We start from the raw sequence: 70,594 nt of genomic DNA, 5'->3' as shown, positions 1-70,594 counted from the left end.
CCCGGTTCCACCTTTGCGGATGTCTGTTTTTTTCTTTATTGTTCAGAAAAGGCTGACTGTGCACAAACAACTGCTTTTCTAAACAACAGACTAAGATCCACCTCCTCCATCCACTCAAATATTTGTGTTTGAGTCATGGTTGATCCCTCTGTCTGCTCCAGTCTTGGTTCTGCCCTTACTATACAGGCACTAAACAGCAGAAATTGCAAAAGAATGGTTTGACTTTACATTTTTAAATCTGTTTAGCCTTTCTCTGTTTATCTTTACATCAACATGTCTTACACAGAGGTCTGGTATGACCATTGTGCCTGCTGTAGTGTACTGTGTATAGTCAACATTTATACGCAGGCCGCGCATAGTTGCTGCTGTAGTCTGTGCTGTTGAAATCCACACCTCTAAATTGTTCAGCAGGGCTTACATTTCTTTCTGTACCGCTCCATCTTTCCAGTCTATGATATTTGATGCAGAGAGAGATTTCTGCAGCTCCTGTTTTGACAGGCAAATGCCCTAATCAGTCTGCAGTGGGGCGTGACTGTCCTGCTACTTAAACCACACACACACACACACACACACACACACACACACACACACACACACACACACACACACACACACACACACACACACACACTAACACACAAAGCAATGGCTGTATTTGGCCCAACTGGAGACTGAACGTCCACTGATCTCTTACACTGCATTCTCTTAGGACATGTCCCATAAACAGACTGCTTGTGTCATAATGCAAAGATGAGGGACGTATGGTGACGTGTGCATTTTATAGCTCTTAACAGTGCAACAGTTGTGCAGCACACTAATCATTAATTAATTAAAGACCAATTAATTGATTTGTCTTTTTACTTTGAACATCATAGACATAGAACAGAAGTCTCTGTGTGGGAGCCTGCTTCTGACCTTAAGTAGCCCCCCAGCGGTATCTATCCAGAGTCTTATTATTTTTGTGAGAGGGAGGCACATCAAAAACTAAGGACTTTTTTACCAGCTGGTCTCACCACCTTAAGTCTTAAACTTCAAAGCTCTCTTGCCAAAGTCAACATTTCTAATTTGAGCTACAATCAACAGCTGTCTTTTAGCTCAGTAGTTTAAGATTGTAGATGTAAGAAAATTGCTAAATAAAAAAAAAAAACATTTTTATGCCAGCGTCAACACTGTCCTTCTGCTATTTCTTGATTAAACTAGGGAACCTCCCTATTAAGATTCTGTGACTCGCTTGCAGTGTTCCAAGTGTTTTCAGGTGGCTACTGAGTCAATTTGGACTTAAGGCATTTGCCAACGTTTTCAAACATGCTGTTGCCAGCAATTTCAAAAAGACCCTCTTTTCTTCCCTCCATCTCCTGTAAATCAAGCTCTATAAACAAACTCAATTGCTACAATGCTATGCCCGTTCACCGTACACTTGGACTCATAGAGGTCTTCCGCTTGAGAGTGTAAATTACACTCTACAATATACACTATACAACCACTTTTGAACTGGAATAAGATCGGTTTCCTCATCAATAAACTTGGCATGTCCGTATGTGATTTTTGTTATATTGTTACAGGATTTGAGAGAGGGAAGGAGGACCTCCTGCCCCTGCCTTTGAAGGAAGACTCACATTCTATATCCAAAAGCAAGGTAATGCTCATCAGTCAGTCTTTTTTGCGAGTATAGTAAGTATAGGAGCGATGAGGGTGTGAGCATTGTAATGAGACCAGAGTGTGTGGGAATTGTTTCATGTCATCTTTCCTTTTCCTTGTATCGCCTCAGGCAGCGAATGGCCCATACTGAGATGATTCACGCAGCACATGCACTGCTCACATCAAAAATGTATTATAAATGATTTCAAAGATGTCTACATCATTTAAGAATGAATTTGTGGACTGATATTTCCCAATCACTATATAAAATGTGTGTTGTCATATAGAGCTTGTTGTCAGTCTTTCTCTAATCCTGCCTCTGGGATTTAGATAGGCCAGTTTTAAAGATGCCTGCACATCCCTGCCTGACTCTCGGCTTTAGATCACTCCAATTGGCTTGCCAAGGACGTTGGCAAAACTCACCTTCGCTGGTATTTATAGACCTCATTCCAGTAACTGAGCTAGTTTGAGCCATGGAGACAAGCAGACTTGAATAAGAATAAGAATGACAAATGTTGACATCGGATACTCACACAAAGACTGTCTTAGCATCTCTCGTATTTTGGCTCACTGTGTCAAATATTATACAAATATTTAAATGCCATAATTGGCTAACAAAGACAGCTTTTAAATGTGTTTTCCTTGTGTATCCAGTCTGAAACAAAGCTGTACAATGGTTCAGACAAGGATGTATCGACGTCTGGAGGAAAGCTCACCAAGAAAGAATCCCTCAAGGTAAGTGAGCTTAAATGAGCTTATGTCTAGCGTATATGGAAAATAATTCTCAAGACAGGGCTCATTAGTCTTAAAAAACACCCTCACACCAAGAAGTTATTTTAAGAGCGAGAATGAGGATGACAAATGCCTTTTGTGTCTGTGCTGCCTGTAGGTGCAGAAAAAGAACTACAGAGAGGAAAAGAAGAGGGCAACAAAAGAGCTGCTCAGTACCATCACTGATCCGTCTGTCATTGTCATGGCCGACTGGCTGAAGGTGAAGGATAGAATATTTCTTATAATGAATAATAGCATTTTGTTATTATTAGGTTGGTTATAATCTGTAATACAGAAGAGAAATCTGCAGAGTTAAGGCATTGTATTTACATGGTTGCGTCTAAACCATAGATCCGTGGCACTCTGAAGAGCTGGACAAAGCTGTGGTGTGTGCTGAAACCAGGCGTCCTGCTCATTTATAAAACGCACAAAAACGGACAGTGGGTGGGGACGGTGCTGCTCAATGCCTGCGAGCTGATTGAGAGGCCCTCCAAGAAGGACGGCTTCTGTTTCAAGCTCTTCCACCCGCTAGAGCAGTCCATATGGGCTGTGAAGGTTTGTCACAGAGGTTTTACCTTAAAAGACAAAAACACAAAGTCCTCAGCTGTCCAGACAAAAGACAGAAATGAACAGAAACACATTATTTGTATATTTTATCCTTTTCACCCAAATGCTGTATTCGCCCCCCTATTAGTTGCATTTATATAATTATACTGTATGCCCAGCCAGCCATTTTCATATTTAGTGGAGCACCTTTGTGTGTGTTCTGTTTTCAGCTGTTGTCTCTTGTCCACTCCAACTGTGATTTGTTATTCAACACTGACCTCGCGTTTGAGCTTTCCATTTGCAGCTATTGAAGAGGCTGGAATCACAATTAGCAGACTGCGTTTTAGATTACAGTATTCCGGTCCACCATTGTCCTTGTCACTATTGGAACGAAGACTAATTAGGGATCAGTCCCCTCGCAATTGAGCATTTGCATAATGACATACTCTGGAGTCTAGGTTTTCCCTATATACGTGTGCATCATTAGAAATTGAAAGAAAAATAACTGCAATCAGTAAATGAGGAAATGTCAGAGGAGGCTTTTAACTCTGAAAACAGACAGCTAAAGATAAAAAAAAGATACATACACCAATCAACGTGCTGACTCTGAATAATTCCAAGGATCCCTGCTTACAGTGTTTCTGTATTTCCTCTTTTTATTTTTATGTGTGACAGGGTCCAAAAGGAGAAGCAGTGGGTTCCATTACACAGCCATTACCCAGCAGCCATCTCATCTTCCGCGCTGCTTCGGAGTCTGATGGTAAGAGACAGGCTGTCATATAGACTTCGGCTGTATGTCAGTCTTTGTCTCAGATGAGTGATAGAAAGCTCATAAATTGACATCACATTTGTGTGTTTGCGTGAACCAAAAACATGTAGAACCAAAAAACATGTTTTCTTACCAAAGTGAGGACATTTTGACAAAGTGAGGACATTTTGGCCAGTCCTCACCTGTTAAACCTTGTGAGGGTTAAGATGTGATTTTAGGGCTAAAGTTAGAATTGAGAATTGAGTGTGTGTGTGTGTGTGTGTGTGTGTGTGTGTGTGTGTGTGTGTGTGTGTGTGTGTGTGTGTGTGTGTGTGTGTGTGTGTGTGTGTAAAAACACTGAATTTCAGCACTGTTTTTCTGAAGGCGTGATGGCATAATTCTCTGTCCATGGTGCTGAAACAATAGCTTTTTTTATTCGTCGCTCTCTGTGGTGGTGTTGTAACAGACAAGCAGTAACCAAATAAAACAAATACTTTCCCAGCATCCACCTTGTGTGCCATATTCTTTTACACAAAATCTTTTGAAATGATGGCAGTAAATGATCTCAAAACACTACGTCTTAGGTCGGTGCTGGATGGATGCCTTGGAGCTTGCACTGAAATGCTCCAGCTTGCTGAAGAGAACCATGATCCGTGAGGGAAAGGAGGACATGAGCACAGTAACCACTAGTGGTGAACACTCGATTAATTTCTACAGCCTCCTTCGAGCCCACAACATCCACGGCTTCCAGTGAGTAGAAATCTATTTCCTCTACTATATCTGTACTATATGCTTTTTCCCAACAGGTTCTGCTTGGGTAAACCTCCTTTCCACTCACATCACATGTACTATAACAGGTTCAATGACAGCGACCATTTGAAAGACCCAGATCTGTACTCAGACAAGTCAGACAGGGAGGGAGAGCAGGACCATGAAGAATCTGACCCGGAAGGCCTAGAGGAGAGTGACAGCGACACATCAGAGCGCCAAGATGACTCATACATTGACCTCGATCCCAATGACCATTTGCGGGAAACCCTCTACCTTGAACAGTGCCATGAAGAACTAGGAGAGGTACGGCTTCAAGTCTGCTGTTAAAATGATGATTCTCCAGGACACTGTCATTGATTTCTCACAATTGTATCCATCTTGAATCGCAACTTTAGCTAAAGGATTTTCATTCAGTCTTTTTTCTTGCAATGAGCAGACATTACTATGTTCGCCTGTTCATCTCAGGCAATTTAGAAAGCTGTGACATTGACGCCTTTGATCACAGTTTGTGTGGGTTGGTTTGAGTGGGTGTCTGCAAGACACAGCTATCGTACGACAACAAAGTGTGAAATTGCTAATGTGCATTCCCGTAATATTGAAATCTGACTTTGACAGCTCAATAATTAAACACCTATGGACGCTGTGGCAAAATGTTTAGAGCTCAGAGATTATTAAAAGCTTCTTTTGCATACCAACGTTCACAACTTGAAAATTTTTAAAACATGAAAGAATATTGACCTAAACGAGTGACTGACAAGATAACTGTTACTGTTGTTGCAGATAACTGCACACAGATGTGCATCTTCACTACAGTGCTCTTTATTTCTCTCTCCAGGCTGGCGAGGCTGCCCAGACTGAGACGGTATCAGAGGAAAACAAATCTCTCATCTGGACCTTGCTGAAACAGGTCCGACCCGGCATGGATCTGTCCAAGGTGGTGCTGCCCACCTTCATTTTGGAGCCAAGGTCGTTCCTGGACAAACTTTCCGACTACTACTACCATGCCGACTTCTTGTCAGAGTAAGCCCAAATAAATAATACTTTGGTATTGGTACTGTCAGTTGACTTTTGAAGAGCATCAGTTTAAGTTTAGCTTGTTTATTTCACTTTTAGAGCTGCCATCGAAGAGAACGCCTACAACCGGATGAAGAAGGTGGTGAAGTGGTATATCTCTGGGTTTTACAAGAAGCCAAAGGTGAGCAGAGTACACATTTGAGTTTGTGGCGATGAGCAGTAGTGTTCTTATGAAGTACAACATTGTGTTTTGATTTTTATCCGCAGGGCTTGAAGAAGCCGTACAACCCTATCATTGGCGAGACATTCCGTTGCATGTGGCTGCACCAGAAGACCAACAGCAAGACCTTCTATATCGCAGAACAGGTAACAGCTGTAGAAAGATGTAGGTCATAAGAATATTGTTTCAGTTCCACATATCAGTTCATTGTCACAATTTGTGTTGTTGTCTTTGCTTGCGGCGTGCCCCACAGGTATCCCATCATCCTCCAGTTTCAGCCTTCTATGTCAGTAACAGGAAGGATGGATTCTGCCTCAGTGGTAGCATCCTTGCCAAGTCCAAGTTCTATGGTACAAAGACACTATACTAATATTAGAATCACCTAAAGTGATCTTCAACATGATCCAGTATTTATTCAGACCCCATGTCCGCTTTAGGAAACTCCCTGTCAGCCATATTGGACGGGGAAGCGCGGCTGACTTTTCTCAACCGCGGAGAGGACTATGTGATGAACATGCCATACGCCCACTGTAAAGGTAATACACTGATTAGTTGTGTTTGTGCGCTTTACAGTATGTCAGAATACTTTATTGTGCATCTTCGTTGTAGGCATTCTGTATGGTACCATGACCCTGGAGCTGGGTGGCCAGATTACCATTGCATGTGAGAAGACAGGCTACAGCGCTCAGCTGGAGTTCAAACTGAAGGTATGAGTAATGATAGCATCACAACAGGCCTCTTACTATAGATTAATTAGCAATGCAAGACTTCCAAGACTAAAAGTACAATGCAAGTTAAAAATGTTTGGTTCTCACATTTTCCTTGTCACACTTTTCTGAACATCTCATTCTCCCACACCACCACCGACTCCACTCTACTCCACTCCCCTACTCTTCCTGAAACACCCAACGCCCTTCCCATCATTCACATCACCAAATGCATTATTCATGAACTAGCGACAGGTACCAGACAAGTTAATTTACCATCTTTTTTTTGGGCCTTGGTCTTCACATGTTTTTAAATCAATGCAAGACTTATCTTATTGGTGCTTTTACTCTCCACCATGTCATTAGAATGTCAAATTCCTATTATTTTACTATTTTAAGACACACTCACCAAAGTAACAGCAACAAGTAAACCGTATAAGAGTATATATCTCTCCCTCCGTTCCTCTTTACCACACCCTACCTTTCCTTATTTCTTCTTTTTCTTTTTCTACTATCTATGATTTCCTTCCTTTTGTCTATATTTTATACAAACCTATGCTTTTTCCTGAATCTGTACTTTCCTGTCCCTTTTTGTATTGCCTCCTCCTCTGTCCCCCTGGTCCCTTCTGTTCTCACCCTCCTTGCCCCACCTATCGATTTATTCTCTCCTCCAGCCGTTCCTGGGCAGCAGCGACAGCGTCAATCAGATTTCTGGAAAGATCAAGCTCGGAAAGGAAGTGTTGGCCACACTAGAAGGACACTGGGTAAGACATGTTTCGTGCTTGTATATTAATGTGGGGATACACATACTTTCTATGGCAGTAGGGGATGTTTTATTGGTTATCCAAGTGACTTCATAAAAAGACAGATAGAGAGAACAATACAATGTGAGGTTTTGACTGTTAACTTGCAGGACAGTGAGGTTTTCATGAATGACAAGAAGACGGGAACAGTAGAGACTTTCTGGAACCCAACACCAGACCTGAGGCAGAGTCGACTGATCCGGTGCACTGTCCCACCAGAGGAGCAGGGCGACTTTGAGAGTGAAAGGTACCTCTAGCTGCATTCTGTTCTTGTCCAAGCTGTCTAACTTAACTTAACTGGTTTTGACATTGGCTTGTGTCTTTCTGTCAGACTGTGGCTGCATGTGACCCGGGCCATCAACAACAAGGACCAGACGGAGGCAACCAATGAGAAGTTCATTCTGGAGGAAGCTCAGAGGAAGTCGGCCCGGGAGCGGAAAGCCAAGTGCGAGGAGTGGCTCCCTGCGCTGTTTGAGCAGGACGCGGTCACCGGAGAGTGGCATTACCGATATGCCGAGTGAGTGGTCATCAGAGGACTGTAACCTCTGCAGAGCTTTTAACACTAGGACTGGGTTATACAATCCGTCTGATGTCCGTGCAGGAAATCTCAGGATACCATTCACACTCATCTGCAGCTAATCTGTTTAAAGTCCTGAGGCCTCATGTACAAAGACTTAGATCGTAGATTTCCTACTAACTTTGGCGTAAGTTCAACCACCACCTTTTATCACACACCTCCACTCATACCTATCTCTTCTCCGTCTGTGTCTCCTTGTCCAGCACAAGACCGTGGGATCCGCTCAACGATATGATCCAGTTTGAAAAAGATGGCTGCATCCAGACCAAGGTCCGACACCGCACCCCTATGGTACGTTCTGGCAGTCTTATTAGTCTGAGTAACCAGGGGCAGCGGAGGGACAATTACAAGTGCCAGGTAGGTTGCGCCTGTCCGAAAGCAAATCGCTGCCTCAGCCACCTTCCACGCAGCACCCAGTGCACCGTCTTCATTGTCGCTTGTTCTGTTTTTGACATTGACACCCCGCTGCCTCCGCCATCACCGCCTCTGCTCTGTTTGTTTTTCTTTAAGACAGTTTTTCTTTCTCTCTCGCACTTGTTGTTCAGCTTTGTTTAGCTTTGCATCGTGAAGCCAACAGGCCATGTTGTCCTCATCATTGCTCATTTCTCTTTATTTTGCATTTGTCTGTATTGTGTTTACGTACCAGGGTTAATCTGTGTGTTTGTGTGTCACATGTGTATAAGGCAGAAATATACTTTAAGAGCTCATACATAAATGTAAAATGTAAAAGACTCATGCATTTACCTTATTTAGAGAATCGCTTGCATGAAATAAACCTCTATAAATAATAAATAAATCTCTTGACTCTTAACTCAACTGCCTTAACTGTAAATAAAGCCGTTCTCCACTCAGATCTGAAATCCTTACGTTTAGAAAAGTTTAATTTGTCACTGTGCATTACTGATCATTACTGATCTTCAGTTGGATGTGACTTGCTGATATACCAGCATGCCACTAACAACACTAGCATGTTTTTCTGTTCATGTGTGATTGACAGACGATTACCTATATGCATAAATACAGTATGTAATGTTACATGAACCTTTTCACGTGTCTGTGCGACCTAAAGGTGACGGTGCCAAAGAGGAAGCACAAGAACGACAAGCCCAAGAGCCCAGAAAGTGGCTGCTCCTCACCTGAGCCTGACCGTCAAGACTCATCTGGCAGCGAACGTGAGACCATGAAATCTTTACGCCTAAATGTGTTATATGTAACAGAGAAGGGTACAAATTTAACATCGCACCAGTTGATAAGTTGGTAAACAGCACACTCTGGTGGTGATGATTTGTAAAGACGACTGTATTTGTTTTTGTCAAGTTTAGCATCAAGTTTATTAAAAATATTTAATAGTGATACATTGTTTAAATAGGAATCTCATACTATTCTTTTGATATTATGTTCCTTTGTAATTTGTTATTTTGTCATTATAGGACACAAAAGCAAGCACAACAGTCGATTGCGGAAAAAAGGAGCTGACCTCAGTGAACTTCAAAGTGCCATTGACTCTATAAAACAGACGCAGGAGGACATCAACAGGTGAGAGGGGCATGAGCTGCCATGCACCATGGGCATGATGTAATACATGCTTTTGAGTGGCTGTAAAAGTGATGTGCTTGCCACGCAGGAGCATCAGCATGCTGCGGAGCCGGACCACAAGCCAGACGGAGGGTGGCTCCTTCCTCCAGCAACGCGACTACATCATCATCTTATTCCTCATCCTCCTTCAGGTCCTGATCAACTATGTATTTAAGTAGCAGCCACACTGAACCCCCCCCCCCCCCCCCCCCCCCTCCCCACACACACACACACACACACACACACACACACACACACACACACACACACACACACACTCTGGACTGTGGGCGTCACAATGCAGAAACTCGAACTTGACTCGATCATTTCTCAGCCAGCGAGCATGAGCAGTCACCTCTAGCTCTCTTCTTAAACTTGTTTGTCGTCTTTTCTGTGTTATTCAATTTAGCTACACGTCTAAAAAAAGGGGGAGGTTCCAACACAACGCAAGAGACTTTTGAAAAAAAAACAAAAATTTTAACAGGGTTGATTCCGAAACACTCAAGAGGTCCACAGATTTCAAAAGTGCAAGGAACCAGTGAAAAGGAGTCTTGGATCGTGGGTGACATTAGTTGATTGGTTGGTTGGTTGGTTGGTTGGTTGGTTGGTTGGTTGGTTGGTTGGTTGGTTGGTTGATTGATTGATTGATTGATTGATTGATTGATTGATTGATTGATTGATTGATTGATTGATTGATTGATTGATTGATTGATTGCCTTTCTTTTTAATTTCACCTCAACCAACAGGTACTTTTTTTCATAGGGAAGTGAACTCAAACGGTTACATGTACTCAACAATACCTTTTAATTTGAATGTTTGGTGTTTTTTTATTGTTTAATTTCTTCATGTGATGTGTACTTTGTGAATTGAGGCATGCTCGGAACAAAACGTGTTTATAAGGGAGAGGAAAACAAAAGTTGTCCAAATTTTATTTTTTTAAATCCTCATCCTCATCAGATCATTTCAGAATTGCTGGCGGTTAAGTACCACCTTAAAAGGCGTGCATCGAAAGGAACAGAAGCTATAATTTCTCCTGTACAATATGTCTTCGTTTGTATACAAATTGATGTTTTAATTAGATGTTATACCCAGTGTAGTTGTATACAGTAGGTAGCATATACAGATGGGTGCGCGTTTAAGACATTAGCCCTATGTACATGGTTTGTTATAAAGGCACAAATGCACTGGAAAGGTTTGCGTTAATACACTTATGAGGACAATTTCTTTTTTCCCTCTGCTCCTGTGACCACTGCCCTAGTTTGAGCTACGTTTGATAGGATGATTAATGTTAACAGGCAAAACATAGTTTTACCACAGCTACAAACTGCCTTCTTGCCGTAAACGATAAGTTAAGGGAATGTAAGTAGAGAGGATTTTCAAATCAACCAGCAAAAATGGAAAGTAATTCATTAGCCGTCAGGTGTTGCTTCCAGTGCTTTTGTGCCTCAGTTGTTCAAACTTGATATAATAGACACTTTAGTGAACGACTAGTGAGAGGAGTAAGACATAGACTTTTTCTAGTGACTATTACTTCACCATAGTAAAACCATTCCAGGTGTACTCGAGTACCAGCCAAACTCAGACCTCAGTGTGTAGAGTAGCAGTCCCTAACTTCACCCCCTTGTGCGTTCACTGTACAAATACTAAATGGGACGACTCATTCCTCGCAAGTAGTGTGTGTTGTCTGCGGATAAACATGGACGAATCCAGAAACCTAATAACTAATTGTGATTCGATTCCAATGCAAATTGATCAATTCGCTATGCGTGAACTGACTGCAGCAGTGAAAGATGCAAGTACTTACTAATTGAGACCGTAAAAAAAAAAGATTAATTTTGTATTTGAAGTTAGCCTTGCCAACGTTTACATATCTGACTGCCTCTGCCCATCAGCAGACTGTTAAGCGATGAAAACACTCCAACGTTAACAAATGTAGCCAGCTGTACCCGCCACCCCCCACCACCACTCATAAGTTACCCGGCTGGCCCGTGTGTATCAGCGTGTGTACGTTTCGTGAACCCTCATTGCCTGAAATGCTCGTCTTTGATGTAGGGTCCAGGTGTTAGAATGTGGAGTAATAAGTATATACCAGTGCCTTCTAGAGTCTGACTGACTGGGGAGGGAGTAGGTAGGGGGTTCAGCAGAGGTGATGGGAGGGTGGCAGGCATGCATGGGGTGTAGTGTGGAGTTTATGGACGCCGCCAGAGTCCAAGTCTTCAGCATGAAGGGAGTAATCTTGGATCTAGGTACCAGTACTTTAAACAAAGACTGTCATGTATTAGAGCAGACAATGCCACACAAAGCCTTAGTAACAAGTCTGACTCCAACCCAGCCCACCATCCCCATCCAATTCCTGCCTCCCCTCCTGAAGCGTCGCCATAGTAACAAACCCAGAGATTTCCGGATGCTGATTCCTGCCATGTGAGGAAGCCGGAGAGAGAGGGAGCCCTTTGTTACTATGCCCGTGTCTATCTCTCTCTCTCTTGCTCTCTCACACATCATACTCAGAGTGGAAATTTCTATTTTCATTGTTGTTTCTGATACATTTTATTTATTCCTCTTTTGTATTTGAGTTTGTGTTTAACGTTTCCTGCTTTTGTAGCATTAGACAAACATTCTGTTTCATTCCTTTAATGTTTTTTTAAAAAAGTTATTTTAAAACGTACAACGGCCTAAACACACATTCCATTTAATCTTACTTGGCCTCATGCACACTTTCCTCCACTTGTGCACACCACCACACACCTTCACACACACACCTCTGCCCTTTCTGAATACCTTCATATATTTACTATGTCCTAATGGCAACCATATCTTCTCAAGAGGGTATGGTGCCACAACATGGAATAAAAACGAATGAAAACCAGTGGCCTTTTGTGTGTTTTAAATATTGTTATTGTTTATTGACATTGTATCGGGACGAAAGTCTGTTAATGTTTATTATTACAAAATGTGCCATTGTTTGTTTTAAACTGCGAAAAAGACAGTGATTTGTTTTAGTCATTGTTTGCAAATTCACTTCATTATAATTACAAATATTTATTTTCCTGTAAAACAGTTCAACAGTTTAGAGAGGAGTGTTTTCTTTTCTTTTTCTTGTTTGGTTTAAGATAATTCTGTTTGTCAGTGGGATTTCCTGAACCTCACGCTGACTCATCCAGCTAGGCTTGCCCGGTTCCCCGATAACCTGATACTTCCTGCGCAGCCTGGAGGTGGCACGAGAGGCGAACTGTTGACCAATGTGGCTTTATGTCCAGGCATCATCTGTGCAGCGGTGTATATTCTCCCTTGAGCAAAACACCAGCCCTTGTACTGGGAGCAATCACTCAAAGAATGCTTGTCCTGCAGCAATAATGACGGATTAATTGAAGTGAGCCATCAAACTTGGTCCAGGTAAACATCCAGTTTACTTCCATCAGCATGCCGAATGTCATCATCCCAGCCAAGGACGTTGATGAAGGCAGAGAGAGCACAGTCCCTCCTGTCCATATCCAATAACAACAAAAGCATCTGATATCAATTCCCACTTCGCAGCGTTGCATCAAAGTTATGTAATCCTGTCTGATACTTGCCTGGCAGAGGCAGATGCAGGGAAAAAAATAAAAGCAAGCAACAAATAAGACTGTAGGTGGTGAACAGAAAAGCTTTTAAGGCCTGTATGTCTTCTTCACCTTTGTACTTGAACCAAGCTGCTCTCTCTCTCTGTTGCTCCAGTTTGTTTCAAGTCGCACTTTGAGCTTTGAAGTTTCATCTCTCCTGGGTCATCCAGTGTTGCCTTCTTTTCTTCACATTCTCTCACCCTGTAAAGCATCAAGGCGTTTTCTCGTTCAATGCATCACCAATAAACATACACATCTAACTAGCTTTGTGGGAGACTTCAGGGCCTTCAGTTTGGCTTCTGTTATAGACTGAGACACACTCCTGCTACGATGGGCTTGAGGTGCTTTTGACTATGTTTTTGTACGTAATATTGAAACACTTTGTGCTTTAAGTGCTGCTCCATCTCCCTATTTAAAAAAAAAAAAATATATATATATATATATAAATATATATATAAATATATATAGATATAGATATATATATATATAATATCTATATATATATATATATATATAGATATATATAAATGAAGTATATATAGATATATTATATATTATAAATAATATATAAGATATATATATAGATATATATATATATATATATAAATATATATATATATAATATATATATATATATATATAATATATATATATATATATATATATATATTAATATATATATATATATATATATATAATATATATATATATATATATATATATATATATATAGAACGAGCGAGCCAAGATCCTGTGGGACTTCCAGATCCAGACTGACAGAATGGTAATGGCGAACCAACCAGACATTGTGGTGGTGGATAAAGAGCAGAGGAAAGCCGTAGTGGTGGATGTGGCAATACCAAGCGATGGCAACATCAGGAAAAAGGAACATGAGAAACTAGAGAAATACCAAGGGCTCAGAGAAGAACTGGAGAGACAAACTGTACAATATATGCTATGTTGCTTAATCTAAATGTGACCTCTCTTGTACTTATGATTAGGCAGATATGTATTGCTCACCGAGATGATGTTCAGAACCTCTGTCATTACAACAATGGACTACAGTACGGGTACAGTTTCTCTCTGAAGTCTTACCTAGTATATGAATAGGTGAGGTCTACACTTCTCATAGCCCAATGATGCAAAGCCTTGAAGGAACTCCAGATGATCTTGAGTGTGTGAGAGCTGCTGCAGCTGAAAGGTTCTCCTCATCAGCTACGAGACCTCTGCTTCTTGCTCTTCAATAAAGCCTTCACCTTGCTTATCCATAGGCGCCATTGCTTCTTGTCAGTAATGTTAGCTGGGCCAGACCTTCCTCAACATCCCATGTCACTTTGGCTAAAATATTCACACCCTCTGCTTTTTTTCTTTCTGCCTCTCCCTTGCTGAGCTCTAGCGAGTATCTGTGCTCCCAAATCTTAAGCTGTCTCTCACTGATCATCTGCTCAGTTTCGGCCTCCGTCTTCCTGAAAAGACAAATATGAAGAAAAGAAAGCCTTTTTTTCTTGCTGAGCAGCTCAAAGGGTTTTTTTGTGTTTCACATCCTGCTACTGAGGTTCTTCTTGTGGAGTAGTCTGTGTTTCTTCAAGTTTGGGACTCTCTGATGAGATTCCAGATAAGCCTCACCGTAGGAGAACAGACATGCCAAACAGTACTTGAGGGCTTTCATCTTAACCTCAGTGCAGAGTCGACTTTGCGATGCAGCTCTTGCAAAGCTGCTTCCACATGGCGCAGTCACTGGTTCAGTAAACATATGCAGACAGATGCAACATTGATACTGATCTTCAGAGAAGACAGCTACCTGTCTAATCTATTAATCTATCAATTAATAATTAGTTGACCTAATTTTGTAAAAGCCAGTGCCAGACAAAATATTATTATTTCCCTCATGAGTTTTTGTCGCAGACTGTGTTGTTGACGATACCGAGACAAGAAGATATTTCCTGGTTGCACTGTTTAATGAACACACTCCTCCTACCTGTGTTGCTTCACCTCTTGTGCTAATTTAGGCTGTTTATGTCACGATGCTCGATGTGGCGGACCCACATGCAACAGCGGAGACAAGACTGGGTGGTAACGTAGTTTACTGATTCTCGTGGTCAGGCAGGCAAAGGTCGATACACAGAGTAGGCAGGTACAGTACAGGCAGGGTTAGACAGGCAGTAGTCACAAGGCAGGCTAGGGTCAACTCACGGCAGGGCAGGATCGTAGGCAAGGCAAGAGGCAAGGTCAGGAGAAGCAGGGTCATACACGGGTTTCAAGATCATGGATACAAATGCTGGATTGCTGACTAATGCACGTAGACAATCTGGCAACTGGCTGGGGTAAGAGGTGGTGCTTAAGTAGTGGCAAATGATGGCTAGATGGGAAACAGGTGTGTGGTCTGGAGCAGGAAGTAAAGCTGGCAGCAACTAATAATGGCTGAGGCAGGAAGTGACAAGAACATAAAACCGGAAATGAACATAAACAATGGTGCAGTGACTGAGTCCATGACAGAACCCCCCCGTCTAGGGCGGATTCCTAGACGGCCCAGGGAGGTCCGGGTGGGCTTGATGGAAATCCCTGATGAGGCTGGGGTCCAGGATGTCCCGTGCCGGGATCCAGGATCTCTCCTCTGGACCGTAACCCTCCCAGTCAACGAGGTACTGCAGCCCACGACCCCGCCGCCGACTGTTCAACAACGCCCGGACCGTGTAAGCCGGGCCGCCATCGATTAGCCGTGGTGGAGGAGGTAGGGGCGTGGGGGGAACCAGAGGGCTAGAGTGGAATGGCTTAAGTCGATTGACGTGGAAGGTAGGGTGGATACGCATGGTTCTAGGCAAGGAGAGTCTGACAGAAGATGGGTTAATGATACGCTCTATGACGAAGGGTCCAATGAATCTTTGAGACAGCTTACGTGACTGGGTCTTGATGGGTAGGTCCTTGGTGGAGAGCCACACCTGCTGGCCTACGGCATAACTGGGTGCCTGTGATCGATGACGATCCGCTGCCCTCTTGTGGCGCTCTTGGCTCGCGAGCATAGCGCGACGCGCCCTTAACCAGGTGCGTCGACAACGGCGAAGGAGGGCATGTGCGGACGGAATGACGACCTCCCCCTCCAAAGATGGGAAGAGTGGTGGCTGGTAGCCGCATGCGCACTGGAACGGTGACAGACCTGTGGAGGAGCAAGGCAGGGTATTGTGGGCGTACTCCACCCAGAGGAGCTGTTGGCTCCAGGTGGATGGGCTGGTGGAGGCAAGAAGGCGAAGCCCGGTCTCCAACTGCTGATTGGTCCTCTCAGTCTGGCCGTTGACTCCGGGTGGTATCCGGAAGTCAGGCTGACCTGGGCACCAAGCAGTGAACAAAACTCGTGCCAGAACCGAGAGACAAACTCGGGTCCTCTATCGGAGACCACGTCCTTGGGGAAACCATGGAGCCGGAACACGTGCTCAAGCACTGCCTGAGCTGTCTGCTTGGCTGACGGGAGTCTGGGCAGAGGAATGAAATGGGTCAAGCGGGAAAACGATCAATTACCGTGAGGACTACTGTGTTACCCCCGGAGGGAGGTAACCCCGTGACGAAATCCAGTGCTATGTGGGACCAGGGTCGATGAGGCACGGGCAGAGGCTGGAGGAACCCCGGAGGGCGCTGGTTGAGGTTTGTGGGTCGAACAGACTGGGCAGGCTGCCACATACTCCCTGATGTCTTTGAGGACTGACGGCCACCAGAAACGACTGCCCACCACAAAAGCCGTCCGTTGGACTCCCGGGTGGCAGCTAAAGTGGAGGTGTGGGCCCAGTGGATCACCCCCCCGAAGCTCCGGGGGCACGAACAGCCGATTCGGCGGGCACGCTGGGTGTGGAGGCAATCCCCGGGTGGCCTCCTTCACCCGAACCTCGACAGACCAGGTGACCGCCCCTACTAGGCAAGATGCGGGCAGGATAGTGATGGCGTCTCCACCTCCTCCCCTGACTCGTGGACTCGGGATAGGGCATCCGGCTTGGTGTTCTTTGACCCTGGACGGTAGGAGAGGTGGAATTGAAACGGGAGAAGAACAAGGACCAACGGGCTTGGCGGGAGTTCAGACGCTTAGCGGTATTGATGTATTCCAGATTCTTATGGTCGGTGAACACCAGGAACGGCTGCTCGGCGCCCTCGAGCCAGTGACGCCACTCTTCCAGAGCCACCTTGACCGCGAGTAGTTCCCGGTTACCAATGTGTCGTAGTTGCGTTCTGCAGGGGAGAGTTTGCGGGACAAGAAGGCACATGGATGCAGTCGCCCACCTTCGGGATCACGCTGGGAGTACCGCACCCACGCCGGAGTCAGATGCATCCACCTCCACCACGAACTGACGAGCCGGGTCCGGCATCCGCAGCACCGGAGCCGATGTGAAACTGGCCTTGAGCTGGAGAAACGCCCGTTGGCTTCTGGGGTCCACTGGAAAGTTGTCCTGGGGGAGGTGAGAGCATGAAGAGGGGAAGCTATTGCGCTGAAGCGGCGGATAAACGCCTATAGAAATTTGCAAACCCCAGGAACCGTTGGACGTCCCGACGAGACTGGGGTACGGGCCACTCTGTCACAGCCTGGGTCTTGGCAGGGTCCATCTGAATCCCTCCGGGGAATCACGAAACCTAGGAATGAGATGGTGGAGACATGGAACTCGCATTTTCTGCTTTGACGTACAACCGGTGCTCCAGCAGCTTCCTCAGGACCTGGCGACATGATCACGATGTTCTTCTTCATTCGAGAAAATACCAGGATGTCGTCTAAATAGACGAAAACAAACACATTAATCATGGAACTTAGCACATCGTTCACCAGAGCCTGGAAGACGGCCGGCGCGTTAGTGAGTCCAAATGGCATGACTAGATATTCATAGTGTCCGGTGGGGGTATTAAAAGCTGTCTTCCATTCATCCCCCTCTCTGATGCGAACTAGGTGGTAAGCATTCCTCAGGTCAAGCTTGGTGAAGACCTTGGCGTCGGCTAGGAGCTCGAAAGCGGACGAGAGCAAGGGCAAGGGGTAGGAGTCCCGAACGGTGATGGCGTTAAGCCCCCGGTAATCAATGCAAGGTCGCAGGGACCCGTCCTTCTTCCCCACAAAGAAGAACCCGGCCCCCGCCGGCGAGGAGGATGGACGGATGAGGCCAGCGGCCAGGGCCTGGTTGATGTACGCCGTCATGGCTTGGCGTTCTGGAGCGGAGAGCTGGTATAGTCTGCTCTTGGGTGGCGTGGTTCCGGGGCGAAGATTGATCGCACAGTCGTGTGCCCGATGCGGCGGCAGGCTGGTGGCTCTGACCTTGCTGAAGACGGCTTGGAGGTCATGATAGCAGGACGGTACCTCAGACAGATCGATCTCCTCCATGCTGGGCTCCGGGGACGGTTCCGCCGTGGTCTCGGGCCCTGCCCCGAAACATGAATCGCGGCAGCTGGGACCCCACTCCACCACCTCTCCGGTCCTTGTGTCGGCGAAGCCAGGTGTACCCAAGAACGACTGGGTGATAGGAGGACTCGACCACGTGGAAGTGAATCTGCTCGGAGTGGCCATCGGCAAATGTCAACGTCACAGGGCCGGTGCGGTGAGTCACCCTCCACAACCGGTGGCCATCCAAGGCTGTTGCCTCCATTGAGGCGGGCAGGGGAACCGTGCTAACACCTAGCTGTTTCACAAGGCTGGAGTCCATGAGGCTGGTGTCAGCACCTGAGTCCACCAGGACCGCTTGCTGGACAGACTGAGATTTCGCGGATAAGGTGACCGTGGGCATGGGGCGGGCGGAGGCATGACACATCGATGACTGGCTCACCACTATCCTCCGGGCTAGTGGTGAGCGGGGGCTTTTACTGGGCAAGATACTGCGATGTGGCCAGGCTGGCCGCAATACAAACACAGCCCGAGTGCCCGTCTGCGGCTCTTCTCGGCTTCAGGCAACCTAATCCGCCCCACCTCCATTGGTTCGACGGCGGATCCTGACGCAACCGCTTCTGTGGGCTCCACCAATCCCGGGGCATAGGGCGTGGTCCGACGCGCGGGCGGCTGCGGAATCCCTCGTACCGCCAGGTTGGGTGGGGCTGCCGCATTGCGAGACGGCGGTCGAGGATGGCGGGGGGGCGCGGCCCGCTCCTCCTCCCTGCGTTCACGGTCACTGCTCCACAGCCGGCGATCCACCTTGATGGCGAGCGCGATGACCTCGTCCAACTCGGATGGAAGCTCGGTGGCCGCCAGGCTGTTCTTGATCCGCCGCGCCAATCCTGCTAGGAACACGTCGATCAAAGCGGTGGAGTCCCACCCCGCCTCCGCAGCTAGTGTGCGGAACTCAATGGCGTAAGCCGCCGCGGGTAGCCGCCCTGACGGAGACTCGTTAATTTCTGGGCCGCTTCGCGTCCCGGCGTTATCTCCTGAAATATGCGCTTCAGCGCTTGGGAAAAGGCAGCAAAAGTGCTCAGGCAGGCGGAGTTATTCTGCCATTCGGCCGTTGCCCACAGCTCTGCTCTGCCATGGGCAACGGTGGGGAAATTCGGCGCGTGCAACTCAAACTGGATCTCACATTGCGTGATAAACGCTCGACAGTCACCTGAGTCTCCGGAGAAGCGCGCTGGGGCTCCCAGAAGAACATTCGGTGCAGGAGGACGCGGAGCCGGAGCGGCGGACACAGCTGGAGCGGGCGGCGGCGTCAGCCCCGCGGCGAGTTGCTGGGTAAGTAGCTTCAGCTGTTCCCCATACGCATTTACCTGCGCCTCTTGTCGTGCCGCGTGCTGAGTTAACTCCTGGAGCAGCACTCCAGTTTGTTCCTCTTGTTTGCGGATTCGTTCCGCCTAGGCTCGGAGCTCGGTCCGGATGGTCTCGGCGCTGGCTGGGTCCATTTTTGGCCAGATTGTACTGTCACGATGCTCGAGGTGGCGGACCCACATGCAACAGCGGAGACAAGACTGGGTGGTAACGTAGTTTACTGATTCTCGTGGTCAGGCAGGCAAAGGTCGATACACAGAGTAGGCAGGTACAGTACAGGCAGGGTTAGACAGGCAGTAGTCACAAGGCAGGCTAGGGTCAACTCACGGCAGGGCAGGATCGTAGGCAAGGCAAGAGGCAAGGTCAGGAGAAGCAGGGTCATACACGGGTTTCAAGATCATGGATACAAATGCTGGATTGCTGACTAATGCACGTAGACAATCTGGCAACTGGCTGGGGTAAGAGGTGGTGCTTAAGTAGTGGCAAATGATGGCTAGATGGGAAACAGGTGTGTGGTCTGGAGCAGGAAGTAAAGCTGGCAGCAACTAATAATGGCTGAGGCAGGAAGTGACAAGAACATAAAACCGGAAATGAACATAAACAATGGTGCAGTGACTCCATGACAGTTTAAAGTTTTGTGGTATCCCACAGGTCTGTAGGTGTGACTTCAGCGGCAGACTGCAGGTACTCTTTGGCACAAGTCATCATTACGTAAATGACATGATAGAATTTGATTAAACTAAAAGTGTTATGTTCATGGCAGCGTGTTATGCAGTGTTAAAGACATTGTCCTTTAATGGTAATTCATTTTTTAAATGAATAGTTGTATTTTTAATAATATTATCTCTAAATTTCAAAATGTTCCATTGTCACCTAAATTAAGGAAAACAGCAGGGGAAATGCTGAAATAATTCTGAACTCAACCAGGTGTGTGCGTGCACATAATAGGGCAAGAATTCCGCAAAGCAGCATGAAGCAGCAAAATGTCAGTGACTGCCTGCTGCAACCACGTTATGAAAACTGGGGCACATATTTCACATCAAACATGGAAAATAATAATAACGTCTTCAAAAAACATTTATTTATTTGCAGGTTTGACTCCAAACAGTCAGAATTAGAGAGTAACAAACAACAAATTAAATTAACTCTAAAATGTATAAATGCATTAATAGTAATAACCACAAATTAATTTGGTTCAATTAAACAAGTCTGGCAGGGATGGGACCAAAAGGTTTTAGAAGCATGGACACATCGTCAGAAAGAATTAAAGTTGCTCTTCATGCAGAGCAGTTAGTATTTGTGTTGGTTATTAATTAAAATTGGTTTAATATTGGGTATCACCCTCATCCTCAAAGTGTCATTCCTCATTCTTTTTTTCCCAAGGCTGACTGGGATGGGTTCTCACTGTTGCTAGGATACATCATCTTGACAATTTGGTCAACTGTTCAAGAGGGGAAAAATATTGTGTGAGGATGGATTCAGAACGAGATGAGAATGTGAGGGAAAACAGAGGGGAGTTCGGTCTTAGGCTAGTGAAACAGAGCAGCACAGGCGAAGGGAGTCAAGAAATGACAAAGGGAAGGAAAGAGTTGGGGGGCAGATAATGAAATGAGCAGCTGAGGAGTGATTAAGGGATGAGAGAGCAAGGATGCTAGAGCTAGAGAGCAGGGAACATATTAGGTTATGTAATTTAAGTAAGACTCCAGTATCAACCTGCCATAATTTTGCATTTAATGAGTAGACTGAAGTTCTTGCTCTGTTCTCTCAGACAATTTTGTTATTCATCTTGAATAAACTCCTGCTAGCTGTTTGGTTACCTCCCGGCCACTAATCTATCCAATGAACTGTTTCTCAGCATCCAACATCGGTGAGACCCTTTGTTGCAGCCCACCAGAGGAGGGCATTACATCACGTCGCCCAGTAACACATCTGCCCACCTCGTCAACTGTGGGTTAAGAGACATAAAGTGAAGTAATCCGCAGAGGTCGGCAAGGTCATGCTGGGTGCTGGCTCAGCGCTGTGTTGCCCCCCCCCCATCACCACCACCACCACCACCATCACCTCCCCCTCCCTGTGGAATCGACAGAGCATAAAAGAACTGCTGCAGCAGGTCACTCCCATTCACGGAGTGAATTAGTGAGGAGATTAGTGGAGCGTTTAGTTGTCGTTTTAGTGTGATATTTTTTTTGCTTTTCTTTTTTTATCCCGCCGTCCTGACATACAAACGAATGGCTTAGCTCACTCTCAAGCCAGTGTTGTCTGTACATAACCAGCTGTGGAGATATTATTGAAAATGTAGCGTGCAGTTATTTCTTGCTGAGTTCCTCGCATTAAATGTGCTTCAGGAAGGATTCCACCACATGCCAACCAAGATGGAAGGTCTTTCCCTGTCTCCCTCTCTGTTCACCTTTCTTCACATAAATACGTGCTTTGGGTAGTGATGCCCCCCTCCCCCCTTCCATCCCAGGTTGCTAGGGTTGCGGTTATTTTTAGAAAGAGGATTTTCCTCGGGGGAACCCCTAAAGGCAAATGCTGCCCGGCCCTCTCTGCCTTCTCTTTTAACGATCCCTAAATGTCTGTTTTCAGACTAGGTGGCTGCTCTGAAGCAGCCAGAGCAGGCTTGTTTTTAGAGAAACATGTGCGTCAGCTGACCCTCACCATCTGTGTGCAGTAATGGATGATGTTTATCCTTCGGTTGAGGCAGCTGATGCCAGAGTGTTGTTGAGCGTTCACACAGACTGTTGATATCTCACTGTGCAAGTCCAGAACCAAGTGGTGGATAGGCCAACTGGTTTTGCTCCAATTGTTGTGACCAGGGTTTCATCCCTCTTGGTCATAATGTGGAAACATTACCAAAGATGAATGCTTTGCATCACTCCTCTCTGTTAATAGACTCCCAGACCCTGTCTTGGGTTTCCCCTCGTTGAGCTTTGCATCGCCGCAAAATCAAAAGAGAGGGCAATATCGTTAGAATAGCAGTTTGATGGGATTGAGTTTCCTTGCCGCAGCATTTCCGTGCTGTGTTCTGAAAGTCTATCATCGGAATGAAATATATCTAGCTGGAGCATCACTTTTTCTCCTCTCTCCCCTTCTTTTTGTTGTGCTGCGTGTAACTAGGCTGGAATGGGAAACATTAACCTGAGCAAACAACCTCCTTTCTTTTCATCTTGCTGTCAGTTTTAGACCTAGTGCTCTAAATAGACCACGGTGAAAACAGATTCCTTTTGTATTCAAGTTGATATCTTCTGTTATGTTTTGGACCTGCGTTTGTCAAATCCAGCTCCTGCTAATGAATTCCCCCGTATTGTCTGAGCCAAAAGTTTCTCATTCTTAGTCTTACAGCTCTATTTGGATGTGCTCCCCCTGAGACGAATGGCTGGAACAACAGAGGAGAAGGGATGGTGGAGGAGGAAAAGGAGGAGGAAGAGGACGACTGCAATCAAAGGAAGCTAGGCGATGACTCAGATTTTGAAGCACTGGTGCCTCCTCTTGTTGTCAGCCTGCCTGTCTGTGTGGCAGACAATCTGCTGACTCAGACACCTCTGTTGATCTCCTGCCTGGTTTTGGTTACAGTCTCCCCTGACCCAAACAAAGACGCACGTCATGGGTCATCATTTAGCCTACTCTAAGTCTTAACTCTATTCCTTCCTTCCAATGTCACTGTCGGCCACATTTCACTTCTGTGTCAGTTGACAGGCCACTGATGTGTATGCTTTGCTCCCTTCTTGCTTTTTCAGGTTTCAGTGCTTCTAATATAGCAATGTTACCCGAAGGACCTTTGTTTTTCCTCACCAAGCTGGAAACCTGTGAAAGCGTAAAAATGGTGTTAATCTCAGCTTTGCACTTTATATTTCGTTCTCTGGTTTGTAGTGCTTGTCAACAAACTGGCACCGACTCAAGAAAATAAAAGATTGTGGAGGTGAAATAAGTGGACAATGCACTTCTTTAAAATATATAGATTTTATTTTTATTATTAACAACTTTTTCTCTGCTTTTCTTTGCTTTAAGTATTTATTTTTGTATGTTTTGTGATGCATAAATGTGAGAGGAAAAAAAATAATGACACAAATGCCTTAAAACCCACAGACACGTAATAATTTTCACAATCGCTCGTGTTTATTTATAGCAGCACACTGCTGTGATGTAGCTGCAGGAAAGTATGAAAGACTTTTTTAAGGGGATTCGTCAGAAAACTTAAAGTTCTGGATTAGTGAGGATTATTCTTTTTAGGATAGTGGGTGTAGTATGCAAGTAAATAGCAGATGGATATGTGGGTTCTTGGCTGAGTTCTGTTATATTGGATGCACATAAAAGTAATTAAAACCACAGACCAGACAACATCTGTCGCATGTGTATGTATGAAAGGTTAAGTTTCACCAACTCTAGGATCATCCGAGAAGGTCAGAGGTCATGGGGGGAAGAAGGATGGCCATCACAAGGCCGCACATAGTGTTGTGTGGAAGAGGAAGCCGTCCACCAGCTTATGGTACCAGTCGGCCTCTGCAGTGTTCCCACTCTAAAGTCCAGAACCAGCTGACCACATGCCTGCGGCTGACAATGGCCCATCTCCGGCCAAACCAGCTGATGTAGCACTTTCCATTAAACCTGTGGATTAGAGGCCAGTTGTCCCCTGCGCACACTGACGTTCACACATCAGCGCAAAAAGTCCTACACAGGTACTATGCGTTCAGTTCAGCATTGGTGCTGGGTGAAATCAGGCCGTACTCGTGTAGCCTTAAAGCAGAAAAAGTGCTTGTATGGCCTGTGGCTTTTTACCAGCAGGTATAAAAAAATAAAACCTGCTATGTATGATGCATCACACAGGAAGTACGAAATTAGTAAAAGAACCGTTGCAATGTTCCTGCATCAACATCATTTAATGTTCTAGTCAGAACGCATTGCCACAATGAGTGTATTACATAAAAAAAAGCCCCAGCTGCTGCTGTTGTTGTAATCTAAGAGGTCATGAATGCTGAGTAATGCTTCTTATAGATGGCCCTGGCACAAGTGGCCCTGTAAATAAGCTGCAGCACACGAACAGGCTGACGGTGGCAGCCAGGCCAGGCCGTGAATAATGCATGGTGGGGGGATTCTGAAATGACTTCCGGCTTTGAGGAGGCTTTTCAGCAAAAGAACGTATGCAGAGGTGTTTTTAATCAACCGGGCCCATTTGTGGAACATGCGTTGGAACACTGCCAACCAGTTATTCTTAGATTCACTGCTCATTTTATTCTTTATTTAAACAAAACAACTGTATGAAAACTTAACTGCTCAACTGTTGAGCAGTTACCTCATCACAGTCCTGTATTGTATTTAACTCTGACTGGCCTTACACTGTATTACAAGACTACTACTCCTCTTTTATCTTTTAATAATCTTTTTGGCTAAACTCAGATATGCTTAGTTGCAAAACCAGCATCTATTTCTGAACTGGCGATGGAACAGTGACGACGTTTCTGCTGCCAGACAAAATTGGATGCAAGTGCCACATCATTCAGGAGAAAGTGGGGGGTGACGCAACATCGACTATATCTAGAAGATCGTCGCTGGGCATCATAAATAGCCTCAGGGGGAAGAGTAGGGGTGAGGTTAATGCTTTTTGTCGCCCTCATACCAGAACTCCCATCTCCAGGTCCAACCTGCCCTTGTCCTCCTGTGCCTTATTCACTGCTTGTCGTTATGCAACAGAGCTTTATGCCATGTGCTACAGGCTAGTTAAGTATTTATCAAACCTCTTGTGTAAGCCGGGAATGGCAGGGGGCTGCCAAGAGAGAGAGCCTCTTCTCTTGCCTGGCTTTATCTATTTTGTGTGTGTGTGTGTGTGTGTGTGTGTGTGTGTGTGTGTGTGTGTGTGTGTGTGTGTGTGTGTGTGTGTGTGTGTGTGTGTGTGTGTGTGTGTGTGTGAAGCCATAAAGATGTCACAGCCCACTCCTCCAGCCACTGTGTGTGGTTAGAACCCCGTTGGTTATATATTTAGCGTTAATGCTCAATTCTTATGCAGCATCATGACTTTGCCTCCTGTTGTCTGCTTGTCTTTGCTTGGAGCAGGAGAGCAGGCAGAGGCTGAGGCAGAAAATCAAACAGGCTCAAATAAAACTAAGCTCTTCCACTGCCACAGACAAGGAAAAATGAGGGAGGAAGTCAGGGACATTCCTCTTTTCCAGTGAAAAGTCAAAGAAAGCTGATGCAGTGGTCTTCATTAATATTTAAATTTGGCCAAGTTGACCGTCTCAATTTACACCTTTTACCAATATGTCAAGTCACCTCTTTCCAGTTGATGTCGGCATTATTATTTCTATTCAAGACAGCCATTGGTGCCTTGTGCACCATTTAGAATTATGCAATGTAAGAAGTTTTTATGTTTTATGCTTTCATGACAATTTACTGTGACATTTTCACTTTCCAACTACTTGTTCTGGGTTCATTCTTATCACCTCATCCATACAGATATTTCATTTGCAAGTACAGGACGGGCCTGAGTGAGTCCCTGTGACCTTGACCTCTGGCCACCAAGAGAGACACATCTTTTGCGAATATTCATGTTTTTTTAATTGCTTCTATTTAGTCAATATTTAACCAATTTTTTATAAATGAACTGACAAGCTGAGAAGGAAGGTTTCCCCAGGGCCGCTTCTTATGAGCAGATTGTGAAGAGATACCGCATTGCTGTGTCAAGAATTATCACAAGTCACTATTACAAATGAGAAACAACACACACACATATACATACACATTTGGAGCAATTCTTACATTTGAATGATGATAATTACAGCAGTAACTGTTAGTGTGCAATAACTTTTCCTTGGTCACAATGCACCAAATGTCATTTGTTGACTTCAGTGGAAAATTGTTGCGGTGGAATATATTTACCCCCACACATGTTCCTTGCCTGGAAGCTCAGAAGTCACAGCTAAGGTCCCTTTCGCATTTGATTTGATTTGGTCATATTAAACAGCCCATTCGGGAGCCCCAACTCCTGAACAGGACGCTCTGTGTGGCGATTCGCCATTTGATTGGCACAGGAGACTTCGCTATGGTTCCCTTCTCTTCTACCATGTGGCTACATTGAGGTGTTGTTGAAAACCTAGGTGATGCTACAGTATTGATGCCATGACACAGAAGCAGTTATTTTACTGTCTTTTAACTTTAATCCAGCCTGTAACTGTGCAAAGGGATGCATCTGATTTGTTGTTGTGGGCTGTTTCCTGCATTTGTTACTTTTATGTTCATCCTGAAGAGCTTGAATCCAAACTGACGCTGAACTGTAATGTTCATCAAGCATTACTGTCCTAATACTGAGATTTATCACACACCTTCTATCCATCACAGCTGATTTACCAGTTTGAGAAAATGGACTATGTTTCCTGTGGTTGTACATGATACTTTTTCTGAGATGCTTCAGGATGTATGTGGATTTATTTAATTTTGTTTCAGCTGCTGGACTCACACTCAAAGGAACAAACACTATTCAACAGCAGCAAGATGACTTCATTTCATTACCTTGACAATGTGAGTCTGGTACTTGCCCATTTTTAGCATGAACCCGCTTCTTGTTATCGTGCTGCCCAAGAGAGGAAGAAGTGACTTTGAGACTGCCCCTGCTTTCATTTTGAGCTTATTTCTGTAAACACATCTTACCATCTTATTCAACAACATGATTCAATGTGCCCTTGTGCAGCCTCCCAGCTGGCCCCGGTGAAGCTGCTCACCACCCACTAGTATCATACTGTGACTCTTCCCGACAACTCTCAGGTTGGACTTGTAAAAAAGGTGTAATAAAATATTACACAGCTAAGAAACTACCCCATTCATCTGGTCCACTGTCAGTTTTGTGTGGGAAGGCTTTGTATAACAGGTCTGATAGTTAGGCCTTGAATTGCGCGTCTGGTTTTAGTTCTCCTTGCTGCTTCATTGATGAATCTCATGAATGAAATCTTTATTATTCTGTCTTATTCTTCTCAAGGGCAAGAGGGACATTATATGCATTTATGAGCAAATCAACAGAAAACAGAAATTGACAAATCAACACCTCCACGTTTCTTTATATTTTGCGCATCATCAATTCATAAAACAAGTGCTGTAGCACTGTATTGCAAACTCCAGGCACAAACTCCAGGCACATGACGTTAATGATTCTTTTTGCACATTTAGCTAAAATTAAAAAAAAGTTTACTATTTTCAAACTGAAGATCTTTATATTATTTTCCTGCTTGCAAATTAAGGTTTGAAATCTCTGAAAATGTTTCACTGAGTTTTCAAAGTTTTAAACTTCAGGTTATGACATAATGGTGGCTAAGGATGAAGGTGGCGATGTTGTTCTGTAATCTGTAATCTGTAAAAAAAAGACAAAAGTGACGATGACGAGATCGAGATCAATGATGAGGATAATTCTGAAATGAATTAATAGTAAATATGATAAATAATATTAATAAAACACGAAGTCAGACCTCAAGTGAAACAGGGATAAAAGTGATGAAGTAGAAGCGCTCCCCCCAGGGCACCCTCCATCCCGCCCCTCCCCTCCCCTTGAGAGCGTTGCCACGGCGACTGCCGGTTTACGTGATGACGTCGGATGTATATGAGCGCAGGCGGCGGGATCGCTCTCCCTTTTACCGCCATCAGAGCGGAGTCGCTTTCTTCCGTGGCCTCGCTTCGTTGCGTAGCGCAGCTCTAAGCTAGTCCACCCTCAGAAGGTAAGCGACGGGATTTAGAAATCGCTTCGCCAGCAACACCCAGAAAAACGTCTTCGTCGTTTTAGAAGTTACATGTTAGTTTTAGCATTTTGGCAGATAGCATCGGAGAATGGCTTCTCTTGCTAATGCTGCTAGTCGAGTCAGATAGCGGCAACAGCAGCAGCCATTGAGACTGCTTCCTCCATGATGTGCGTTAACGTTACATGCTAATTGAAACAACGCTTATATTTGGTCGCTATTTGTTTTTTTCTGACAGCTAGTGCGTTGACAAGAATGGAAGAACGTCTAGCAATGCCCGCTATTTGTCGGCGTTTCCCCACATTTGTTGACACGTGCCTTATTTTTGCATTTCTGGACTTGACCTTATTTTTTGGGAGAATAATACCTGGGGTTAGGGGCCGAGTACAGGACTTTAAACCCAATAGGTGTCACTCAGCTGTCGATTGAACCGGGTAACCGTCAGTATTGCGTAACAACTGCTGGTTAAAACATGCTGGCATCACTTCGCTACTACCCCGTATTTTGTAGCTGCAACACCGTTTTTTCTAGAGCTTATCCTCCCACTTGCTCGACCCAAGTGGTGCGTACGACGCTAGCAGCGCATGAGCTAGCAAAACTAGCCGGACGCACCGGGTAGGCCGGCTAAAGTTAGCTTGTTTGTAAACCAGGGGTCCTCTGGTCTGTGGAAAAGAGTGGGGGTTGCGGAAGTGTTGTTTGACACTGAGCAGTAAGCGTTTCAAAAGGTTGGTTAGAGGTTAAAAACGTGGCGTTGAATGGATGTCGAAATGAACACTCAACACAACACCCGCTTACCACGTTTTGCTGAGCCCCAGTGGTTTGCTGGACTGGAGCGTGCAACACGTGGTCGCTGTGGAAGATTTCAGAAAAGTATTGTTTTAAGAGAGAAAACCGCTTCATCAGTTTGCGCTACCACTTCTGTCTTATTTACAGAGATCTGGGAAAATAAATGTTTGTCTGGTGGCTGTTGTAGTAGGTATGATAGTGGTACATTCCACTGTAAACTTGCTGGAATTGTCTTATTGCCAAGTTTAATATTCAATTATGCAGTTTCCAAACATATCAGTGGTAGTTGTCAAATTAGGTTTACTTGATTGATTTTTTTAAATTATTTTCTTCGACATACCGGGTTTTCAGGTGATCTTTGGTTAAGATTCTTTGCCGAAAATGTGCAAAATGTAAATGTATACCTATCTCGGATGGTAGTATAGCCTCTGTTTGTGGTATTATATACAATTGTGTAGTCTAATGTCAACCATCATGTAATACTGAATGTGAGATTAAGCTCAGCTCAGTGAGACACTTCGAGAAGCTGTCATACACACGTTACATTGTTTAGTATGTAATCCATAATCCAACAATATTTAGTGTATGCAAAAAATTTGGTTGTGGATTTACAATCTTGTATTAAATTAATCATTACTAATTTAAATGGGCAATTCTTAAATTAGGAACGTTCCACGTGTAATACATGAACATTATTGATGTACATGGTCATTGTCATTACACCTTTTTATATATTGGGCTAATATTGATTGTTTTATAGCTGATGGTGAATTACCACCAAGTTGTGATATTATTGATTTGTTCAGTTTACTAGAAAGTACACAGTATCTGTAGCATCAGTAAGTATGAGGCTATAAAACCATAAATGGTCTCACCTCGTAACAGAAGTATAGAAAAAGATGTGGAAAAGGAGGCTCTGTTTAAACAACCTTGCATTTGGCTTAACTCCCTCTCCCAACATAATAAGACGACAGGAGTGTAGGGTAGTGGTATGTGTAGCACGGGCAACGACTCAGCTACCCACCTGTGAAAAGCTGTCTCAGAATGGAGCTGTGACTGTCGAAAACTTTGGGAGTTGCTGTGAACTCATGGTGTAGTTAAGATAATTCCCCAATACTGCACATTAACAAGACATGATGAAATTCAATCTTTCTGTTCCTTTACCAGTCTGTCAGCTCATTTAATGTGTGCTGTTTATGCCCAGTCCCACTCTTAAGAGGTAATGCAAACTGTTTTGTGACATGTTCGTGGCCTTGTTGGAATTCCCATCAGTGGGATTTGTGAGGTTTATATTGAAGTAATATTTTCAAGTGCAGAGGGCTTTGGTTTACTGAATTTATGAAACATGTCAACCAAAGAGTAAATTGGTCTAAAGCTTCGAAGAGTAATATATGCAAATGTCTTTTTTTAATTGTAATTCTCTTCTGTTGTAGCATCACTTGAGACTCAGCAAAAATGGCAGACATCGACAAGTAAGTACCCCTAGCAGTGGTAACTGAACATATGTGGCCTTTCACCTGTTTTAGTCTTGAGTGTGGTTCAGAAAGACACCTGCATTTTCATTGGTGCTTTTGAGTGTGGTTGACTTATTAACAAGGATCCAGCAGACTCTCACCTGATGCCCTGTAATGGGTGTTTAGCTGACCTTCTCTTTGGTTTTTCTTTTTCCCCGTGTCCCCTGGAGCAGCAAAGACCAGGCTGAGATGGACCCGGCAGATATGGAGGATGTTGAGGATGTGGAAGAGGAGGAAACGGGAGAAGATGTAAACAGCAAAGGTCAGTGTCAACACAAATTATTAATTAAGCTACTTGCAGACTTGAGAATCACTGTCTAAATATACATAAATCATGTTAACATTTGTATAAATCAATATGAAGTGCCAACATTTTGACAGTGGATCATTTGTTCTATAGACTCCTCCAATAATTTAGGTTTAAACGGTGCAAACTACCTTTTAAACCGGTCACTTATATGCATGGCATCATGCTGAATTGTAGAGGAGGCTGTGAGGCACTAATCTGTTTTTATTTTTGGAATCTTATTCTGCTAATGTGACAATATGATGCTCTGTGAATGATTCAGACTGCTTCTCATATTAGCCTACTCACAGCTCATTGCAGATATAGATGTCTGTTTGGCCTTTATCTATTTTTGGCAAGACAAGTGCATTTTTTTTTAATAAACAGGCATAAAAGAAAGCTCAGTTTGACTAGCAAAGAACCAGCAGACTCCATCCATAAAAATCTATACCTGAGGTGGGGAAGCTGAGTGGAGATTAAAATGCACAAAGTATTACAATTATTGTGCGCCACATACAGTGGCATGTCCTGAAATCAGTTTAGGTTGCTTTTTAATTGAACAGAAGGCCAGGCTATGCTCTCCTAAGCTACATTTCAGCCATAAACAATATTGCCCTTGGGTGCAGAGCCCGAGCTCATCTATTCTAGCTCTGTAACACATTAACTAACAAAATGCTTGGGCGTGCCAACAAAAGTGACTTCTCATCTCTTGTCTTGCCATGTCTTGTTTCCAACACTGCACATTAACAAGACAAAATGAAATTCTGTTTAGGTATTTGTAGTAAGAGGGTAAATAAACTTTTGTGGGAAATTCAAATGTATGAGTGTCATTGCTGGTACCACAGCAGCTGACCACAATTAGACTCATTTCTGCTTTGCTTATTACAGCAATCTTTTAAATCAGACAAAACCTGTAATTAATAGTGGCACAGAAAAAACGGGAACTTTTGGCAAACAAGTAAAATAGCATAATGCAACAAAACATTAATTGAACTACCTCAACTTGCATTCCCCCTTCCGTAGTGCTGCCACTACGCTCCTCAGAAGTTCAGTTTTTCTGTCACCCTGTATGAACAATCAATTTTGATGTTCCTAAACTGCTTGATCTATTTTCAAGGTTCACAACTAATCATGTGTTTGTGTCCTCAGCTCGCCAGCTGACTGTTCAAATGATGCAAAATCCACAGATTCTGGCCGCTCTGCAGGAGAGGCTGGATGGTCTAAATGGGTCACCATCAGGGTATATAGAGAGGTAAGAAATCAGTCGTATTAAAGTTGATAGTTTAAGGAATTGTTTCTGTCCTGATCACATCTCCTGTGATTCAAAGTAAAACGTGATCTCTTAAAGTTACTGTTGAAGAAAAAAGCTCAAAGGCTACCATCCTAAAATCTTTCGTGTGTGTATGTGGGTTTTGTTGTGAGGTGCCTTGAGATAACTTTGTTGTGATTTGGTGCTATATAAATAAAATTGAATTGAATTTCAGAAGCGGAGCTACAGTGAGCAATGACATGCTGTGCCTCCAGTAGTGTGTCTTGGCTGCAGGGCTTTGCCACCCCCAGCTAATTTTCTTATATAGCCATCAACAAGCAGCTCTTTTGATCAACTTGTCAGGCTTTTGGCAGTCAACAACAAACTCGACAGTTTGAACATCTCAGCACTTGGGACTCAAGTTGGCCCTCCCCTGCCAGCGTAATGCAGGAGTTTCAGTTTACCTTACTGCAGAGAAACTTGACTCTGCTGTCACACTAAAGCTGTGAACACATGTTGTGATGGCATGACTGATGCGTAAAATGAATCAGAATGTTGTCTGTCTGAAATATGACTTCATGACATGGCTGTTTAAAAGTGTGATTTTTGTCATAGATTCAGCTAGTGACCTTGAAAGCCACCCTGATGTGACAAACTAATCAGATTAACTGGAAAGGCATTTGCTCTCTGTTGAGCATGTGTTATCCGAATGAGTCTTCATCTGACTGAAAGCAAACATAATTACAAAATAATCTTCATATTTTTGTCTTTTGCCCTTCATCCCACAGTTTACCAAAGGTCGTAAAGAAACGCATTAATGCCCTCAAGAACCTGCAGGTCAAGTGTGCCCATATCGAAGCAAAGTTCTATGAAGAAGTGCATGAACTTGAAAGAAAATACGCTGCACTCTACCAGCCTCTCTTTGACAAAGTATGTAAATTATACACTAAGTCCTGACAATGCTTTACAGATACTCATTAAAATATATTGGGTTTTGGGTTATTTGGTTATTGTTGTCTAACTGATCAGTTTTATTGGGATAAGCTGCATTGAATGCTTATTCTGTGAGCATAAAACATCTGATAATTGAATTACCTATTTTGACCAGCCACCCTCTTTGTCTTCAGAGAAGTGACATCGTGAAAGCAGCGTATGAGCCCACAGATGAGGAATGCGAATGGAAAGCGGATGATGAGGAAGAGCTGACAGTAAGTAAGCAGGTACAGGTGACGTATACACCTGCATGCTCTGTCTGTCCTTTTTGTTTTGTTTTTTTTATAACTCATCCCTAATGCTGGGTTTTGTCTGTGGATGTAGGTGGTGACAAGTTTTCTCACTTGGTGTAAACATAAGAGGTTTAGGATGCCTGCCTTTTTTTTTAAGAAAATATGTCTGTCTCAACTAGGATGAGATGAAGGAGAAGGCCAAACTAGAGGAAGAGAAAAAGGATGAGGAAAAGGAGGACCCCAAAGGCATCCCAGAGTTCTGGCTAACGGTTTTCAAAAATGTCGATCTGCTAAGTGACATGCTGCAGGTAGGATCATCAGACATCTGCTTGAGGGGCAGCATAAATGGGTCAGGCAACCCTGGCTGTGATTTGAAACACAGGGTTTGCTTCCACCTGCTGGTAATGTACATATTGTGGTGTTCTTGGCTTCTCTAAAGCATTTTTTATTTATTTTTTTTGTCATACCAAATTCCAAAATGCTCTTTCCTAGGAACACGATGAACCCATCCTCAAACATTTACAAGATATAAAAGTCAAGTTCTCAGATCCAGGACAGCCCATGGTAAATTGCACTGACACTCGCACATGTCGTAACTTTAATGGAGCTGTATGTAATCTTAATCTCGCTCCCCCTAGAGCTTCACATTAGAGTTCCACTTTGAGACCAATGACTTCTTCACAAACACAGTGCTGACAAAAACCTACAAGATGAGGTCGGAACCTGATGAGAATGACCCCTTTTCTTTCGACGGTCCGGAGATAATGTGCTGCACAGGGTGAGAGCAAAACGACTTGATTCTCTTCCTATCGTCTTTGTGGCTTCATGATCTGCTAAAATAAGTCCCATATGCCCTTTTTAAGTTTGACATTTAGAAACTCCAACATTGACCTTCTGCCTCTTCCTGACGCTCTTTATCACAGCTGCACAATTGACTGGACAAAAGGCAAGAATGTAACGTTGAAAACAATCAAGAAGAAGCAGAAGCACAAGGGTCGTGGCACGGTCAGGACCGTCACAAAGACTGTCCCCAATGACTCCTTCTTCAATTTCTTCAGCCCACCGGAGGGTAAGCGACAGGGTTTAGTTTGTGCTACTCGCATGTTGAGCTTTAAGACTAATCATTGAAATAGGTTTGCACCTGTAGTATCAATGTCCTAAATATATATATATTTTTTTTATATTTTTACAGTCCCAGAAAACGGAGAGTTGGTGAGTTATACCATAACTGTTGTTTATCAACTGGTACTTGAGGGTACTTTCTAGATACAGTATGCCAGGAACATTTTTAGTTTTTGTCTTGGCCTTGTGTTCAGACAAGGTCTTGAAGGAACCATTTGGATAGTGTCTATTTATTTATTTTTATTTTTTTTGTTTTAAGGATGAGGATTCTGAGGCGGTTCTTGCAGCAGACTTCGAAATTGGTCACTTCATTCGTGAGCGCATTGTACCTCGGGCTGTACTCTACTTCACAGGCGAAGCCATAGAGGATGACGATGACGATGTGAGTATCAGTCAACTAGTATTTGCAGTTGACAATGGTCCCCTTCACTAAAACACCAGTTGATCGGCACATACTCTTAATTAGTTGCTGTTTGAATACACTTTTTTTTTAACCAAATGTTTTTCTTGTATTTTACAGTATGATGAAGAAGGAGAAGAGGCAGATGATGAGGTACGGTTATGGGTGAATTTTAATCTTTGCAAGTCAATGGTTGAGACATGTGGTTTAAAAAGATAAATGTTAACCTTGCATATGCTGGCTCAGGCAGTGAATTGAAGTTCCTGTGTACTGTGTTTCAGGAAGGTGAAGAGGAGGCTGATGAAGAGAATGACCCTGACTATGATCCTAAGGTAAGATTCTACCCACCAAACCACTGTCTAAAGATCTCTGGTGTCTTGAGAAAAACCTGACTCAGCTGTTCTCCTCTTGTTGGCTCAGGCTGCTCTTTCGACCTCCCCGCTGGGGGCTGTGGATAGCCAGTGATCTCTTGTAACCCTTGTAAATGTTAATGCCATTGCAATGAGAAACTTTCAGCAGTACACTACATAGTGGCTTTTAGAGTGTCCTGGGCTGCTTGTAGAGAACAGCTGCCCTAAATTGACTTCAGATTTCAACATACAGAATACATACTGTCAAATGCGTTTTTTTTTAACCTTTTTTTAGCATTCAATCTTGACCAAACCAAATCCAGTAGCCACTTTTCTTCTGCTCACCTTTTGTCCACTAGATCTTAAAATTTCAACCTTTTATCAGTGTGACGTTCCTAAAACACAAACCCTCTAAGCAATGCATGTAAACAGAAATGCAAGTCCGGATGTTACCCAGCATGACTTCTCCTTCGTCTTCGCTAAACCGATTATAGCAACCATCTTTGACATTCTGTATTCTGCTTCTTTTTTTTTTCCTCTTCATTAATGTTTCTTCATCTTCGATCACTTTTTGGCATCTTTTGTCAGCTATTTTAAATTTTTCCTCACTAGGTTTAAATGGTGACAGTAGAAAAATAACCCTATCCCGGTAGGTACAGCTTGTGAGTTGTCAGATTGTTCCATCAATCACTGCACCCACTTCCCTCCTCCCCTTTGTTGCTGTGCTCCACCTTTCTGACTTCCTAACCCACTAGTTTGTTGCTTTTTTTTTTTTTTTTTTGAAATGTGAATTTTAACCCATAGTATTCTCTGCATTTGCACTGTATTGTTTCTGTATGTTGAACCTAGTTCTCAATTTTTCCTTGTTCCAACTCTTTTTGTCCACACTTTAGTTCATATCAGTGAGGATTTGTTGCCCATAAATTGTGCTTTGTTTCATTAACCATTCAAACTGTGTGGTCCATGTGTCAGTTTTATCCTCATTAGTTCTGTTCATGTCTTTTCTCTGTATCTCTGTTATAGTAGATTAAAAAAATCTGTTTCTGCTTGATATAAACCCCAACCACTAGTTATACAATGACACTATTTCATTTGTTATGGTTGTTGGAAGAGCATGACCCAGAATATAGCATTCATGAGGGCTTCCAACACACCAAGCTAGTCTGAATGTCATGTTCATATTTGTTTCTTCAGGGTCAGAATGTACTTTAATTTCTAGAATCATCCTTGAATGGCTTTGCTGTGTGTCTTTTGTGTTTTGTGCTTCTCCTAACAAGCCTCTTTGTCCTTGTGGTGTCTTTCAGAAGGATGCAGCCCCCCCAGCTGAATGCAAGCAGCAGTGAGACCTGACCTGGCTGCCTTGAGGATCAACTGCACTATAATGGCTCCTCAAAATTAAAAACATAAAACTTTGGGGAAAAAAAAGTTACATACCGCCTTATAATGTTTTGTATTTTTCTTGGTAGCGAATTTGAAAAGGTTTCAAGATTTTTGTTACAAAATCTCATGGTAATATACTGAGAGCTATGTGGCTCTGTATACATAGTATTTTACTAGACCTGTTTTTTCTCCTCTCCCCCTCTGTACACGAGTGCAGGGGCAAAAGTTCTCCCTTAAAGCATGACCTTGTTCCTTCACTGCTAAATTAGTTTGGGTTCTTGTGAAGTCTTTTGTTGTATTTGCTCTTAGACAACAGCTGTGGTTTAGCCTGCATCACGGTAATGTCACTTTATAATGCCCCTCCTCTTCTTCCTACCAAAGTTCCCCCGGTTGGTCGTTTCTGATGTAGCGGGGACCTTTAGCACTTGTACAAGCACTGTAGCGTTTCAATATCTCAGTCCCAGGCGTGTGCGTCGACCTGCATCCCAGAGTGTCTCCAACAGTTTGTCTGATATTGCGGAGTACGGCATCTGGATTTGGACTCTGTCCACTTCCTGCGCCTAATTGTTTTCCACTCTTGATACATTCCAGTAAGCAGACTGGCTGGCATTTATCAGCGAGCCTCATTCAAAAGTAGCTATCTTCTCTTTAACACAGTGGACTTGTCTAAAGTAAAGAATTTTAACATTTTTTTTTCTCCAGGGGGTGGTACAGCCTGGTTGGTCTTTTAAACATTCCACAGAACACTAGAGGAATAGAAGAATCAGACTATTTGGTGTTGGCGCGCCTGTAATCAGTGCTTTGAGCTCCTCAGACTCGCAGTGGTGTATGTGGGTCAACACTTGACCTTAGTGTGTGTCTGTGTGGTGGTCCAGCCATGTCCTGTTGTAGATTATCTGTCCTAACTCATCTGTCTGGTTTTAAAGTGCATCACTCATTTCAATCATTTATTGGAGCTAACCCACCCTGCATTAGACATTTTGGAGCGGGGTTGGGTAGATGTGGCACAGACAGTACAGACCAGAAATTTTGAAATGCCCCCCTCCACCCTTGGGTTATTAGTTTGACTGGTCAGGTGACTTATATTCCTCAGTCCAGCCACTGAAGTCAATATTCATTCCTATCACTGTGAAAGAAAGATGGGAAGTGCGATTAAGGCCTTTGTGTGGCTAATATGCCATCCTTCCTGTAGTACCCAGAAGGCCACAGGGGAAGCGTGTCAGAGCAATACTGGATCCAGCCAGGAGGTGGACTGAAAATAAACCATAGCCTGCCTGCCTATCCATTCTTAATTGCCTTTTTTAATTTTTTTTTTTTTGGAAAATTTGTTAAAGCAGCCAAGTGTTGAGTAGCACTGGTGTCCACCGTGGTGAGCCAGGGTACCTCTCGTTCTGCAAGTAGTATTCGGAACGTGTTTGCTAGGAAAAGGATGCGACAGGGTTCTTTAGGGTCCTTCTGAGCAGCTGTTGTCAAGGTAAAATGCTATGCTACAAATTACTAATGTACTCAATAACTGTTTGTGTATGTTCATGAATAAATTGGTTAAACATGTTTGTGTTTGGTCATTAAAATATTTCATTTAACAATCTCACCTATTTGACAAATGGTAAACATTGCTCTTCAACCCTTGTGTTAATTTCATGTTAAACAATTTATTGTTCCCAGTTAAAAATGACCAATTAAGACAAAACCTATATATTATCTCCTTGTGTTAGATTGTTTCATCAACTTAAAATTTTTTTTGTAAACGATGAATGCTTTGAATATTATTTATGGCCATTTTAGGTGTGAGCATCAATAAAGGTCAAAAGGCAACGGCTAGCATTTCAGTAAAAACTGGACTGTTGGAATTATATTAAAAAAAAATCTAAGGGACAATATGCATGTTGTGGCATGTGATTTGCAAGTATGTGCACAGATATCTTCCACGGAGCTCCTGACATTGTCCCTTTTCAGAATCAGAAAAGCTTTATTGCCAGGTCCTGTAGAGTGCACTTTGAAGAATGAAGAATTTGACTTGGTGTTGGCAGGTGGTGCATCTCAGCATAAAAGTACAAACAGTATGACATGGCATGGTACTTAGATATTGCAATTCAGGATAAATTAAAATTAAGTTCTTAACAGACATATACAGTGGAGTGAAGTGGGTGCGCAGGTGGACTGGGATGGTGGGGCCTCTAAGTGGCAGCAATAGTCCTTTGGTTAGGGGGGTCAACTAGGGGGAGATAGGGCACTCTCCAATAGACTGACTGCAGTTTGGAAGAAGCTGTTTTTGTGGCGCGAGGTCCTAGTCCTGATGGACTGGAGCCTCCTGCTGGAGGGGAGGGGCTGAAAGTGTTCATGTCCTCGGTGAGAGGGGTTGGCTACAGTCCTGACTGCCCGTCTCTGGGTCCTGGAGATATGCAGCTCCTGGAGAGACGGGAGGTGGCAGCCGATGTGAGGATGGAGTGAATGGTATCTGAGACAAGCTTCCCCAGCCTCACATACTGCTGTCTGTACATGAGGACGTCTGTGATCTCCCTGCAGGTGGAGTCAAGCACATTCAGCTAGGAGAGTTTGTCATAGAGCAGGGCTGGAACTATTGTGTTGAAGGCAGAGGTGAAGTCTACAAACAGGATCCTGGCGTCAGGAGGACAGGGCCACGGATCTGTAGTCATTCAGTCCTGTGATTCTGGTCTTTTTGGGGACAGGGATGATGACTGAGGATTTGAAGCAGACTGGCACATGACATGTCTCCAGTGAGGCAGAGTTTACCACGATGCTTTCACCGTCTTTGATTTGAATGGGACAAGTTCTACAGCATGGCCACCACATTCACTGGATTCCACCCCAGCATTAATTTTTTGCTCTCTATCTTCTGACAGTTTCTTATCCAATCCATCCTCACTGTCAGCTTCCTGGCCTCTTCTCGTCAGTGTGGTGATCATACATCTAATAAAATTACCTAGCCAAATTTGACAGCAACACAAGGGCTAAATCTAAATGGAGGCTTTGGCACCAGCAGAGGATGCTATTGCAGCGAGACTTTCACAAGGACCATTAAATGAGAGTAGACTATTATACATGTCTTAAATATATTAAATGCTTCTATTTACCAAATGTGCTGTATTTAAGTCACTCAAGTTCGTTCTGCCTTTTTTCTATACTAAACTCTTAGATGAAGAAATCCTCCAGGTGATGTAATTTGGAGGAATAGGTTGGTTATAAGCAAGATGAAATATGTACAGAAGGCACATTTAAACGATCAAGTGACGTATTATGTTAAACGGTAGGGGGTGATGTCATTCGCCTGTAAGGCTTATTAACTATAGCTTTTCAAAATGGCTAAATGCGAAATGAATAACAGTGTAAAGATGTGAAATGAGTTGAGGCTCGAAGGCTGGTGCCGCTCAGGGGGCGGTGCACCGCTCAACACCCCCCACCCCCCAACGCTGGCCAGCAGCTAATCAGACAGACAGGCAGCTTCCTTACACTACTCCTCGGCACAGTCTCTGCACCACCTTCAAATACTGACCTGCTCCGAGACTAACAGGCAGTTTCGTCCGTCCGTCAGTCGTTCAGACCACGCTGCGGGGGGAGGAGGAAGCGTGAACATGCTGGAAAACGGCAGGAAGGTGTTCAAGGAAGGGCTGCTGGAAAAGCGAAGCGACGGGCTGCTGCAGCTGTGGAAGAAGAAGCACTGCGTCCTGACTGAGGATGGCGTGCTGCTGCTGCCGCCCAAGCAGCACGACCACGCGCAGCACCACCAGCCGCACCATGGCGTCGGCAACGCGGGCAAAGTCAAGGAGCTGCACTTCGCCAACATGAAGACGGTGGACTGCGTGGAGCGCAAGGGCAAGTACGTCTACTTCACCGTGGTGATGACCGAAGGCAAAGAGATCGACTTTAGGTGCCCACAGGACGAGGGCTGGAACGCGGAGATCACCCTGCAGATGGTCCAGTACAAGAACCGGCAGGCGATCCTGGCCGTGAAGTCCACCCGGCAGAAGCAGCAGCTACTCGTCGTACAGATGCCCGGGCAGAAGACGATTCGCAGCTCGCCGAATGTTGCGTGACCTGCGGCGCGACATTGGTGCACCGTTAGCGGTAAGGCAGGTAAAGGAAAAAGCGAGAAGGAAGAGGGGGGGTCTCCCTGATAGGTCCGGTGACCCCTCCCCAACGATTAATGGAGCTGTTTTTGCATTCTTTTAATTCCCCTGGATTTGTATACCGTGCCATCAGTGAGGACGTCTGCAGTGCAGTCCTTCGCAGATCAATAAGGGGACAGGGAATCACACAATGTGGATTTATGATGACGCAAAGAAAAGTTGTGGAGCCCCAGCTGTAGGCCTGCTTACACGTCCCCGTCACGGAGGTGAAAGCTTCCGCAGGAAAATGTGCTGGATGTTAGGTTGGTTGGAGATATCGCGCAACAAGACCCCCAGTAGCCGAATACTTACAAGAATCACATACATAATATATGTGTCCACAGAATAAGATTCTAATCAGATTTGAATGCGAGCACAATAGCTCAATAATTGCGTGTCGGGGTTCAAAATTGGTTGTGTGAACTCTGCTCTCGCTCTTTCTGCGAGCACAGACACACATCCATATTTTCTCGGACACTGTACCTTGCAGGGTTAGCTCTACGTCTGTCTCTACATGTGTGCTTATTTTCAGTCCAGCTCACAACTCCACTGGTTTCTGTTCCAGTAGGCTGTACACTACATTTCCACAGCACAGATGTGTGTGTGTGTGTGTGTGTGTGTGTGGGGGGGGTGTTGAGTTGTTATAACCCTGCAAATCCTGAATTCCCCAAACGTCAAAGGGAAGATGTCATAATAAAAAGTTTGAATATAAAATCATGGATATAAACAACTTGGGTGGGTCTTAGGGATTTCAGTCTTGAACAGTTCTGGGTTGGATTCCATGTTCGCCTATGTTGCATGTTTTCCTAGTACCTGTGTGGATTTTCTTCAGTTTCCTCCCTCAAAGACATTGCAGTCAGGTTGACTAGAGACTCTAAATTGCACATAGGTGTGAGAAAGTCTTTGTCTGTCTTTCTGTGCAGCACTGTGATGGACTAGCAATCTTTTCAAGGTGTAAAACTTGAAAAGGACTCTTGCCTGAATAACAGCCGTGATACAGCCTGGCACGCCAGTGACCTTTTATGAAGGTCTGCATGTTCCTAGCTTCCTGGTGCAGTTCTCCTTGACTAGTGACTTTACATTTCTGTGTTTGGCCCCATCACTTCCTAGCCTGACTAATTGATTGCATCCACAGGTTAACTGGACATTCAGCCAGAGGTATTGAGCATCTCCCCTCTGCTATGGCTTCACCACCCAAGCTCTGGGCCCCAGGAGTTCTTCCACAGCCCCAGAAGAACTGGACCCGTTTCAATACAGAGACTTGTTTCATAAGAGGCTCATGCACAGAAAGCACTGCACCACGGGGTTCGTCTTTTATTTATTAGGCGTGTACATATATTTTCTACGACAATGTCCTGTTAATGAATGTTCAGTGTGCTACAGGAGCCGACGTGTTACCCATTAAGTCCAGTAACGATAATAATAACTCACGTGGTTGGTTGTTGTAGGTTACTTTAACAGTTTGTTATTGGTTAAATATGTCACTGTTGATGCTTTTCATCTAATCAACGGAACCAAAGAACCAATCTCTCCTGGACAGTGTTACACCTCAGGATTCTGTCTGTGGTGGATATTGTATATGATGACATAATACGTGCTCCATCTTGTCTGCTTAATTTAAGTTTTGCTGTCTTGTAAGTCTTAAAGTCGAAAACAACTCCACAGGTTGTTATTACCCATTTTTTTTAGAAGTGGAGCTGCTTTAAAAACAGAGATTATAATAAGATGATGATGAAGACATAATGTTTCAATTTCTGATAGACGTTTGGAACAAACCAATATTATTTGCAGTCTCTGCCTTACAATCATGCACCCCTGTTTGACTGTTTGTTTGTTCTGTGTTGGGCCTGTAAACCTGGAGAAAAAGCAGACTGTTTGAACCCACTGACCTTTAGCTGCAACCAGTCACATCATTCCTGTCTATTTATCTCTCTGCTTAAAGAAACCTTTTGTGACACTTGCTCTAATGTTTGTCAGAAATGAATTTCATCACAAAAGGAACTGACTGAATAATAAGCTAAAGCTGGTGACACACACACACATGCACACTAAAATGTTTTGATAAAACTGCATTTCACCGATACTTGTGTTATTTCCTGTTCTCCGTACGAGCTTTTCCCACCCCCCACCACCACCCCTCCCCTTGTGTGTATCGCCCAACCAACACATGCCTTTGTGTTGCTGTCATCTCCCCCAGACAGCTCTACTGTAAATGCACCCTCCTGTTGCCATCCTAACACACACAGTTATAGCTTTGGCCCTTTGTCGTCAGTCCAATTTCTTATTTCAACGTGAGATCTATTTTCATACCTCAAAAAGATACATTCCATTAAAAACACTTAAACAAACTGGTGTCTTGTGTTCTTTCTGCACACACTCTGTACAGCATGTCAGTGTTTTATTTTGGCTCCAGCCTTTCTGTCTCTGCGACCTCTGAACCCCCATCCCCCACCCCACCCCGTCCCGTCCTGTTTCCTGATCTAAAAGCAGAAGCTGCATGCAGAATCGTCTTTCACTGCTAGTTGTTGCTGGCTCAGATGATGTGCCAGAGCCTAAAGCCAGCCAGCTTTATTTAAAAAACCCGACAGGCGCACAAGGGCATCCAGTCTGATGCACAAATAGTTTTTCAGCGTCATTTTCCCTTTTAACGAAAAAAACGAGTTCAGGATCATTTTAAAGAAATTGTTGATGTGTCTGTTTCAGAGAGCAAGTCAGTGAAAACAGTTGTTGAACAGTCAGTTGTTCTTGTTGTTGACCCAGAGTGTTGGGGCTTGCTGCTTTGAGCGCGTCTCTAAGGCAGCTGCCCTTCAAACATTACATAAGATGCTGCTGGAGCTCCGCGCAGGCACGTAGGCTGACCTCCAGCGTATTCCTAACCGGTGCCAGCTCCGTTTGATCTGACGGTGCAAGGAAGTTGTTATAGCTGGCGGGTTTGGTTTGACCTTATGACCTCTAAGCAGAATCCTCCACGGAGCATTGCATTGCACTTCACAGACTCTCTCTGTAACTCATTAAATTCTCTATTTTTCCCATTTAGTGATTAAATATAAACTGACATGAAAATATATGAATGTGCATTGTATAAAAATCTGCCGATAATAAAATATGTGTGATGTTCACTCCTGCAGCCATATGCAGTGAAATGCCAAATTCACACTTCATTGGTTGTCGTGCCAACCTGTTGTTTGTCTGCATCGTGCTGCTTTTACTCTCATCCCTGGGATCAAGAAAACTTTCCAGACGGCACCAATGTGTTTTTCAGTGACACAATCATCTTCAGCTTGTTTGTAGTCATGTCGATGTGGAACGTGGCAGCAACTAAGCTGTCTCGCTTTGTCGCAGCTTCCTTGCGAGGAGATAACAGGTACACATAGACGAAGAAAAGGCCCATTATTCTGCGACATCTGGCGTTCGCCCGGATTCGGCGAGCTCCATCAGACAGTCGAAACAGCCCATCAGCGCGGAGGACGAGGAGCAGATTGTTCACGTGCTCGCCCGTATTTTTTTGTTCCTCTCCCAACTGTGTAGGCGGAAGATAGATAGGTGCGAGATTGCTGCACTGAGCTCTATTCATGCTGTGTGTCAGAACTGAAGCCAACTCGGTTGTGCTTTTGTGTGGACTCCTGAGAGGCTGGATACAAGTTTGAGTGGTTTAATTTGATGTTGTATGAGTCGAGGATGATCCAGAGCATACATTCTTCATTCTAACTACAAAACAAAGTAACAATAAGTTAATAAAGTGTGGTTTATTAAAAATCAAAGCTCTCTCATCTTATTCATTGTTATTAAATGACATCATAAGTTACATTCTGTCTCAGTGAAACCTGGCTGCAGCAGGATGAATATGTTAGTTTAAGCGAGGCTACTCCAATGAGTCACATCAAGTACTAATTACTAATTACTCCTAAACCTAAACATAAGGTTGGAGGTATGCGAGGAGCAGAAATGATAACAATTGGCATTATAACTTGAGTGGAGATACCAATTACGTTTATAATTTAAATTCACAAATTTTGGTTATTAGCTTAGATATTTATAACTATATGACCAATGTCTTAAGTTTTGTAAGTGAAGGACTTAGTTTTGATTGATTAATATTTATTAATTGAATTAATAATTAATTAATTAGTTTACGGGGCACCACCCTTTTCCCAGGAACCAATAATCAATTTGGAATATGGTACGGGTGAACTCCGTACCATAGCCTAAATAGCATAAATTACCAGAGCTGCAAAACCATATACAAATAATCACAGACAACGACCAATTAAATTACGAACGCACACGTTTATTAAACAACTAATAATAACTCCAGTATCAACAAAATCTTGAATAACTCCGCAAACCACAACTTAATTGTATGGTGTGTTCGTCTTGAGGTATGTGTATTACCTGAGATGAAAGGGTGTGAGCAATAGGAAAGAAGAAGAGGAAGAGAAAGCTCGCCCCCCTTCAGGGGCATGGTGAGGCATCACAGCTGCACAGAGGCTGCGTGTGCCTGTGAGTTCTTTGAATGGAACGCGCGTGTCTGGCGCTCACAGAAAAAAAGTGTGTGGAGCAATGTGAACTGAACTAGCAAAAACCACAGCTTGCAGTAACAGTTCCTACATATACGTGGGGCTATATTCAGCGATATAGTGACTGCGGAAGCGCGCAGTGATTAGACCATGCGCTTGGCTGGTCACAGCAGGAAAACGACAACAGCACAGCACCACAATAAAGCGATCTTGAGATAGAAAAAACACAGATTACGGCAACTCTAATATACACCTCTTAGATTCACGCAGCGCTACAGTATAACTGTGGTATAGTCCCACGATCAGATCGCGCTCTTAGCGTGATCAAAACACCGCATAACAATAAAGCAACTACCGATCCTCTAAGAGTTATACTCTGCTCAGACTTAAGAGAATGCCTTTGCCCTAATGTTTAGTCCTGGTGGTGAGGTCCGGCATCTTGGGCGTGCGTCATGTGCGTGCCTGCACTGTTGCGGTCCGATCCAGGTGTGCATCGCGGTGATTGCGTCGTGATCAGCTGACCTCATCCTGAGGCGGCAGCGGCGGTGGGCGAGGCAGACTGATTAAGATGGCGTTTTTCAAAATGAGTGGCTGGGAGTAGATGGGTGATCAGGTCCGTTCTCTGTGGCCAGGGGCAGAAGGGAAGCTCCAGGTGGACGAAGGGGACGGTGAGGAGAGAAGGGCAGTAGAGAAGGAGAAGGGGAAAGAAGAGAGCAAAGAGCAAGAGAGCGGGGCTTTGGCTTCAATGCCCTTTTATCTTCAAGGTTTTGACCCGCCTGGAACATTCCAGTTCTTGTTTGCTACAGCTGGAGGCAAGTCTGAGCTGAGGCAAAAGCATGTCTGAGCAAGTGTAAAAGCTGTCTATCTACAATTCTAAACCATATATTTCCAATGCATTTCTCAGGTGAAAGAAAACAAGAAAAGAGAGGGATAGATAAGTGAAGAAAGGTGTGGTTAGATTTTGGTGGGCAATTCATGAAAGAGCTGGCAAGGCATTGCCAGGTTGGTGTCTTTGTGAAGTGTACGTGTCTATGTCTGGTGTGGACTACAGTCTATATAAACTCTCTCGTAGCACAAGATCTATGAAGACATGGATCTGTTTCTAGGTTCAGAATTTAACTACAAATTGAGTTGGTACTTCCAGGGTTGTATGGTACTTGAAATGTATGCAAAACCATGGTGGTAGCAGGACTTTCCTTGATAAGGCTTTAACAAAAATTCAAAAAGTTGCTTCTGACTCAGACTGCTGTATACTATACTATACTATACTATACTATACTATACTATACTATACTATACTATATCTTCTGACTGCTCTGGAAGGTCTCAGTACATTATTCTTCTAAATTATTTTACAGGCTCCTATGTGTGGGTTACACATTGTTTTAGACTCATCCAGTGATCCAGCGATTTCTACTTTGGTGTCCCCTGCAGGTCTCCAAATGGAGCGTACACACGTTTCATGTTTCCATGAAGACATGGACACTCCTGGATGTGGTCTTCCAGATCAGCTTCACTTTCTTACAAGATGTTTTGCGTACGGGATGTCCAGCAAGCAATGTTCGACTTTCCGCAGGTAGTCGTCTATGGAGGAATCATGGTTATTGAGGTCAAAGCGCTCAATGAACGTGGCTAAGGATTTAAGATGGCGTAGGTGCAAAGGATTTGAGAAGGATAAGCGTCCCACTAGTCGCTGTAACATGGGTGAACTCAACGCTGCTTCCTACGTTTGGGACGATGTGCATTCTCCTCCAACAGAGGGCTTAACCTGCCACTGTCACTCTGGCTCTTGGGTTGGGATTCCCTCCCCAGAGTGGAGCCTTTCCTATCTTCAGTGCATGAGAGGGAGTAAATTAAGTTGGCTCCGGATGCTTTCTTGTGCCCTGACCTCTTGGGCCAAGTCAGTTTTCGTTGAGGGCTTGGCCATGAAAGCTAAAAACTCTGCAATTCATCTTCACAGTCATCAATAGTATAACTATTGTGGTATTCCAATTCTGTTATTGAAACTTTTAAGATCCTTGCTACAACTCCTTAAAAGTCTAAGTTTCCCTGTCTGGAGAAAAATTCAGCACAGGGTCTCCAAAGATTCACGCTGCTCATTTTTGTTTATTGAGCGATGTGATTTACAACTACAACTAGGGTAGTGGTGCACAGGTGACACTTGAACCTGTGATTACTTGAATGTTTATTATGTGTTAGGCTATGGAGGCTTTAATTTGGGTTTGCTCTTCGACGTGACCGACTGTTAACACACACACTTAGTTAGCAGCGGTTTTGCTAATTGAAAAGATACACGATTTGGTTTAAGTGAAGGCTTGGCGCAACTTATTCTCAATCTCTGAGGTTGATGCAGTTGATGCTAAGCTAGTCCAATTTACAGCAGCTATGCTAATGGTAGCATGCTAACACACACTGACTGATACTGTATGTGGTAACTTGTAGCTAAGGTAACACTAAGCTACCAAAGCACAGCCTGGTAACACTGATGGCAGCTAACCCTTAGCTAATAGCTAATCTACTTTGTTCAATCTCGGAGTCTCGGGAGTCGGAGCTGACGGCCATGATGGCTTCGACTTTAGGTTTCTCTCCAGTATTGTCCTCCACCGATCCAGAGTCAGATGTGGGCGGAGCTATGCGTACTATTTGAGGTGTTTGAGTCCGTGTCACTGATCTAGGATCATAGGGGGTGGAGTTTACTTAAATATTGTCTATAGTTTTGTAAGTGAAACACTTAATTATTAATTGAAGTAATAATTAATTAACTTACTATTATTATTTGGACAGGGCTTTGATGGCTGTCTGGTGGATCCCTTGGGGAACCAGTGATCCTCCAAAGTTCCCCATACCTAGCCACATACACATACATTTAGGGCCCAGGGAGGCTCTTTCACCACCCAGTTTTATCTACACAATAGACATCTCAGGTGGGGGCCAGCGGTCATGCTCCTGGGAGTGTCCCTCACTTTTAGTGCACTGTAGTTCCACACACACCCTTGCTCAAGCTGGGCTGCGGGGTCCTGGGGTGCCTTTTTCGCTATATCTGTGTAGGGACGTAATTTGTTAATTATAGTATTAGTATTTTTGTATTTTGTGTATGAAAATACAAGAATGCCCATATTGGATTCAAATATGTAAATTGAAGTAGCCCACAAAAAAAAAGATTTTTTAGTCCTGTAAATTGAAATTTATTATCATAACAGTAAAGCTTGCACACAAATAACAAGAAATAGTAAATAAGCTAATTCATTGTTTCAAAAACCTCCAAAATGAATTAAATTTGACTTGGGTGATGAAATTAAATCTGGCATCCCTCTGGATGACGTAAGAGGACAGTTTGCACTCAAAACAGGTTTGAGCTTCAGTGGTGTAAGATTTTCACGTACAATGGACAGTTGGCCTCTAAGGCCATCTCCGTACATAAACCCATCCAAAATCAGCGCATTATTTGTATTTGTTTTCCTGTGATGTTACAATTTGCCACCTAAGAACATTGTCTATGGCTAAGTGTGTGGATGAGTCAGAGCTGAAGTGTGTCAGACTTGGGCAGGCGTCGGACCCACATGCACAGTACACAAGCGTGATGAGAATAAATGCAGGCTTTATTTCCACAATCAGAGTGATACGGTCCAGGTCATACACAAGAGCTCGGTCTTAAGGTACAATCAGGGGGCAGGCAATCTCAGGTCAATAGAGAGGCAGGGTCCGGTACACAGGCGATCACGGTGACGGTACAGACAAGGGTTAGGCAAACTCACGGTCAGATATACAAGCAGGGTTCTTATCCAGGCAACAGTAGTAGCAGGGTTCAGGCAGGATTCGGTAGTCAGGAGAAACAGGATCAATACACGAGAGACAAGATACTAAACGCTGGAAAGAAGTACTGGACTTGACTGGAGTCTGTGAGAGGTGGAGGCTATATACCGGTGCTGATTAATTAACTGCTAACAGGTGTGCTGAATGATCCGGGAACTGAACTGAGAAACAGGAAGTATTACAAAATAAAACAGGAAGTAGTATGAACCATGACAAAGTGAGCCATGAATAGGGTAAAGACGACCTTTAATAAACCAGATTTGTAGTAAATGACAAACCAAAAACGCTCCTAAACACACAAGATACGAACCGAAACAAACCAGGAGGACGAAAACACTAGATAACAGAACAATGAATAAACAAAACTATGTTCACCAATACAACTAAACAAACAGGATCCTAACTGCAATTGTAATATGTATCAGGTATAAGGCAAAACTGTTTGTTTTTATAGGATTTGTGGTATTATTTAATGGCCAAGAGTTAAACTTGTTAATCCTAAGCAATCCTGGAATGCATTTGTACACTTTTTGTAAGATATTATATATATAGTTAGTAGCCTAGAGGTACAAAAATATGCAATATGCAGTATTCAGGCCAAAATATATGAGCAAAGAGTTTCAGGGCCTTGTAGCTCAGCAGGGAAAGCACAGCATACGAAACAGAAGGTTCAAGCCCCTAGCCGTCCTTGAAAAAGACACTTCGTATCACCTCCCCATGGCAGGGGTTAAAATGCAGAGATGAAACTTTTCCAAATGTGGGCTCAATGAAGTTCAATTATTATTAAAAGTTGATATAACTCATTTCAAAATTACCAGTATACTACAGTACACTTTTGATATGAGTTATCAAAAGTAACGTATAAGCTATGGGTATACTAATAGACTGTATGCAGTACACAAATAGTTTAGTTGTTCATTACAGATAGTAGCTTAGAAGTACATAATTACAGTAGTATGCACAGGTTTATTTAAAGTGCATTTTAATGCAGTTAAAAGTACATAAAATGTGACAGTGTGCTTAAAGTTTACTTTTCATACATTTAAAATATACTTTTGGGGACTGAAAAGTGGGCCAATTTAGTCTCAAGAAGTATTAAATAAGTAAACCTATAAGGAGTTTAGAAGTGGATTTGCATACTGTAAATGTACTTACTCTGCAAAGTATGCTTTAGAAATATACTTCAGTATTCTTGATCAAATAAACTTAGTATCCATCCACAGCTACAATGCAGCTTGCACACACACACAGCCTCTCTGCTTTTAGTTTGAACATGCAGGTGTTAACACCTGCATGTTCAAACTTGTTCAAAAAGTTGTCTACGCACACACAGGCGATATCTGCCCTGGCAGCTGAGCGACCCCGACCTCATTCCAAGGTCAAAGGGCCGACGAGCAAGGACAGATGTGCCTCAGCCAATCCTCAAACTGTTTGCCTGAAGCTCCCAGTTCCTCTTTTTTTCATAACAACAGCATCGATATTCTCACATGAACCTAAATTGTTGTTTAAAAACAATGCAAATAAAGCACTTTGCAGGCAAAATGAAGCCAGAATTCATCTGACTACTAACAACATGACTTCCTTCGTTAGTCACTGCCTTTGATAGCTGCAAACTGTATTCACCTGATTGCTCCTGCTGTTGTAAAGTGGTTTTAAGGCCGAACAGCATCGCAGGAGAGTTCCCGTGTCACTAAACATCCCTCCCAAAAGCTAAAATTGACTTTCACACTATGGTGGTCAAGCGACTGAACACATTTGCATTTTTGTAAGTATTACCTGAAGAATACAGTGCAATAAGATCCACTAACAAGCACCATGAACTTGTTAGAGCAATACTGTACATCGCCTCTGGGCAAGTGGTTGATGAATAGAGCAGCAGAGTAGCAGTATTCTTTATACTGCAGTTGCAGATACTGATGATGAGATATTTGTGAAGTTTGCAGTCCCAAACAAATTGACCAGATTGATTGTATTTAGTCTAAAACAAGATATATGTCCAGAAATGCGCTAGGTCGCATGACGTGACCCTTGGAGACGCCGCATTAGAGTCGTGCAATTCTAGTGGGAAGCAAACGCTCAGCATTGTCTCCCGTCACTTGGTCATCTGATCTGTTAGCAACAATGGAAGTTTTTCATAGGCATACGCACACAGGAGGTCGTGGAACGTTTGTCATAATATCCAATGTCAGGGCTGCTGCATTGATAGACTAGCCAGTACTGTGGTGCTGCTCCTTTTCAGCTAATTGGTATATGAAGCTGATGGTGCTAGTATGATAAGAATTGTTTTAATTATGGAATGTTCAAGACAGAAGGTTTAAAGTTGATTGTCCCTTTCTTCTGTCAGCTCCATCTCTCTTTTTTCCCACTTTCCAGCCCCCCGGAAACGGAACCTAAAACAATGTTAAAATGCTGGGTCCATGGCAGTAGGAAGGTATGTGTTGCTCTCTCAGTGGTGATACTGTAAGAGCTGGGTCAGAGTGGCAATGGAAAAAACTACCAGCGTGATGGCTGCTGCCTCTTTGGACAGCGCTTTAGCACATGGGGAAGTCAAATCAGTTAAACCCAGATACAGTAGCTGGATTGTTTCTGTTCCCCATGTAACTATCCACTGTATAAAAGGGTTCTGGTAATAAATAATGCAACAGGTAAAGTGTGTCATTATGTTTTTGTTGCCCTGAATGGTTGGAGGGTGATCCGGAGCTGGCACAAAAGGCGCTTGTACAGAACATGAGCTAATAATTAATAACCAGATGACTGAGAGATGCCAGAAAAACCTTAAAGTTGCAATATTGAACATTTTGGACTGTGCCATCTGAAGTCTGCTGGTTGTCATGGTGATTTGTCAACTTTGTACATTTTTTAGCACATTGTTTGGCTTGTACAGACTCAAGGCATCTGTAAGCTTAAAGGAGACGGAAGTTTGGAGTAATGTGTCTGTCACTGTATGTACAGTAAATAATGCTGACTGTAAATAATTGAGGCCAAAGATAAATCTGAACTGAACTGAGAATTTGGTGTAGAAAGCAAAACAAATTCAGTTTCTAAACTTGTGTAAATGTGGTAAATAAACCTAAGATAATGTTTTAAGGTCAACTGTTGCAATGGTTCTTTCTTTTTCTTTTGTAAATATTAATGAGTCTCTGAAGAGTTTGAACCATTAAAACAATGCATGCTGGGAAGTTTGCTGTTTGATTAGATGTGATCAAAAGGCTCAAGCAGTTCAGTTCATCCATTCAGTTCATCTAGTGATCAGAAAGGCAAACTGAAATGTTCAGGGTTACATTTACTTGATGTGGTTGATGATCTTTTACAATTTTGTGGAGGCAGTGAAGTATTGTGTTAAAATGTCAACATATATATGTATGTTTGGCATAAAGGGAAATTGTGCATTCAGTTAGTTCAAAGACTTCACAGCTGCCTGATTTTCAGTGAACACTGAAATGAGTAAAGCACATGGTCCACCTCCAATTGCAGAGAAGCTTGAGTAAAGCTTTTCCATCCTTGAATAAAGTAAAGACTCGTGAGCTTCTTAAGGATGCATGCCTTTAAGCGGTAGTGACGTTTTCTTGACCAAGTTTGATGCGTCTGGGAGCTGGAGACACACTTAGATTCAGTCTGTAAGCACAGACTTAATGTATAATTCATTATCGGCTCTGAAGTGCAAAAACACATCTGACTATAATATTTAGGGTCATCCTTTTAAGATCTCTACCAGCCATGAAGAGCTACTGAGAACCCACAGCTCTGATCTCATGTTTATATAAAACTAAAGTCCTGCAGGTTTTTTTATGTTTGTCTTCCTACTTTGAACCTTCTGAGTGGATCCTTCTTTTGCTTAATGCCCATCAGGCTTTAGCAGAACTGGCTCCCCAAATTTTTTATTTTTGAGTGCACTGCATTGATTAATGCTTATTAAGCTGCGATTGATGTGGAGAAACCATGTCCCAAATATTTATTTGGGCTTCAAAAGTTCGCAAAACTCAAAAGGAGTCTAATCAATCAATCAAACAATCGATCGATTAATCGAGACCAGAATCACCATTGGTATTAAAAATCTGAAAATTAAACAATTTGTCTGACAGTATAAATTATACAAATAAACAAAAATAAATTATAGTAAAACAGATAATATATTAATCTACAGATGTGATGTTGAGTTACTACAAATGTTAATTTTGTATTGATGTTTTTGCTTCTGTGGACGAGACCAACATATCCCAACATATCCCCCAGCCCCAGTCTCACAGTGCAGGAGCACACAGTGAGGTGTGTGCTGAGGTCAGTGAACCCCAGGAAGGCTGTTGGACCGGACGATGTGTCTGGGAAGGTCCTCAGGGAGTGCACAAACCAGCTGGCTGGGGTCTTCACCAACATTTTCAACTCATCACTGTCTCAGTCCTATATTCCACTATGCCTGAAGCCAGCCACAATTGTCCCGCTACCTAGACCTCCATCATCAGCCTACCGGCCTACCGACAAGTAGCTCTGACACATGCCATAAAGAAGTGTTTTGAGAAACTGGCCTGATGCCACATTATGTCCTACCTCCCACCCACACTCGACCCACTGCAGTTTGCATACAAAGCTAACAGATCGACCGAGGATGCCATTGTCACTGCGCTCCACACCACCATTTCCAACCTGGAAACACAAGGGTGTTATGTTAGGCTGCTCTTTGATGACTTTAGCTCTCCATTTAATACGATATTACTGGACAGACTGTCAACAAAATTGTTGGACATAGGAACACCGGTTCCCCACAAGGCTGTGTGCTAAGACAGTCATACATGTATGACTGTTTTAGTACACACAGCGTCATCATTAGATTTCCCAATGACATAACTGTGGTGGGGCTTATCTCTGGTGGTGATTAGACAGCATACAGGGATGAGGTCCAGAGGATGGTAGGGCGGGCTCTGCAGTCCATCCTTATTAATGGGGAATGTGTAAAGAGGGTGCCAAGCTTCACCTAGGTATGCACGTAGATAAAGACCTCCATTGAAACTCAAACACCTCAGAAGTTATGAAAAAGGTCCAACAGCATCTTCACTTCCTGAGGATCCTCAGGAGAGTCAACCTGAAGAGAGAGCTGCTGGTTGCCTTCTACTGTTGCGCCATTGAGAGTGTGCTAACATACTGCATGGGACAGTTCTTACAATAGGGCAATAGTCCCCATTAACAGTTTTCTGAGTAGGGTGTACATTCTCAACAGTATACTTCTGTAATTCTGAAATGCAGTGGCTTTTTTTTTGCTTTTTGGAATTAGGAAAGCATGACATTTTCAAACAAGTCATATTGTTCATGACAAATTTAGATCTTTACAATTGGTAAATGATGTACGTTAAAGGCAAAGGATGTCTAAATTTCAAAGATAAAAAAACTTATGGGAGGAGGAATGTTAGTAATGTTTCGCAAACTGGCACTGTATTTTTTATGTCATTCTGCAAATTGCATAGTGAGTTTAAATTTACATTGTCTTGAACCTTTGCCATGTGAACCTGTACAGACATTGCCTGTTCCGCATAACTTGAGTGTGAGTAGGATACAGATCTTATTTGCTTAGGTCAGCTTGATTGCTAGAGAGAACTACTAAAAGTTAAATTATAAACATATCAGAATTTTCCATTCAATTGTCCCTGTACATGAAAAACTGAGTATAGAGTAGTCTATACAGTTACAGAACTTCTTAATAGAAAGGAAATGGCCAATGCTGTTAATGCTAAAGTGGATGTGTTGTTGTTAAGGAAATTGTGAATTCCATTTGTAAATCGTTAATAAAGCAGACACAATCAGTTGAGACCAGGATTTTACTTGCAAGGAGTGAGCAGTTTATAGCAAAGGCAACTTCCTCTCTATCAGAACTCACACAGGCAGACAGGATAATCACAGGCTGGGCTGGAGAAATGGTCAGGTACAAAACAGGATCAAAAGCACGGCAAGGTAACGAGGTAAGAATGCTGGAATGCTGAACGGGTGAGTGAACAAACGATCTGGCAACTGGCTACGGTAAGTGCTGGGGCTTATATATTGGCGGTAATTGCTAGATTATTGACAGGTGTGCATGGTGAACCGAGAATGACAGGAAACAGCTGTGACATGAACAAAAAACCGGAAGTCCTTCAACATAAAACAGGAAATGGAAACTGGAACCAAAACATGACAACCTGGATGACAACTAAGTCTTTCAAACTAAAACTGGAAACAAAACCAAAACCTGACACTCTCATTGAAGAAAAAAACAAGGATTTAGCTCATAATATATTTTTCACTCTGGGAGGTGCATAGTCACACAGTACGTGGGAAATATTTTCTGGACAAAGCAAGCATTGGGCACATCAGATAAGGATGCTACACGCCAATACTCCCTATTTCTTGCAAAGCAGAAGTTCTTACTGGACCACTGACTTTAAAAACCCATTTGTACGTGTTCATGGGCCACCAACTCTTGACCTGATCATTCTCACTTATCCTGGCCATGACAGCTCCACATAATGTTTTAGATAGTGACCTTTTGATCCAGCTGAACGTGCAAATGCTTAGCAAACTCACTAAGTTTCTAATTGTTTGCAACTTTGAGGGTGTTGACTGTATATCTGTTATTATTTCACAGCTTGAAGCTCTATTAAACTCCATAAACTCATTCTCAGCGACATCTTCTTCTCTTTCCCAGACAATCTGCTCGCTCGTACTGTTCCACAACCTGCTGGTTTCTATGGCAACGTAAAAGAGAGGGGAGGAAGACGGAGCTGGGGCTTGACAGAGAGCTGTCAGGCAGACTGCAGCAGAGGGGCATGAGGTGGAATACTCAGAGAAGACAGGGAAGAGCACAGAGCTGTCGATTGAGTACTCAATTAGAGGATTTTTTTTGAGGTAGCGGCTTCACGCCACAGGGATAATCATCCAGCATACAGCATCTGTGTAGCAGCCGCTGGACAACCATTTAAGACTCAACATACAGTTCAGATGCAAACACACCAAACAAAGCTACTGTACCAGCTAGAGGCTCATGCAGCTTGTCGAATCTGCTTCACTGATGTCTCATTCTTCAATTCCATATATCTTGGATTAATTACCCGAGAGCGAGGATGACGCGGCCCACCGCGCTCCAAGGGTACAATTTCTAGTAATTAGTGTGTGCCACGTAGTCATTTGTTCACTCTAATAAAACATTTGGGCTATTGGTACTATTACCATTCAAACAGCACTTTCAAGTTATTGTAGCAGTAGGAACAAAATGCATATGTGGCATTTGGCCCTTCGCGCTGCTAGGGGCGCTCCAGTGTTTTTGTTTGCTTGTGCTCTGTGTAATTAGTTCAATGTGATTCACCTGTGTTGTGTGTATTCAAGCCCTGCTCTTTGGTTAACTTTTGCTTGTGTCATGAGCACGACCGTTACGTGGAGTTTTGGTTTCTTTTGATGTCTTGTGCTGTGTCCTTGAACTTTGTCCATGTTCTTGTCTTTTGCGTTTAGAGATTTGGTATAGCCTGAATGTTTTCAGTGCTGCTAGTTTGTTCTGCCTGTTGATACAGAGTGTTTTGCGTTTATTACTTTAGTTACCAGGGTCCAGTAAGTTCAGGTATGGTTTTGTGTTGCTCTGTATAGGTAGGTAACCCAAGCTCTGTAAGAGCAGTAATTTCTCACTCGGTGCGGGCGTAAAGCCCGTGGAGTGAAGGAACTCCACAGCATTTCCTCTCCTGTCCCTGTACCCTGACAAGCCCCGCCGGTTTGGAACTGACGGTGGGACTTCGTTTGTTGTGGCAGGACAGATGAGGAGGAGGCACCTACAGATGTATTTAAATTAGTTATTACAATTAGTTATTATAAATTAGTTATTACAATAAGTCCTGTAAAGTGGCAACTGTTTTTTGGAGTTATGCTGGGGCACCATGAGAGAGTGCTGTATTTATTTCCATTCAAATGAGGTTCAACCCGTGGTGCTAAATGTATCTGTGCAGCCTTCACATGGACGGGAAGTGAAGGGGACACATGACAGCCCCTGGCTAGTGGGTTGCAGCTGTCAGAATTAGATCAGAGAGAGTTAAACAGTGTCCTGCTTATAAACATAGAAAATAGGAAGCACAAGGTCAGTTGGAGCCATTTCCTCCGCTGCTAATTGGGAAGTAAAGTTGTTAATCTGCTCTCCAGCTCTCCTTGCACCCTGCTTTAAACAGTCTGGCATGTGTCAGTGTGTGCATGTGCATGCGCGTGCATGTGCCTAAACATTTTTGTACTTTTGTACTTAGTAGTTACACCAAAGTTGTCTCTGTTCGTCAATACCGAGCGGGTGTGTGTGTTGTTCGGCGTAGGAGAAAGGAGCAGATCTTAGGGAACCTGCTCATAGCCTGAGGAGTCTACAAGAACTTAACCCGAGTCGCTGGAACGCATGCAACCAGATACATCACAGATAAGAGATAACGTCCTACAGCAGAGATCTGCCTGTTGAAAGATCGTTTAGTCACTGGTGTCTGTTTGCCGGTCAACTGAGGCCCAGCTCCTATCGATCCTCTGCAGCAGGAATAAAGAAGCAAGTTGTCCACTATTTCATAAATACAATTCATGTAAATTTGATCTTTAGACTCAGGTTGACCTAACCAGCTCATTTATTGCCTCTTGTAGCCACATCATCTTTGTTTTAATGTCCTACACGTCTTACACATTTTTACTTTCATAATGAAAACCAACTGACATCAATTAGGAATTATTCTAAGAGGCTTCTTCTTATAACAAAATGCATTTTTCGACCTTGTAAAAGCTGGTTTGTTCTCTCCAGGTTGGAGGAGAGTTCTTGTCCCAAGTAGAGGATTTCAAGTATCTTGGGGTCTTGTTCACAAGTGAGGGAAGGAAGGACAGATAGATAGGATAGGTCTGTTGTGGTGAAGAGGAAGCTGAGCCGAAAGGCGAAGCTCTCAATTTGCCGTCTACGTTCCTACCCTCACCTATGGCCATGACATTTGGGTCATGACCGCAAGGGCAAGATCACAGATATAAGCGACAGAAATGAGTTTCTTTTGTAGGGTGGCTGGTTGGACCCTTAGAGATAGGGTGAGGACTTTTGTCACTTGAGAGGAGCCAGCTAAAATGCATGTCCAGGAAAGACCCATTAGACGATGGAGGGACTTTGTCTCTTGGTTGTCCTGGGAACGCTTTGGGGTCCCACCAAAAAAGCTGGAGTTCTGTTTCACTTTATCATTAGTCAACGTAGCAACTTTAAACACAAAACGCAATGCAGGGGCCTTGTGAATAGTGGTTTACGTACGTGTAGTTGTCTGGTGTAGCCAGCGCAGCATTTATTTATTAACTCCGGAAAAGTCAACTGAGGAGCTAAATAATGTCTGAACTCGCAGTTAGTTCAACAGCTTTATTTTTGTCTGACACTACCCCGAAGGCAGCAGCAGCAGCGGCATGTGTTTACAGTTATTGTCAGGGGGAATCGTAAAACATGTTGACAGCAGGGCTCAGTAGTGTCCTTGAGGAAGTGATATCAAACATGTATAATATAAGTGTTGAATGCACACAAAACCAAGGCAGTGAAAAGCCAGCTCACTTCTACTCATCAGAGGAGTCATGTACTCTCCTTTGATCGCTTAGGAAGTATGGAGGACTGCAGCTACTTTATCGCCTCATTAAATTCTTATCAGACACAAAGGGCAGCAATAAATTCGCCATTTCCCCTCTGCAACAATTACAGGGAAGGCGATAACTTATGAGGATGTGGTCACCGCTGCGCTGGTGTGGTGCACTGCTCAGAAGGCGAACGGCACTTTGATGGTTTGTGATCTACTAAGCATCTGGGTCTAGGTATGGGCTTTAAAGAAGCAGCAGGGATCTGTGTAAGGAGTGGGGGTGGGTGGGGGCTTGTATTTCCTGCTCAAGGTCAAAGGTCAATGTGAGGAAATGAATAGGCGACAAGGACAGATGGTGATAGAAGATCACACGTGATGTGCTGCCTGCTGACACACACACACACACACACACACACACACACACACACACACACACACACACACACACACACACACACACACACACACACACACACATACGCACACATCGTCATCACCTCATGCCTGTGTGTGACTGTTTGGCTTCACCTCTGGGCCGTTTGTTCTGGCAGGCGTTGGAACACTCATCTTTCACCGCCACATCTGCACGATTCCTCACGCTGAGGTCTCACTTTCCTGTCTATCACATTCTGTGATAAATGACTTATAGCGGAGCTGAGATGTGAAGTGTAATCTGTGAAGTTAAAGATTTTAGACATCCTTCCTATTCAAACTGAATTTTATGAGAATATTTTTTTCTACAAAGGACTCACTCGAAGGTGAGTTGAATCAAGATGTGCTACAGTATTATTGTAGTAGTTACAAACAAAATAATGCACTGGGCTGAACAAACGAATGAGGTCATGGCTGGATTTTAGACACTGAGATGAAGAAATGATAATGACTTGTTTTTGTTATAATTTTTTAATATATTTACTTTCCTACCATAAATAACACCAGATTATGTACGCAGCACTTTCAAGAGCGTTAGGTACCAAAGAAATGCAGCAGTGTCTGTTTTTCAGTTCTGCTTGTAAAATAAACCAAATTATGTGCTGCACAAAACCAGAATACATCAGAATTAGTAATTCTTGCACCTGCTGTCCTGAGAAAAAGAGAGGCACAAAATAAGTTGACATAATTGTTCCAGACATGTCTTGGGTAAAGAATTTATCATTCTTTGGGCAAAGGTGTTTATTAAGTCTTTATTCCCACATGCAGTGTGTTTTAAAAGTGGAAATGAACAACGTGAAATCGTGCAAGTCATCGATTTAAGCACAAGGGCGATGAAGGACCACCCATGTTTTCCTCTGTTGGCGTTGTTTACGATCACTGCAATCTTCCCACCTATCGGTCTTCTCTCTCTCACACTGTCAGGCTTCCTGATATGGCGGACCCACATGTACGGCACTTGAGACAGGCAGGTAAAGGGTAAAGGCTTTAATCAGATCCAGCAAAACAGTCCAAGGGTCAGTTAACAGGCAATCAGATCAGGTGATGGTACAGACAAGGTGTAGGCAGAATCAGAGGTCCGACAGGCGTTGATTGGAACCAGGTAGACAGATCAGGCTTAGAGACTTACAGGTAACCAGGCGGACAAAACAGGCGACGGTACAGGCAGGGGTCAGGCAGGCTCAAAAACAAACAAGGTCGGTTCAGGGTTCTATCACTGGGTCAATCAGAGTAATGCTGGAAAGTGGTGAAATCACGCGACAATCTGGCAGAGGACTGAAGTGAGTACTGGAGATTAAATACAGAGTAGATTACTAATTGAATGCAGCTGTGTGGGTCATGTGACAATGTGTGAAGCTCAGACTAGACCTGAAAGCGTAGTAACTGGAAGGGATTCAAAATAAAACAGGAAACAGAACAAAAAGGCAGTGAATGAGTCCAGAGTGTGACACACACAAGCACACACACACACGCACACACACACACACTGCATGGTTATTCATTTAGAAGTTGCGCTAAAGCACCATATGGAAACATGTTCAAGGGTACTCTGCATACGCTTGTGACTGTTCAGTGCATGTGTGTGACTTTGAAGAGCGTCTCAGAAGACTGACAGTGGAGCCAGCCACCGAATTAAAATGCAGGTCACTACAGTGCATGTATATCTTGGTTGTTGGTTATGTAGGTTGTGCTACTCTCTGGCGGTCGTGCTGTGCCGGGAATGCAAAACCATTCATCATGTCAAGCATTCTGATAAAATTTAACCCCATCCTCCTTCTTCCTCTCTCCTACTATGATCAAAGTATGCCTGGAAATCGCTTACTTTCATGCAGCCCTATTTCTGACCTAAATGGTTTTGTGGGGGGTCATTCCTCCTGACTCGCTCTTTATAGGCTTGGAAGCAGGTCTTTAATTATTTTTTAGCGTCAGGCTAATTAAGGATGGATGCATGAGGTATTTGCATGTGAATGGAAAATAAATTACTGCTTGGGTGGTTGACAGGACCATCTCAAAAGGAGAACCGGGGTATAGCGCGTTTAATTGCAAAGTAAATGGAAATATGGGAATTAGAGAGTGCGTGTGTATGAGTAGTAAAGAATAGCTTCCTGAGAGTGTTCCTTTACTGGTCCTCCCTTTCCTTGACTTTTCTTCTTCAAAAATTTATTGGGCTACATGTTGACTTTTAACTGTATGACACTGCATCACCTGGGTCACTGTTTTCTGCCTGACACTGTAATCACTTGCTCTCATACACCAGTGTCAGGGTTTAAATTTAGCCCTTCATGACCCAGCTCCTCTCCATCAAATCTGCATCTTACTAATGTTTGGCGGTGACACTGTGATGTCAACTGTAACAAAAGCCCCCACTGGTCCTTTCCTTTGTGAACACAAAGAATCCTGACTGGTGATGGTCCCCCTCTTCCACTCCCCACGGTGCGCGAATCCACCACTGACTCACACTTTAAAAAACCCCTTTGATGTGATATGTCCTTCTCTTAGGAGCAGTTTCTTTAGGATGTTTCCTCCACGGCCTTGCCTTAATCCATTCTGCTGTTTAGAACGTCATGAACCTCCATTAGGTGGCTTAGTCGGCTGGCTGTGCTGAGATGGGAGCCTCACAGACTGAGCTTTGCTTCTGTATCGATAAATAATTAAGGCTGTTTACCAGTGTGTTTGTTTTAAACTCTAATTGCCCCCAGCCAGCTTTGTTTTATGTGCTTTGCCTCTACTGTGGGGACTAACTTCCCAGTGTTACATTTTCCAGCCATGTCATCTGGGGGCGAAAAAACTGACATGTGAGGTCTAAACCTATTGGGAGAAAGATCATTTAATAGAAAAATTGTTTCTTTTCGTATTTGAAATTTCATTCAGACTGTTCAATGGTTGTCTCTGCTTGATAGACTCTGGACTCTAGCTCCTAAACCCAAGGCCAGACAGTTGTGTCTTTCTGTCTGTTGAGACTACCATCCTCTCTGATAGTCAGATGCCTGTGATGCAGGTGTGAGAATGTAAACATCTCCACACACAACGAGGATGAGAGGGTTCATGCAGTCTGATTGGGCTACACAGACATTCCACCATAGTCGGACAGAGGTGTTAAAAGGTGGAAGCAACTTGAGGATTTTGGGCTCTTTGCATCACACCTTAGTGGTGTATGTACTGCTCTCCCCAGCTGATTTTTGGTATTTTGATGTGCACGATCAATATCCATGTGTTTGATTTGCTTTCCCCATTATTTTTATTTTCCCTTTATTTTTATAATAAATCACACAAAAGACAACTCTCTCATCTGCTTGTTTATGGGGAATTTCCACCACAATCGTCACACACTCAAAAGGCTATTTCCCCCTCAGGTTAGTGAATTACAGATTCTTTAGTTAGGCTTGTGATCATCTGTTATAGGGTTTTGCCTTATCTGCCTTTGCTGTTGATGTGCATAGGAGCAACATTAGCCTCTTTGGCACCATTTTGCGCGATTGTGGTATACCATTCTCTCTAAGGTTGCTGTTTGTTACACCTGGTCATTAAGAGGCTTTCATGGCTGCTAAGTCAAGTACAAAGAGATACAACAGGCTATGGAGAATTTTAAATGAGGTGCAAGGGATTCAAGATTCAAGATTCAAAAAACTTTATTATTCCCAGAGGGAAATTATTTTTCACACTTTAATCACTGTCACAGTTGAAGGAACACACAAGAAGGTAGGGAGATTAATTACTAGCTAAAGTTTTATTAGCTAGTAATTATCAGGCCTGCAGATCCGCTTTTGACCGTCACATGTCCAGGATGGCACCAGTTATTGTATATAAAAATGGCAACTCCCCCTCCTAGCGTTTTCCTGGTTCCCACTAGGTCTCTGTCAAAGTGCATGGCGCTGATCCTGCCATTGTATAGCGCAGTGCACTTTGACAGAGACTGAGTGGGGATGAGAAGCAGAGCGATGAGATCATTTCACATCACATGATTTCTGATGTTTGTGTTGCGTAGCCTAAAGGATGTAACTTGATCTCCAAGTATACTGACTTTATTATCTGCCCTCTGCCCCAGAGTGTGGAAGAACAGCAGGAGGAGGGTCCATCACATTCTGCTGCACAGATGCACACAGTTCAGTGATGTTGAGTAAATGCCAGAGTTCAATTCTGTAAGAGTAATGAGTAAATATGTCATGTAACTCTAAATCGTCTGTATTTTCAGTTATCAGTTAAGGACTTGTATAAGCTAAATCACAAGGAAACGTTATACTTGGACCGCCAGATTGAAAAGACAGATCTAGAAATTGAAATTCTCAATAGTTGAAGGTGAATTGTATGAATTAATAAGAAGAATAAGAATAAGAAAACCTTTAATAGTCCCGCAGTGGGGAAATTACTTCTCACAACAGCAGTACAGATAAGCGAGAATACAGGTACAGAACAGTTTGTGTTGGCACAGTACAAAGCAGTACAGTACAGTTAGAGTGAGTATGAGGTCATTGCAGGGTTATTGCACAGTAATGGGTATAAGATTTGTACCGGTAACAATATACATGATTGTTCACAGATTTACACAAATATTGTGCAGAGCAGGTTACTATATAACCACTGATGCAGTGGGTGAGTGACTGTGGTGGGATGTGGTCAACAGTTCTGATTGTACAGTGTGACAGCAGCAGATAGGAAGGATCTACGATATCTCTCCTTCACACAGCGAGGGTGAATCAGTCTGCTACTGAAGCTGCTCTCCAGAGCAGACAGTGAGTCCTCCAGTGGGTGAGAATCCTGGTTCATGATGGATGTCAGTTTAGCCAAGACCCTTCTCTCACCCACCTCCTGCACCGTGTCCAGAGTGCAGCCCAGGACAGAGCTGGACTTCTTGATGATCCTGTCCAGTCTCTTCCTGTCTCTCACTGTGATGGTGCTGCCCCAGCAGACCACACCATACAGGATGGCTGATGCCACCACAGAGTCATAGAAGGTCTTCAGGAGTGGCCCCCTCACTCCAAAAGACCGCAGTCTCCTTAGCAGGTAGAGTCTGCTCTGACCCTTCCTGTACAGTGCATCCGTGTTATGAGTCCAGTCCAGTTTATTGTTCAGATGCACTCCCAGGTACTTGTAAGAGTCCACTCTCTCAATGTCCCTTCCCTGGATGTGCATTGGTGGGATGACAGCAGGCTGCTGTCTGCGGAAATCCACCACCATCTCCTTCGTTTTCCCTGCATTGATCAGGAGGTGGTTCCGCTGGCACCAGTCCACAAAGTTCTGAGTGAGTCCTCTGTACTCTGCATCGTCATCATCGGTGATCAGTCCGACGATCGCAGAGTCATCAGAGAACTTTTGCAGAACACAGCTGTCCGTGTTGTGTCTGAAGTCTGACGTGTAGAGGGTGAAGAGGAAGGGGGCCAGTACAGTCCCCTGTGGGGCCCCCACACTGCAGGTCAGAGTGTCAGACACACAGTCCCTGGCTCTCACAAACTGAGGCCTGTTTGTGAGATAGTCCATAATCCACTCCGTCAGATGAAGGTCCACACCAGCCTCCTCCAGTTTGTGTTTCAGAAGCATCGGCTGGATGGTGTTGAAGGCACTGGAGAAGTCAAAGAACATGATCCTCACAGTCCTGCCGGGCTTCTCTAGGTGGGAAAGAGCTCGATGTAAGAGGAAGATGACGGCGTCGTCTACTCCTATGCCGTGTCGGTAGGCGAACTGCAATGGGTCCAGGTAGTTTCCCACTGCGGAGTGGAGGTGACCCAGGACCAGTCTCTTCAGTGTCTTTATCAGGTGTGATGTCAGAGCCACTCTGAAGCTGCTGGGGTCTATGGCGTGCGGTGTCTTGAGCACTGGTACCACGCAGGGGGTCTTCCAGAGCTGTGGTACCAACCCTTAGCTTGAGGCTCAGGTTGAAGACATGCTTCATAACTCCACACAGTTCGCCTGCGCAGGACTTTAGGAGTCTGGAGCTGATGCCGTCTGGTCCAGCTCCTTTCCTGGCCTTGATCTTCCTGAGATCTCACCTGGGTGCTGGAGAAGGATAGGGGTTGAGGGAGTGTCTCAGTGTGGGGTGAAGTAAGGGGGTGTTGTTGGGATGAGTCACCAGTCTGCCAGGCTGAGGGTAAAGGGCTTTGTGCAAAAGTGTGAAGGACTGTGGGGGGTGGTAATCCAGTGGTATTGTCAGCGAACGGCATATAAAGGACCCAAATGCACAGCGCCAGGACACGATGCGGATGATGAAAAAAATGTGGGTTTATTCCAGAAGCGAAGTCACAAGGCAGTCCGGGTCATACACAGGTTAACAAAAGGCTCAGATCTCAGGAACAGAATCAACAGGCTTAGACGGGTCCAGAAACAGGCAAAGTTCAGCAACAGAGTAGACTTACAAAACTGGTCAGGATCAGGCAGGAAGCAATGGTCAGAGAAACGGAACCGGGTCGACAACAGGATAAGCTGAACTAGAGTATGCTGGAACGTGAGAACAAAGAATCAAAGAATCAACGATCTGGCGAGGTACTGGTGTGAGAAGGGGTGCTTAAATGCAAGGTGAGTGATTACTGATGAAGTACAGGTGTGTACAATGACCGGGTGAAGCAGGAACAGCTGTGACGTGACGTAAACCGGAAGTGAAGCTAGAACAAAAACAGAAACCGAGAGACTACCAAAATAAAACAGGATTGGAAACCCAAAACATGAATATATGGCTGATGAACAGAGTCCTTACAAAATAAAACCAAAAACAGAACCAGAACCTGACAGGTATGAGGTGACAAAAGGTTTGGAGGCAGCTGCTTGGAGGTGTGAGTGGGTGCTTGGTCAAACCTCCTTGGTCATCCTCCTGTAGCTGTAGTAATCCTTGTAGACTTCCCTTCAAGGATTTTCCTCCTCAGCTCCTTCTGCACCCTCCTCAGCTCCTCCCTGTCCCCTGATTTAAATGCTCTCTTCTTCTCCTTTAGCAGAGCTTTAATATCAGAGATGACCCACGGCTTGTTGTTGGTAAAACACCAATCCCACCTGGAGGGAACGGTGTTTTCACAGCAGAAGTTGATGTAATCCGTTAAGGAGTCTGTTATTGCGTTACTGTCTTCCCCATGTGGGTCGCAGAGCTCCATCCACACAGTGGTGTTAAAACAGTCCCTGAGAGCCTCCTCGCTCTCAGCCGTCCAGCTCTTCACTGTGCGGGGCACCACCGGCTGCCTGTGTACAACAGGTTTATACACAGGCAGGAGATGCAGAATGTTGTGGTTAGCTCTGCCCAGCGGTGGGAGGGAGGATGCAGCGTAGGCCTCTTTAGGGTTGGCGTAGAATAAGTCCAGTGTTTTATTGTCTCTGGTGGCGCAGGTCACATACTGGGTGTATGTAGGCAGAGCAGCTGAGGAAGGTGCATGGTTAAAGTCCCCAGAGTTTAGGAAGAGGGCCTGTGAGTGCTGTGTTTGCAGCCTGCTGGTGACTGAGAGCAGGGTCTCAGAAGCTGGGTCAGCATTAGCGGAGGGTGGGACGTACACAGCAATTATTATAACGTGTGTGAACTCCCTTGGCCCTCCGCTAACAGCTCAATGTCTCTGTTACACAACTTCATTTTGACAGTGCAATGTCGTGGCATACACTACCTGATGTTCACAAACACAGCCAGACCCCCTCCCTTCCTCTTACCGCTGTTCTCCGTTCTGTCCGCACGTAGCAGATGAAAATTATCCAGTGCGACAGTTGAGTACGGGATGAGTGACGTCAGCCAGGTCTCCGTGAACAGCAGGACGCTGCTCGTTCTGTACTCCGGCTGGTACCGTGTGAGCGCCGCGAGCTCGTCGATCTTTTTGGAAAGAGATCTCACGTTCCCCATGATGACGGAGGGGACAGCGGGCCTAAAGTGTCTCGTTTCCTCCCGTCGTATGATTTGCATTTATTCCGTTTTTTTTATTGGTGGTGGTGATGGTTGTTATGGGAAAAATTGTCTCTTCCTTATTTTTATGTGTCTTCCTTATTTCTATGCATTTCTATGCAGTTATTATATGAGTTATGACTTATGTTCTGCAATTAATATCTTATGTTTTGTCTTACTGTATGCATTTGACATTTCACCTAGATTGTTCAATGGTTGTCTCTGCCTGATAGACTCTCAACTCTAGCTCCCAAACCCAAGGTCGGGGAGTTGTGTCTCTGTCTGTTGAGACTCTGTGCTCCTTTCTCACAGATAGTTGGACGTCAGCAATGCAGGTGTGAGAAAGTAAAAATCTTCACACACACTGCGACAGGGAGGAGATGGTGCATGTAATTTGATTGGGTTAGAAAGACATTCCACCCTAGTCGGACAGAGAAGCTAAAAGGCAGAAGCAACTTGAGGATCGTGGGCTCTTTGCATTATACCTCCGTGGTGTGTGCACTGATCTCCCCAGCTGTTTTTTGGTTTGTTGATGTGCACGATCAACATCCATGCTTTTTATTTGCTTTCCCCATTATTTTTATTTTCTTTATTATTTCAATAAATCGCACAAAAGGACAACTCTCTGCCTTTATTGCAAAATTTCCACCACAGAAATTGGCGTCACGAACAGGATCCCGCGGCAGGTCGTCTGGACGGTGTGACCAGGGACGATAGTCCTAAGGAATAGGGTCGCTCAGCCTCCAAACCTCTACAGCTATTCTGAGTGGGAGGACTGCTCACCCGTCTGGATCGCCTCTGACGAGATCCAACGAACTCAAAATCCAACCTCTGCTCGGCCTGGTGAGAGAGACTCCGTTTTGTTGCGACTTGTTAAAGAAAAAAAAAAAAAAAAAAAGAAAACGGGTTTGAAATTGGTTTCAGGTATTCGGGGTTTACTTGGCTCTGATCATTTGGTTTAGGGAAAGTAAGGCAAATAACAATTAATTCTAAAGCATCCCCTACTAGACTAAAATATAAAAGAAAACATAATTAGGACTAGAGATGATAATATTTCTGAAACGACTATTTGGCTGAAAACATCCAAAATATATTAGGAAAAAATTATAATTTTAAAATTTAATATTCGGGTAAAAGGAATTAGGTCAAAGTCTGCCCTGGTGGTCGAGACGGTGGTTGCTAAGGGTTGGCTCGTGGGACCGAGCTTGTTTTGTCTGTACTAAGGATACAGACCAGTGTGCAGATCTGAGCGCAGTCCAAAGGGAGTGGACAAGAAATAAAAGACGGCTTCTGAAATACGGAGCGCGTTTGCAGGGGGAAGTGTTTTTGAGATACGAGGGACCCGGGTCTTAGAGGGGCCTGACGGTGAGGGACCACTTCCGAGAACCCTGTCGCTGATCTGAGCGGTTCCCTTTCTACGGAGACGTCCGTGGAAGAGAAATTTCGAAAAAAGGTTCCGGCCGGAACACATAAAAATCTAAGGCAGAAAACCGCCGGGACTCTGAAAGACGGGTTCGGGGCAATCTGAGTCTTCACCACCAGACAGCAACCGTACAAAACTAAAGGTAATTAAAGTAAATATGGTTATTAGTGCGTTTCATGTTTCCATGAGTGGGAAACTGGTTATGGGTTCAAAAGGAGAATCACTTAGTGTAAAAGACATATGCACCTTTAAAAGAAAAATTAAATACAAAAGATGAGATTTGAAAAAGCAAAACTATCAAAACTAAAGCCCTAAAAGAAACAAAAGAGAGATCAGAGTGGAGGAAACAAGGGAGATAACAACTCTGGGGAAGAATTGTTTGTGTCTGCCACACACACACACACACACACACACACACACACACACACACACACACACACACACACACACACACACACACACACACACACACACACACACACACACCACACACACACGTCATGCCAAGAGCAAATGCTCCCATTCTTTCTGCTCTTTGTCCTAATGCAGAACTGAGCGCGATGAGGGTAAATACGGATCTGGACTCCTTTCCCACCGTCAGCAGAAGAACCAAAGGAGAAGAAGCGCTAACCAACAACCAGAACAGGGTGGAAGCTCTGACACCACAGCAGCTGGAGGACACACACCACAGCATGGACGCCTCACGACTCCCACAACGTCTGCAGCCATCACGTTCTGGGCTCATCAGATGAACCAGCTACTACAAGCGTGTGTGTCTGACACAGACACCTGCTTATGACAATCAGCAAAGGAAAACAAGGACAGAGCAACAGCAGAGAAGACGTGCTCTGACACAGACACTGGTTGAAACAACAGGAGAGGCTTCAGACGTGATTGATCCAATAGAGCTGCATGCGAGGATCCAGGAAAGGTCTGTCATCGAGGAACAACTGTCCCATCGAAAGGCTTCACCCACTGGCGCTCACATCAGACTGATGGTTGGGGAAGGAGGAAGGTGATGGTTCCTTTTCACGTGACGTACAAGACGGTACCGCAAACACACACACATTCATACACGCAATGAAGAAACACGCTTACAGCTGATACACGCTCAAATTCATGTTCATGCTTATCTGCTCGCAATGAAGATTCGCTTTTTGCTAAAAAAAAAAAAAAAAATCCCAGAGTGATTTTACAATGATGACAAACAGCTAAACGACAACTGCTGCATGACTTTGCAGTCTGATGGGTTTAAACTATTTTAACTTGCAACAAATTCAGTAATAAAATCCTTCATGTTTCTAAAAATACTTGTGCACAATATAGGTTTGTCTGGCCAGACTATAGAAAAACAAAACCAGACTGTAGAAAAACAAAACAGACTATAGGAAGACTGAGACTGACTGAAACAGACTATTAATGACTATTAAAGGGAAGACGACTATTAGAGAGAAGTAATAATAATTACTGTACGTACCAGACTATTAAAGAAAAACTTATTTTTTCACTGTCTTATGCAACATCTGACAGCGAGACACCTTGAGATTTATTGTTGCTTTCAAACTTGTGCCCAGTTAAATTTTTAGGAAGAGATCTCATGTAGTTTAGATATTTGATTGATTTCCACTCCAGACGGAGTGCAGGTTACATCTACAGACATTCTAAATAATTATCTTTTGTTGGTGTTAACTTCAGCTCAGCTGTGCTCTTATCATTGGCTGCTGAGGGGGGGCTGTAACTGAGGCCCTCACACAGGCTGCATCACAGCTTGTTTATGATTTCACACACACACACTGACAAACTGGCCTCAACTTCCCTCTTTTGGGATGAACACAGGTCTGCGCTTGCGATTTCTTTTACTAACGAACAAAAAGATTTTTGATGTTTAATCTACAGTTCCACACGTCCCTCTGTGAAAACATGATGGAGACAGATGCAGGACGTGGGTCCTTTCGTGAACAGATGTCAACGGGGTGGAGACTGGTGAACGACTTCCGACCCCATGTGATGTATTCAACTACTTTGCATACTTTTAGAAAACTTTTTTTTATTCTGCCTGTCATGTGCAGCAAACAGTGAACTTGGTACCTCCACATTCTAATGACACACATTACACGCTTTTGTTTATATTTTCATTTCAGAGGACGCTCTGACCCAACACTCAGCCTTACAGGAAGCCC

At 43.8% G+C, this 70,594-nt stretch overlaps 3 protein-coding genes and 2 long non-coding RNA genes across 10 annotated transcripts in view; 4 read left to right on the top strand and 1 right to left on the bottom strand.

Moving 5' to 3' along the window:
* The window catches only part of LOC114861424 (oxysterol binding protein-like 8), a 13,334-nt gene extending 1,098 nt beyond the window's left edge, over positions 1-12,236 (top strand). The window contains exons 2-21 of the mRNA XM_029160600.3: positions 1,563-1,636; positions 2,293-2,373; positions 2,528-2,629; positions 2,761-2,964; positions 3,631-3,715; positions 4,288-4,453; positions 4,561-4,777; positions 5,310-5,494; positions 5,588-5,669; positions 5,756-5,854; positions 5,962-6,058; positions 6,146-6,244; positions 6,318-6,415; positions 7,090-7,179; positions 7,329-7,465; positions 7,550-7,735; positions 7,999-8,086; positions 8,865-8,967; positions 9,226-9,331; positions 9,420-12,236. Of these exons, the coding sequence (XP_029016433.1) occupies positions 1,563-1,636; positions 2,293-2,373; positions 2,528-2,629; positions 2,761-2,964; positions 3,631-3,715; positions 4,288-4,453; positions 4,561-4,777; positions 5,310-5,494; positions 5,588-5,669; positions 5,756-5,854; positions 5,962-6,058; positions 6,146-6,244; positions 6,318-6,415; positions 7,090-7,179; positions 7,329-7,465; positions 7,550-7,735; positions 7,999-8,086; positions 8,865-8,967; positions 9,226-9,331; positions 9,420-9,549 (2,429 nt within the window). The 3' untranslated portion in view covers positions 9,550-12,236. The remainder of the gene's footprint in view (positions 1-1,562; positions 1,637-2,292; positions 2,374-2,527; positions 2,630-2,760; positions 2,965-3,630; positions 3,716-4,287; positions 4,454-4,560; positions 4,778-5,309; positions 5,495-5,587; positions 5,670-5,755; positions 5,855-5,961; positions 6,059-6,145; positions 6,245-6,317; positions 6,416-7,089; positions 7,180-7,328; positions 7,466-7,549; positions 7,736-7,998; positions 8,087-8,864; positions 8,968-9,225; positions 9,332-9,419) is intronic.
* Positions 12,237-28,214: 15,978 nt separating this feature from the next.
* Positions 28,215-38,250, top strand: nap1l1 (nucleosome assembly protein 1-like 1). Of its 3 annotated transcripts, XM_029161956.2 has the most exons (16): positions 28,215-28,368; positions 30,606-30,644; positions 30,860-30,948; positions 32,122-32,224; positions 33,010-33,151; positions 33,349-33,441; positions 33,627-33,755; positions 33,940-34,011; positions 34,086-34,225; positions 34,371-34,516; positions 34,640-34,659; positions 34,829-34,951; positions 35,090-35,122; positions 35,251-35,301; positions 35,932-35,968; positions 36,624-38,250. In XM_029161956.2, the coding sequence occupies exons 2-15, from the start codon at positions 30,628-30,630 to the stop codon at positions 35,935-35,937; spliced, it is 1,164 nt and encodes a 387-aa protein (XP_029017789.1). In that variant the 5' UTR covers positions 28,215-28,368; positions 30,606-30,627; the 3' UTR covers positions 35,938-35,968; positions 36,624-38,250. The 3 variants fall into 3 exon arrangements, with proteins under 3 accessions (XP_029017789.1, XP_029017788.1, XP_029017787.1); XM_029161955.2 differs by lacking the exon at positions 35,932-35,968 and having other exon boundaries at positions 33,349-33,429; XM_029161954.2 differs by lacking the exon at positions 35,932-35,968.
* A 1,865-nt stretch (positions 38,251-40,115) lies between these two features.
* phlda1 (pleckstrin homology-like domain, family A, member 1) lies at positions 40,116-43,174 on the top strand. 3 transcript variants are annotated; one of them, XR_005898071.2, is made up of 2 exons: positions 40,116-41,089; positions 41,962-43,174. XR_005898071.2 is itself a non-coding variant. In XM_029161958.3 (2 exons), exon 1 carries the CDS (start codon positions 40,293-40,295, stop codon positions 40,752-40,754), a length of 462 nt encoding a protein of 153 aa, XP_029017791.1. In that variant the 5' UTR covers positions 40,117-40,292; the 3' UTR covers positions 40,755-40,785; positions 41,962-43,174. The 3 variants fall into 3 exon arrangements, 2 of the variants coding, with proteins under 2 accessions (XP_029017791.1, XP_029017790.1); XM_029161958.3 differs by having other exon boundaries at positions 40,117-40,785; XM_029161957.3 differs by having other exon boundaries at positions 40,117-40,794.
* A 1,976-nt stretch (positions 43,175-45,150) lies between these two features.
* LOC129604608 (uncharacterized) lies at positions 45,151-52,231 on the top strand. Of its 2 annotated transcripts, none has more exons than XR_008695643.1 (3): positions 45,151-46,011; positions 46,778-46,919; positions 50,490-52,231. It is a non-coding gene; the product is annotated as an uncharacterized LOC129604608 (long non-coding RNA). The 2 variants fall into 2 exon arrangements; XR_008695644.1 differs by having other exon boundaries at positions 45,151-46,345.
* A 7,624-nt stretch (positions 52,232-59,855) lies between these two features.
* Positions 59,856-60,524, bottom strand: LOC114863087 (uncharacterized). The gene is made up of 2 exons (XR_003787107.2): positions 60,281-60,524; positions 59,856-60,108 (listed from the first exon to the last, which is right to left on the bottom strand). It is a non-coding gene; the product is annotated as an uncharacterized LOC114863087 (long non-coding RNA).
* Positions 60,525-70,594: the final 10,070 nt, after the last annotated feature.

The sequence above is a fragment of the Betta splendens genome, chromosome 9, assembly GCF_900634795.4.
Source record: "Betta splendens chromosome 9, fBetSpl5.4, whole genome shotgun sequence".
Classification (NCBI taxonomy): domain Eukaryota; kingdom Metazoa; phylum Chordata; class Actinopteri; order Anabantiformes; family Osphronemidae; genus Betta; species Betta splendens.
Note: the sequence above shows the minus strand (reverse complement) of the source record. Positions and strands in the feature narration are given on the sequence as shown.

Coding starts and splice junctions, on each gene's coding strand:
- nap1l1 (XM_029161954.2), top strand. Junction 33,756..33,939: donor TGCTAAGTGACATGCTGCAG/GTAGGATCATCA, acceptor GCTCTTTCCTAG/GAACACGATGAACCCATCCT. Junction 34,952..35,089: donor TAGAGGATGACGATGACGAT/GTGAGTATCAGT, acceptor TGTATTTTACAG/TATGATGAAGAAGGAGAAGA.
- phlda1 (XM_029161958.3), top strand. CDS start 40,293: ATGCTGGAAAACGGCAGGAAGGTGTTCAAGGAAGGGCTGCTGGAAAAG.